A 72,089-nucleotide genomic window follows, 5' to 3' on the forward strand; every position below is an offset into this window, starting at 1 on the left:
GTTGTAAAAACCTTTTTAGCTGTATGATCTAAGAAATTTGCATCTTTGGAAGATATTGTTACACAGATGTCATCGGCATACGCTTGCATTGTACAGCCTGTTCGTAACTGAACGAAGCAGGTCGTCCACATTTATAGACCATAAGAACGGAGATAGTAAGCTTCCTTGTGGGCACGATTTTTGAAGGATACGAGTTACATTATCAGCTTTATCACTGTAAGAAACTGATCGATATAAATAGGCAACTTATAATCAACATAACTAGAGGAGTGGGACAGCCTAATTCTAATAGCTTTTTTAAAATACCAGGGTGCTTTGCATTGTCGAAGGCACCTTTAATATCAAGGAGATGGGAAATTGAGATTTGTTTACAACTATATTAACAATACCACCTAAGCCGGGAGCTTTCAGTGGTTAAAGAGAATTAATAGCATGTTGTAATGAATCAGCTGTTATAAGTGAGTATCCCGTCTATAGTCACATGCATATTCAATTTGACCTCGAATCTGGCGGTGATAAGAAGTTTTGGTTTAACGGTAATCAGGAGTAGACCATTTGTTCAAGAATAACTCACCAGCTTCCTGATATGATTCTGCGTACGTACCGTTATCTTTTGCAATGTGAATAGGGGATACTAGGGAGGGGTGGTTAGAACATATATTATGTATTGTACTTCAGGGAGGGGTGGTTAGAACATATATTATGTATTGTACTTCAGGGATCTAAACTACCTTTATCTTTACATAAAATTTTCCAATCTTCAAGTTTTGGCTTCTCATTTTCATTCGAATACAGTGTTTTTTCCAGGTATTTCAATTTTAATTCCGATTTGTATTGTATTTGTAAAGCTTTCAACACATTAGCCAATCTCTTGTTTATTTTTCAGGGGTATGCTAAATATGTCGTCGATATTATTTAAAGTATTTTTGCCAAGTGTATTCCAATCCACTTTCTTGTAATTCAACCGTGGATCAGTCAAACTTATGTTGGAGGAGTAAAAACACCTTAGCTTAAAAGAAATATACCCGTGATCTGAAAGACTAAGACATGTTACCACTTTCCAATGATAAATATCAGGGAACAAACAATTACCGACAGCAGCTACGTCCGGACTCGTGGTATTCATTCTTGTATATGTTGCCCCTGTTGGACCTTTTACGACAACTAGCAATATATTTTGCAAAAATCAATTCCAGTTCCTCCCCTCTTTCGTCTGTAATATTATTAGAAGGCCAAAGAGGACTTTGGGCATTAAGATCCCCACCTAAAATTAATGCAAAAGTATTTCTTACTTTCTCAATCGGTTACAGACATAAAGAGGGATTTTCGTAAGAAGGAGGACAATAAGGTGACACAACTGTAAAGGTCTTTTTACGAGTATAAATAGACACAACAACACATTCATTTGCTGAAACACTAAAATATAGATCTGTTTTCAGCGTATTTCTAAAACAATTGCTGCGCTATAAACTCTTTTTGAAGGATTAAATTTAAAAAAACACCTGTCATTTGGTGGTGCAGAGGAGACTTTAAAATTCTATTTACATATGGATCTAACTAATATAACATCTGGTCTAACCATCTCCATATTTTTTTTATATAATTCTAATAAAGCTATATACGAATGTTGTAAATTAATCTGAAGAAATGATAAACCATTTACACATGATGTGGACGGCTTTGTATCAGTCTCAAGACATTTCAATTTTTCTAGTAGATTGACTTCTAGCTTTTTGGATATATGGTTAATTAGAATTTGGTTAAATTTCTTGTTTCTATAATAGTGCATTTTCTTTTCCGGTAGCAGGTCAAGAGCAATTGTTACTATTTTATGTGGACTTCCTATATCGAGATCTTTCCGTGTTATATATTCAGCTATTTGCATGATCTAGCAAGATGCAAATGTTAGATCAATTGTGCTTGAGTAATTAGTTTAAGCATTTATATATGTTAATGTATCTACTGAGGTTACCTGAACTAAATCTGGTGCATCATAGATAAAATTGGGAATATTCTGTTCTGACCTATTTTGACTACCATTTGATTCCTGCAAAAAAGAACTGCCATTAAAATCCCCACATAGGATCTTGGTTCCTTCTAGTTTCTGGTATACGAGGTCAAAATCTTGTTTTCTAATATTTTTCCTATTATTAATATTATTATAAATGTTTGCTACCGTATAAACCACACCATCTATACTAACACACTTTACTGTAACGACTTCAAAGTTTATCATTTCATTAGTTAAATCTATTTGTTATTTCTGTCATTTGGAAATAATCTTCATTTATTAAAATAGCTTCTCCTCTGCCTTTTGATTGTTGACTTCCTGTTTTTTCTCGGTCTATTCTGGCTAACTCATATCCCTTAAAATTGGTAAGCTGTTGCAGTTTTATTGCCAAAATTTAATTTTACTGTTTCTGGTGACGCTACGATCTCGGTTATTCTGACTAGTCCCTTGATTCATTCCCGATTTTTTGTAAAAATTCTTCTTCTATTTCAGGTCCGGTTTCGTAAAAACTCATTATTCCGAGAAACAATTTTTCTGCATCTCTTTTAATTTCTTCAATCTTCAAATTTTGATTTACGTTGGGTTTTGATACAATTTTTATTGTACATATAAGGAGTTTTAATACTTTCTGGATCTGTGTAGTTGCATTTATTTCTGGTTAAACCCTTTCTGGAAATAAATTTTCTGACGGATTGCTGTTTTCAACGGTCTTTCTTTTTCCTGTTCTTGCTATTTCAGCATATGTCATATTTGCTTCTTCCCAAGGAACTTGATTCTTGAATGCAATTTTGTTCATTAGAAAGAGTTCATTATACTTTGAGCAATTTTTATCCCCACTTATATGGTTTGTGCTATGACAATATCTGCATTTAATTTGATTTTGGGTACAATTTTCAGCGGAGTGGCCTCTGCTGGCACATTTTCCACAGGTCTGTGAGCTATTACGGCCCATATCTTTTGTATGGCCAAAACATTTGCAGTTAGTACACCTTCTAGATTTTGATGTCCATGGCCTGTCAGAAAACATAGCGGTCCAATAGTAACTTAATCTGGTATTAGAACATTTGAGTATTGGAATATTAAAGATTTAGTGTGCGTCAAATCCTCCCTTATCATCTTTAGAAGCTTTTCAATTTTTGAAATTCTGCATTTATTTTTCTATTCAATCTCTATTTGTTCTATATCTTCTAAGTTAATGTTTTCGTACAAAGTAACGACTTTCTATACTGGTTAGGCTTTTTGGTGATGATTCCTCAATTGAATATTCGTTAATAAACTGTAGGTTCATTAACAACCACCTCCCTCCCTCCAAAAAATCCTGACTGTGACCCTGATTGTTTCATTCCGCTAGTCACATTACTAAACATTCGTTTGACTAAGCCAAGTTTATTTAAAAGGCCTCCAAGCGCCTTTAGGCAGATGCGGGAATTTCCATTTAAAAGTCTTATAGTTAGCTAACTTATTTAAAAGCTCCCGAGCATCCTACCGGAATTTGACAACACTTAATTAGCACCATTGGCAATATCAAGATTTTTCAGATGGCTTTTTGAATTTGCGCGGAAAAAAGTTAATAGATTCGTCTTGAAAGGTATTCCCTAATGTGGAAGCATACTTTAAATTTGTTATTGATACAAATAAACAGGTTAGACATGCTTTGTGTATGAAGACAGTTGTGCGTCTTATTCTGGCCTCTTTTATTCAATGCCTGGCAATATCTTCATATATTGCTGGGATCAATCATGTTGATTCACACATTCTAGATGAGTCAGTCAAAGTGGAATGATTTGATTGTTTTTTAATGTGAGTTTCTGTGTTGTTTGTTTTCTATGCAGTATTGAAATAGGAATAAAAACAGTTTTGATTCATAGTGAAAATACTGTTATTGGTAACACTAGATTTGATTCTCTCCACAAGAAAAAACTAAATGAGTAGTATTTTAATTTTTTTTTTAATATTTAATTTTTTTTGTCAGAATTTATTCCCAGCCGGCCGTTGTTCACAGCCATGTCAAAGAAGTAGTACACAATCCTCATATACCATTTCTTAGAGCGAATGTCAGTCCTGTAGAGCTCCAGGAACATGTCAGCAAGATCTACGCCCCCCATTGAATTGTTGCAGTCACGGATGATTCGGGGCGATCAACTTTGACGTATTTCAGTGTTGTGCCATCCCATCTCTGACACTTATCAATTGGGATGACTGCACAGTATGAAGACGCCAAATGGACTGGTTTGTTGTCATACCATTTTAATACCGATACTTCTGAATGTCTTTCAAAACGGAAGTCCACTGACCCTCGTCCATTCTTCTTCATGTTGGCGTCGATATATAAAACAGCGCCCCTCATTCTGCTCATAATAGCTTCTGTTCGTTTTAAGTTTTTATGCTACTCCATACTTTCAGTTTGAAAGCATGTTTTTTAACCTGGAAGCCTTTTCTTATGTAGTTTAATATTTAAGACACAGTCTATTCCATGTAGAATCATGCACGTTGGGGTTATTGGAGGTGGAGGGGGACTCCAAGTGCTTGGCCCTCAAACGAGCGTTGCTTGATTAGTATTCTATAGAAATCAGTTACTATTACCACTACGCAGTTACTATTATATTATAATATTAGAATTCTATTTATAGCTTCCAAAGCTCGTCATCCTACCATTCAAACCTCTATCAAAAGAGCATGCTTCTATTTCCATCCATTCATTGGACCCAATCAAGGGCAGGCTGTCCCCAAGTGGACAAGGAAGGTGTATTACGAAGTATTGATAGGTAATTGGAGTCCCTTTTTATTATTGTTACTTTTCTTTTTTCGATTAATCAAAAATTTGGAAAATAAACGTTAATATAAAAAAAAACTATTCTACCAGCAAAACTGACAGGCTGGAAGAAGCCCCATTAGGTCTGATTTATTTTGTTATTTTGAACAGACCGGATTATTTAGTTTGGGATGGGGGTTAGTGGCATGACTCTGTAAGCTCAGCCAGAGTCAACCCAGCTGTAAATGGGCCCCTGAAGAAATCTCCGAAAGGTAAACAGTAAGGGTGTGCGAAAACAGTTTGGTTGACCCCCAACCTCCCATTGCACGTCCTAGCTGAAAGGCCAAGAAACGGATTGCAGCACCGCCAGTAGGGACTGTAAAGTCTAATTGCTTATTCTTTACCTCTTTCTTTATCTATCTTATTTATTTTGGATGGGCAAGTTCAGAGAAGGAGGGAAACTAGAAATTCCTAAAACATTTTCATACTTTGATAATTGTTCGGAGTTTTCCTAGAAACGGGAATGGGTGCATCCCTGGCCACAACTGGTGGAACTCATTTAAAGATAAATACTCCTTTAAGTAAGCCCACCGGACTAATCGTGTTTCAAACCATAAGTTGTAAGGAAAATTGGATTCGATACTGCTTTGAAGTGTTGGAAAAGTTGACATGGCTAGGAAACGTGCTCCGAAAAAAAATAAAGACAATCAAATATTCTACCTTTCGTCCAACTATCCAGGGCCAAATGGAATGCAAGTCGTCCCTAAATTAGGAGGGCGAGTTCATAAGGGAGGATTTAAGGGAAATTAGAAATTCTTGGAAGGGTGTAAGGAGTTTGGCTCTAGATATGTTGGAACAGAGAAGTGTGCCTAGCTGCGTTGGTGTAAGGCAGCTTGGTGCCGCAGTGAGTTCTAGTAATTGAAAAAAATCCACAAAAAGTAGTGATTCAAAATTCTCTGTCGGCTATTTGTTTTCGGAAAGACATCGGTAAATTCATTTTGCATACAGTTAGGGACTGTGTGTCAGTTTTTTTAGGAAGGTGTGAGTAGAATATAACTGTGACAGCGGTGATTATCAAATTTGGAAAATGTATCTGATGGGTAATCTAACTGCATACTTGTTTTTTTTTCAGTTTTATATCTTTTCTATGCCATAAGTTGTGACGCTTGCGTAATTCTAAATTGAGAAAGTCTTGATGAGATCTTGGTAACTTAAAACAGTTGAATTTTGTGTCTATTGTTGAAGAAAAAGTGATCCCTGCTTGGTATGGTATTTGGCGTTTCTTCAGTTCTTTTGGTATAATTATAAGGCAATATCAGCATAATAATAAGCAATGGATCTCAGTTTCTGAAACTAACAAATTTGCTAAGTTAAAGAAACAAAACAATTGTGGCAAGATCTGTCAAACGATAGATGGAACTAGAGATATTTTTCGACACTAGCACCAATTTCCATTCCCAGTTTCCGGAGTTTCTAGAATTTTTTATTTGGTCACTAATTAGGCTACATATTAATTTATTTGCCCAGATAATCTTCTCAATACTATCTATAATAAACACTGAATTACGTCTTCTTGCTTACGTTCTGTACTCTACATTTTTAAAGCAACTGGATACACCTTGGTTAATTTTGCCTATTTATTTTTGTTTCGTTTATAGTACTTTAAGATTTTGTTTGACTTCTCGGTTAGACGATTTTCAAGCTTTGTTTCGAGTCTTTCGTTGCGAAACAATTTTTGAGCACGGTGTTATGAGGCAAGCACGGTGGCAAAATGTTTTCGTTTACTTCACATAGATTATGTACTTTTTCAGGCGCAGAATTCTCACCGTAATATAAAAGAAGCGCAACTTCAAAACAGAAGAACAATATCTATAGAAGTTGGAAACGACAGTTGGATGTTATTTAGGAGAGAAGAAGAGACTCAACAACACCAGAATGTAATACCAGTGGCTAATGACGAAGTAGGATAGAAGGTAGTAAACATTAATCTTGAAAACAATTTTGTATTATTTATTGGATAACGGTTGAGGAATATTGGGTCTCTTGGATATAAACAGGGGGATGAGGTTTTTTTTGAAACTTGATTGAAGGCTGAAACTGAATTAAATATGATTGACTGGCAATTATCTATTTCTATTTTATCGCATTATGTGCAGTTGTTAGCATCCTTCTGTGCTATTGTCCCTCCAAAGAGTTTTTTCTTTTGGAGTTATACTAGGGACTAGGGAGAGGCTACCCATTTTGGTGTGACGGGTGTTTAACAAATATTTGTTAATTAGAATTATTTACTTAGAACTTTTTTTTTACTTAAAAACTGAGGGGAAATTAGCACAAACTGTTCTTGAGTTAAATCCTAATATCGGTAAAGGGTGAATTCGCCGTTTATCCTTGAGTTAACAGACGCTTTTTGATTTCAAGACCCCTCTCTCTAACGAATAGAGATCTCAAAATTCGCCAGTATAATAGTCCTTGGGAATTTGCATTTACCACCGTAATCGTTTTTGTGAATTCGTTCCTTGTCTTTCAGTCAGAAAAATTATATGTTCAATAAAAGAAAATTTGTTTTGCTGATAGAAATTTAAAGGCGAATTTTAAGAAGGGGAATTTGAAGGAGGTATAAGCTAAGTTCGTTACATAAATCACAATTTTAAAATTTGATTGCATGTTAGTTCATTTATAGATAGTCGGTCAATTGGAGTACAATAGTGTGACTGCTTGCAGCTAAAATTTACAAATATTTAAAATTTCTTCTTTTACTTAAAAGAAGATTTAAGCAAATGCAAACGTTAAGATAAAATTTATTTAAAAAATAATTCACAAGCTTGGATGGGCCGAATTTCCATTCTGAAGTAAAACCAAAAGCAGAACAACATATAAAAGGCTTATTAAAATTTCCATATGTAAAACTGGTAAAGCAGTGCACCGTCATTTTATAAAAACAATCAATAAAAAGTTTGAAAAACAATCATTTAAATTTTGGGCGTTATTACATGGGCCAAATAATTTTTTTTTAATCAAATTAAAGGACTGCGAACTTGAAAAGGGGTCAGTACAAGCGTAAGAAAGAGGATTTTTTTTTTAATTTTCCCTGGACACAAGGGATATTTTTTTCGTATCTTGAAATAAAAAAAGCTCATCTTGAAGTTAAGACGCATATCTTGAGGTGAAGAGGCTAGTCTTTGAATAAAATTAATTTGATTGGATTTTTGTGAAATTTGCGGGTGCCCAACCGGAGAAGCATTCACAGTGAGAAATCGTATTTGCCAGAGACTAAGACCAAGAAACAAAAAATCTAAGAATGCTCATATTCTCGTGTTTTTCCTAAATGACCTTCTCTTGACTGACCACTGGGTAGAAAGTGACGAATAGTTTTTATTACAGCAAATATTGTTTATTGCAGCTTTGGTTGATATATTTTGCTGTAATTTCTTTGCTTGAATTTTTGTTAATACTTTCTTCTGAGCATTATTTCTCATCTCTTATTCATAAGCAGGCATTTAACCTTCCTTCATTCCTTCACTGAAAAAACAAAAACAAGAATAGGAGCCCTATAGTTCCAATGTCCTAGAATCTTCGGATTTTATACTGAATTTTTCGCAACTATTGGCTGCGGTATGTATTTTTTGCTGCAATTTTTGTTTTAGATAGAGATTCGATAGAGATATGATTCTGAGAATCATATCCATTCTCTTATTCTTAAACTGGTATTTAGCCGACCTTTATTCCATCGTTGATAACAAAATTGTTACGCTGATAACAAGAAGCTTGTGCGTCAAAGATGGCAATCTACTTAAATGGAAACTAGTTACCGCTAACAAATAAAAAAAGATAACACAGTTTTTGATTAAAACGTATAGATTTGCTAATACTTTGTTAACTTTTGTTAATACTTTCTTCTGAGCGTGATTTCTCATCTCTTATTTTTAAGGAGACATTTAACCTTCGCTCATTTCTTCACTGAAAAAAAAAACCCAAAACAAGAAAGAACATGAGCCATGTAGTTCCAATGTCCTTGAATCACCTGAATTTTTGCTGCTTTTTTTGCAACTGTTGGATGTGTGGTATGTGTTTTTTGTTGCAATTTTTGTTTTTGAGTTTTTGGTAGTACTTCATTCCAAGAATCATATCTCATCTCTTATTCTTGAACTGGTATTTAGACGACCTTTATTCTATTATTGATAAAAAAAATTGTTACGCTGATAACAAGAAGCTTGTGCGTCAAAAATGGCAATCTATTTAAATGAAAACTAGTTACCACTAACAAATAAAATAAATAACTCAGGTTTTGATTAAAAATATAATTTTTTTTTAATGAATGTAAAAAAGCCATAAGTTCAACCTTTCTAATCTCACGGGTTGATTATTCCTACTTAGAATTTCCACATGACAAAGATGCTCTCTTGTTTCTGGTTAAAATTTTCTTGGATTACTTCTGGCTTACTCTATAACCAAAATTTTGGCTATAAATAAAAGTTAAATAAAGTAGGTTGTGATTAAAACATAAATTTATTAGGTTGTAAAAGTATCAGAGAGGCTGTGTTTGATAAGGAAAACACACAGTTCTTCAATTTATATGTCTACATTTGACTATCATTTTGAAACAGAAGTTTTTTTCTTTACTCATATTACAACAGTATAACTGCTTTCACTTATTAAGTTTGGCTTAACTAAGTTTAACCACTATTTATATTATTAGTAATAACCCATAATAGTTTGACAATTCGTTTCGCTTATGCAAGCCCTGAAGAAGTTAGGGTAATGATGAATTTAAAACTGTTTTGAAAGGACAAACTTGATACACTACTGTTACGAGGTGGGGTGGAGGGGGTGGGGATATCGCTAATAATGTTATAGGGGATTGATAATATAACAATATGGGAGGTTCAACTTAAAATGACCTTATGGGAGTTCAACGAGTGAAAGATTAAGATTCTACAGGAGTTAAACAAGTGAGAGATTAAGACATCGGGACGCTGTTGATAACGCCCAATGTTCTCAGTAATATAATCATTTTATGGGGGGATGGGTCTTACCTTATTGCATAGATTCCTTATAGAGCGTTTCTAGAAACCACAGAAATTATGCCTGGCATCTGGATTCATAAACAAAGATGATAAAATCACAAATAATAATTTATTTCTGTGCTTACATACAAATTGTACAGTAGGTGTAATGCAAAAAATTGAATACTGAAACATGGATAAACTCAGGCTTAGGTACAAATCAATATTGTCTTAAAATCCTACCCAGGCTAGCTTTTCACTTCCACCCGTCTAGAAATTGACTGCCAAATTTCTTCAGTCTTTTTGTATATATTCACTAGTTATGGGATGTTTGACCTCCCTGTAAACCAGGATCTCACGACTTTGCAATTTCGCTATGGAACATATATTCAGCATTTAATTAACGTATGGTTGTGATGTCGATTATGAACTTTGCAGGAGTCACGAAGTAGTGAGATATTATAAGATTTATGAGACGCATACTCAAATTTATGGAACCTATATTCAGCATATAATTAGCCTTTGCTTTTGAAGTCGGTTAGGAACTTTGCTGGAGTCACAAAGTTGTCAAATGCTATTTTTTTGGCACTTGGTATTCACCAAGTGACATATAGCGATCACAAATTCTGTCGGCCTGTTGGTCTGTCTGTCCGGGTTTTGCTAGTTTAGGCACTTTCAGATACGCTAGGACGATGAAATTTGGAAGGCGTATTTGAGAACAGACCAAATTAAATTGGAAATAGTTATTTTCCCTATTCAAACATCTGGGGACGGGGAGGGGGTGGGACGGTTAATTTCGGAAAAATAAGAAAAAATAAGTGTTTTTAACTTGCAAACGGGTGAACGGATTTTAATGAAATTTGATATTTAGATTGATAAGTTTGGAAGAATATTGTGTCTCAGAGCTCTTTTTTTAAATCCCGACTGGATCCGGTGACATTTGGGGGAGTTGGAGGGGAACCTAAAATCTTGGAAAACGCTTAGTGGAGGGATCAGGATGAAACTTAATTTGAAAAAATTGAGTTATTTGTAACTTAAGAACGGGTGACTGGATCTTAAAAGGACCTCGTGTCTCAGAGCTCTTATTTTGAACCCCGACTGGATCCAGTGATACTGGGGGAGTTGGAAGGAGAAATGGGAAATCTTGGAAAACACTTAGAGTGGAGATATCGGGATGAAAATTGGTGGGAAGAATAAGCACAAGTCCTAGATACCGGATTGACATAATCGAACTGAATCCGCTTTCTTTGGGGAAGTTGGGGGGTGTCAGTTCGGAAAAATTAGAAAAATTGAGGTATATTTAACCTAAGAACCGGTGAAAGGACGTTAATGAAGTTCAATATTTAGAAGGAACTCATGTCTCAGAGGTCTTATTTCAAATCCCGACCAGATCCAGTGACTAGGGGGAGGAGTCGGAAGAGGAAACCGGAAATCTTGGAAAACGCTTAGAGTAAAGAGATCAGGCTGAAACTTGGTGGTTAGAATAAGCAAATGTAGATACGTCACTGACGTAACTGCACTAGATCTGCTCTCTTTGGGGGAGTTAGGGGGAGGGGTCCAGTGCTTTGGTGAGTTCAGTGCTTTTGGATGTGCTAGGACGATGTTAATTGGTATGCGTGTCAGGGACCTGCTCAAATTGAGTTAATAAAGTTGTTTTTCCCGATTCGACCATCTGAAATGAGAGGAAAAATTAGAAAAAAATGAGCTATTTTTTATTTACGAGTGGGTGATCGTATCCTAATGAATTTTGATATTTAGAAGGACCTTGTGTTTCAGAGCTTATATTTTAAATCATGACCGACATTAAGCCTCTGATATTTCTTTTAAATTGATGTGTTGATCCTTCGAATTTCGCTTGAGCTTTGCCATATGAGCTCTTGGCTCTTCCGATCTCGTCACAAGTGCTATATGTGCTCTTAGCTCTTATTTTTATAATTGTTTTTTGTCTGATTACTTTTTAGATAATTTTTGGCAAAATTTTTGCTATTGAGACATCGAATTGCAAAGCAACAATTTTCAAACCCATAGATTGTAGGGGAATCAAACTGTTTTTTGTTCTTCTAGGGAAGTAGAAGGGTTGTTTATTGATTATTCTTGTTGATTTTTCGGCTCGGGAGAGTTGAAGGATTTTTGGAGCTTAGGGAAGTCAAACATTTTCTTGTTATACCTCCATTGTTTGAAAGCCATGTCCTCAGGACGATAGGGAATTCATTGCATTATGGTTTCCTTCCAAGATACCCAGTCCTTTGGTTTTGCTTTTGATACTGTTATATCATGGTATTGTTGTTCACTGGTGACCACTTTTGTTTCAACCGTACTTTTTCTGTTCTTAATTGGGTATATTATTAAGTCCATGGCCTCTCGCAATGTTTGCCTTTAGGGCTGATTCACTTGTTCTGACTTTTTGTCACCGGGAGTATGTATTGCTTTTTTAATTCATCATATAATGTTAGGGGTCTATCTATGGTGTGATAGGGGTTAGCATGTCGTCTGGGAATCGTTTTGAGGGTAAGAGTTTAGATTGTATCGGGAAAAAATTATGGTTTTTGGGGAAATCGTATAGTCCAGTTCTTTCCAATTTTTGCTGGAAGATGAATCCCTATCTTTGCGTTTTTGCGTGATGGTGGTTCTATCTTTGCAAGTGATCATATTTGTCATCGTTAGAAATTTGTGGAATTTTTCCTCATCACTCCTGTTCTCAAAATAACCTTGTTTGAAATTAAAAGGTCTAGGTTCCCTCAGTCTTGATTGCGGAGATTTATTTTTATTATCGGAAAAATCTAATGTTGTTGGGCATTGGGTCCATTTTCCTGTGAATTTCACCCTTTATATGTGACTTATATGTGTTGTATAGGTGTTGTTAAGATTTAGAGTTTAGGAATTTAAATGTAATGTTGTTCTCATATTTTTTTTATTATTCTATAAGGTAAAAAATATTGGTCAGAGAGCTTTTTGCCGTCGGCTTCCGTTTCATTTTTTAAGTAAACACAATCTCCTATTTGAATAATAAGTTCTCTCTTAATATTTAGGATGGTTTTGGCTTCTTTTTTATTTTTGATTTTTCAATTTCTTATTTTACAAGTTTCTAAATCTTTCTTATTCTGTTGATAAATACTTATTTATAATCTACGGAATCATTAGAGTATTATTGTCTTAACTTCATAATCTCATCTTACGGGATTCGAAAATCTTGTCCGAATAGTATATAAAACGAGCTATCACGCATAACTGGGGAAAAAAATGAATTAATCGCATTTGTTAAATAGGGTATGGTTTCATGTCAATCTCTTCTATTTTCTTTTGTTTAAATTACTAAAATATTAGAAAATTGTTTGCTTCTGTTTTCAATTTTACCAGTTACATGTTTCACAACTATTCGCATAATCCTTCAATTTTGTTAAGGCTGAAGTAACGAAAAATTACTGCTTAGCTTATGGAAGGTTTTATTTATTCCTAAATGTATTTAGTCCTAATTTATTTATTCTTTCAGGAGGATGTCCACATCCTTGCAAGAGACCGGTCCAAATGGAGGCACCATGTAGTTAAGTCAAGTCACAATTCTGTACAATATTTTTTCATCTAAGTCATAATAGAAATTGTCAATTTCTTTTTTGAAAGTTATCGGGGCATTAGATAGTTCTTCGTCTTATAGGAAATAATCTATTAGGGCAGCACAGATTTATATTTTTTTTGACATATTTTTATATTATTTAATGAAAGTAGACTGTCTTTGCATTCTTCCTTGATAGGATTGTCGGTTTTATTTTTTATTTATTTTTTGGGTAGTATTTTGGCTTTATTGCATTAACTTCTTTGGATTCATTTTCCAAAGGGATTGCGTGTTTTCCTTTAAGATATTCGAATTCATAATCTAAATCTTGAATTTTTAGGATCCTTCGTGCAAGTATCCCCGTCGGCTTTTTGAAAGTCTGTTGATATTGAAGGCTTTTATGATCTAAACTTAGTTTAAATTATGTTCCCAATAGATACAGTCGAAATTTATCTAGTTGGTGTATAATTGACAATAATTCAAGCTGGGTAGCTGAGTAATTGCTTTCTCCAGGGTTTAGGGTACGAGAGGCGTACGTTATAACTTTTTCTTCTCCGTTTATTATTTGAGATTCGATTGCCCCAATTCCCTTAGTTGAGGCATCCGATGTAACAAAGAATTTTCCTGTTTAGAAATCTGGTAATGATCAGATAGATTCTGAAATAAGTGCTTTTTTTAGGTAATCTAAGGAATCTTGAGCTTTTATTGATCAAGTAATTTTTTGTGAATTTGCTTGGATAAGGTCAGTTAGTGGTTTTGCTTCCTGTGAGTAATTCCTTATCTCCTAAAATAGCTCATTAATCCTAGAATTCCTTTCAATTGTTTAATAGTTTGAGGGTTTTTGAGATTTTTAACTGATTTTATTATTCAGGGTCTGGGGAAATTTGTCCTTGTGTCAAAACTATTTTTTTGTTTGTTTGAAGAAAAATTACGTTTTCTGGTCTTCATTTTAAATTTCCTTCTCTAAATTTTTCAAATATTTTTGCTGAGGTTACTAAAGGGTCTTCTGAAATATTATCCATACAAATGACGTCTTCAACAAAATGAATTATATTATTCAGATCTCTTAACAATAATGCACTTTCACAATAATTGCACTACATAATCCACTTGAACTCGTTTTTAGTCCAAAAGGTACTCTTAAATATTTATAAGAGCCACGCTCTGTTTTGGCGAACGCAGTTTTAAATACTTCACTCTGAGCTATTTTAACTTAGTGGTAACCTTGTGTTGAACCTAGGGTAGTAAATATTTTGTTCTTATTTCATATGTGATCTAGAATTTCATCTATTCTAGGTAGAGGAAATTTGTCGCTAACTTTTGTTTGTTTAGGGCTCTATAATCTACTATTAACCTAAGATCATTATTTTTTGGGGTGAACAAAATAACGGGTGCAGAATATGGACTTATGCTTGGTCTTATGATCTCATTTCTTTCTTATAAAAAAAATTAGCAACACATTCATATGATCCAGCTGCTTTTCTATCGATGTTGGAAATTTTTAGTGTTGAAATTGTTAGTGTTTCACTAAAAATTTCTCCATTATCAAAGAAATTTCGCTTCCATTCTCCATATTTTCCATATCTCTTTGGACCATATAATATCAGGTTGTGGGCACCAGTTGCCTTACACTGTAATGTCACAGACCCATTTTCTTTTGCCACAATCTTAGTGCTCCTTTCAGGATTAACTGGAAATTGAAATAAAATTGGACAACCTCATTTCTTTCTTAAAAAAAAGTAGCAACACATTCATATGATCCAGTCGCTTTTCTATCGATGTTGGAAATTTTTAGTGTTGAAATTGTTAGTGTTACACTAAAAATTTCTCCATTATCAAAAAAATTTCGCTTCCATTCTTCATATTTTCCATAGCTCTTTGGACCATATAATATCAGGTTGTTAGGCACCAGTTGCCTTACACTCCAATTTCAAAGGCCCATCTTCTTTTACCACAATCATAGTGCTCCTTTCCGGATTAACTGGAAATTGAAATTAAATTGGACAACCAACTGCTTTATAAAACTTTATTTATATCCTATCAAAACAAAAAGGGGCGCAAATCCGCTAAATGAAAGATCATAATGTTAGGGGAAAAAAGAGAAAAGTGAAGAAAATCTGTGAACAAAAATAAGTACTTTTTACAATCATAAGAACAAAATCAAAAGATCCATAACGTAACACAATCAACATAGAAACGATATAAGATATAAATCATAAGAATCATAACTCTATCATTAAATCATTAAATAGAGAAGACCAATTATGATTAAGTTTACTGTTGAAATTACATGTCGATAGCCCCAAGCAGAATACAATTTACGCACAAACAAAAGGCTTAAAATCAAAGGCTAGGTCATGAGCCCTGTTTTGCTTATTTATGACCTCAAAGTAAGCAATACCCAAAGTATATACTAAATATAACTAAATCTAAATGTAATCTTAGCTGTTTCTTTGGGCTTAAATCAACAAAAGTTGACATTTTGACAAAAATAAAGCTTCTAGAAAATCCTCTCAAAATTTAGCCCGCCTGCAAACCCATAGAAATTGAGTGAGCACACTGTTATCTCATCCTTGAAAAATTTTTTAAACCCCTTTTAACTGTACCCCCTCATAGAAGGAAACCTCGTGACCTTCGATAACCTTGTTATCTATCTCCTTTTAAATCTAATACCCACAAACTACAGTCGCTCGAAATTTGTTTTGAAATTGATTTGTCCTTACTTTCAACAATCATCCTATCGGTTTCTTTAAGTGGAATATTATATAGATATATTTGTTTTCATTTCTTTCTAGCTTCTACATTTTATTTATTAGCCATTCTTTATGCTTATATGGGATACGATAGGGCTGTTTTGCCACTGGTAATCCCGTAGTTTGGATTGCATGTTTGTAAAATGGGAAAAGTCCCATGTCGTCTTCAGATGTCGAAAAAACATCTTTAATTTCCCACAGTAGGTTGCATAATTTTTGTTTCAAGGAGGTGTCAGTTATGTGGTTTAGATCAAATTTCCGAAGAAATTGATTTCTTGATAGAGGGTATTCATGGTCAGTTTGGGTGACCATGTTTGTGACCATGTTGGGTGACCTTTGTTTGAGTGAATAAATTGTTCTCAGGAATAATTAAATCACAGTTAGAAAAGTCTTTAAGAACATTCTTTCTCTCTCTCCCTCTCTCTTTCTTTCTCTCTCTCCCTCTTTCTTTCTTTCTCTCTCTCTTTGTCTCTCACCTCTCTCTTTCTCTCTCCCTCCCTCTTCATATATGCTATATGTTCATTGTTAATTCGTGAAAACAGTGTTGACCTCTGCCAACTTTTTTAATCCAACTTATTTTTAAGAAAATCATGAAATATTTAGTCTTGGGTACAGAGACTGAATTCGGCAATGTTGAATATAAACTGCATATAATAAAACCTGAAGGTGCGAAACTTAACAGGCTAATCTCGCAGGTAATTATTGTCACTATTTTACTAAGTTCTTTTTCATTTGTCGTTGCTACGAGTCCATTATAATTTTTTTTTTGGCTGGTAGATTGTTTCAGTATTTGATTGGCACTATTTATACCAGCACACTTGTGGAAAAGGTACCGAAGAACGTTTCTAATACAGTTTGACATATCCCTGTCCATCCCCTCCTCCAAAAATTGGCTCCCTCTTTGCTCTTTCTTGGAAAATAAAGTCTTTTATGCAAAACTCAATAAACACCAAGATTGAGAAAGCTTGCAATAATCTATTTTTTCCTCTCTTCATGTTGCATGATTAAACCTTAAAAGAAAATGTAGAATTCTTTTTTTTTTCGGAAACCTTGTAAAAGTAGACTTATCACTTAAAGGAAACGAAGTCTTGCAAGCTTCACAATATTCAGGCTTATTCCCGCCCTTCCTTGTACAGTTTTGAGTAAATGTGTAAATGATATGTAGTAAAAAGAAGGTGTTGAATTCTTTTGAAGTGTCCTTGAATTGATATGCAATTAAAGAATTGGTACACAAGATCGATTGTTTTAACTATGAAGTTATTTTTTGGACATGCAGAAACTACTACGTTGTTCTTTCCTCTATTTCTATACATGGATTTTTATTGTCATTTGTCTTCTAACCGCAGACATGAGCCTCTCTTTTATTTCATGACGTCATCACAGGTTTGTTACAACTACCCTGGGAAAAATATGTATTCTTCCTTAAAGTCCTGACCTATTTAGATCGTTCTTATGACCGGCAATATCAATGATGTAATATATATATTTACCCACAGTGATGGAAAACGGGGTATGTTACTCCAATCCCTAAAAACGATACTGAACTTAATTTCGACGGCGTGAGACCAATCACTTTGACCCCCCTTGTTCAGCAAAATGTACGAAAAATTTGTAGCAAATTGGCTAAAAGCTGAAATTGAACCCTTCCTTGATTTTTATCAGTACGGTAACAGAAGGAATCCATCAACATCCCATTATCTAGTCAGTCTTTTACATTTTATCTTTAAGTATGTTGATGAGCCTGGTAAATGGCTAAACTTAATAACAAATTGATTTTAAAAAGGGTTTCGATCGGATTGATCATAAAATTTTAATTTCTAAGCTTTTAATTGATTTTAGAGTGAAGCCTGCTGTTGTGAAAATTATTCGGAGTTTTTTACTAAATATGTTCCAAATTTTAAAATATCAGAAGTCATTCTTTAAGCCTGAGCCAGTTTTTTGGTGTACCTCAAGGTACCATCCTGGGTCCTACTCTTTTTCTAGTTATGATCGATAACATTGCTAATGATTGTGAAGTTCGTTGGAAATATGTTGATGACCTTACCCTTGGAGAAATTCGTGAAGCAAATGAATGTAGCAAATCTCAAATTTTAATTGATTATGTAAAGACTAAAGCTACCGTTTCAAATATGACAGTAAATCTTCTATTTTAACTATTTCATTTTTTAATTCTTCTTAACCTAATTTCCAACCAACTATCTCTGATTCTCTTAAAGTCAGTAAGATTAAACTCTTGGGACTTTTATAAGCAGTGATTTAAAATGGGAAGCAAACGCAACTAGTCAAGTAAAAAGGGTAGTGCTGGGCTGCGGATGCTCAAGCTTACGTCGAAACATAGAGCCCCTCCAGATTACCTCCTCCAAATATTTACATATTTTATTCGCCCGATTCTGGAATATACAGCTCTTGTACGGCATTTTGGATTGACGGCTAAGCAAAGCGCCAGGCTCGAAAGAGTTCAGATAGATGCTCTAATGATAGTTCCGAAGTAGGCAGAAATGTTGTATGAAGAGCTGCTGATAAAGTTTAAAATACAAACTCTGGAAAAAAGAAGAAAGAAACTCTGCAGGGATTTCGGAAGAGAATCTTTGATCCACCCAATCCACAAAACCCTTTTCCCCCCTCAATCCGCAATAAAACGACTCCCGTGCAGGGTTGCAGTGCCTGCTGACAAACTTCAGCCAGTACGCTGTGCCCACCAGCAGCTAACAAAGAGTTTTATGCCTAGTTTTGTAAAAATGTATAAAGAAAATCAGTGGGATTGATAAGTATTTTTTTTTGCGTCGCTTATTAATGTGACTGTACCAAAGAAATTTTGCAGTGCCATGAAAGTTTTGGTGAAAATAAAATCTTATCTATCTGTCTACTATCTCTCCCTGGAATTAGGAGCAGAAATAGAAGTTTCTGCTCCTGAAAGAATATTAAATTTTTTTGTTATTTTTCTTCGTCTTATTTTTGCTGTTATTGTTTTTTCTATGGGAGGGGGCCATTTGGATTTGTTTTTTCGTAAAGTATTAGTTTTTAGAATTCTACAAGTATTAGGAAGTATCGCGGGCCATAATTTGAGCTAGTTTTGTAATATATCTTGCTGAATCGATGAAACTATAATTTTTGTTCGTTGAAATTTTTAAATTCGCTGATCATTTTCCTTTTTTTATATCTGAAAACTGGACTTGAATAGATTTTGCATAGTGGAACCAAACTAGGTTTTTTTTTCATTTTTAGATGACAAGGCGTACATTGGAAGGCAATGATGTAGCAATTTACTATATTGGAGTCGATGATAATGGACATAAAGTAGGGATATTTAAAGAGGAAATGACGAAAAGCTTGGATGCGCTACGGTGTAGAATAAAAATTTGCGATATTATATGATAAATAACATTGGGTCATGAAACTTCTTATTGGTCCAATAACTGAAGTAAGCTATTACAAGTATACTTTACGGAATACTGAATGTTTTTGCTCAATTTTAACCAATCTTAATATAACCATGGATTTCCAACGGATATAACTATCTATTTCCGACTATAACTTCTATTAGTGTTTCGTTAATCCAAGCTGAAAATCTAGAATGCTCCACTCTTGGGACTTTTTTTTTATTTATATAAATTGAGTCATATTTATTCATCGGCAAGCTTATTTCTTCTCATTTTGTCACAAAATTTTTAATTCTCAAGAGGAGTAATTCATTAATGAATCGTTCAGTTGTTGGCTAATCCTGTAGAAAAGGATTAATGAGTTTTAAGATTTCAAATATACCATAATTGTCGACAGTCCGTGAAACCAATAGTGAGTCAAAACTAAGCATAATTATTTTAAGTGATGGCATTTGAAGTTGTTTGGTTAAGTTCAAAGTGATGGTGACAATTACATTTTATGTTGTGAAAAGTTGAAATGCGAATATCTAACAGTTTCTTATACATTAGCAGTCGATATATCAGGTCCAAGCATCTGGCACAAAATCGTTAAAAACATTCGATTTTTTTAATTTATTGAAATAATTGGATGCCTGTAAAATGTAAAAATTTAACAGAATGAAAAATTTATGTTCTAAACTGATTTTCGATATTATCTTCAGACGTTCATTCCTTAGTTTGTTATTTGGTTTTAGATAATGTTCATAATTTATGTGTGACTTTTTGACGCATCTAAAAAATAAATACATTTACTTTGATGGGAATATGGAACAGCTTTTTTTCTGGGTATAATTTAAAGATTTTTAATTGTTTTCTTTAATATTAGATAAGGGTGTTACTTGTAAGGTTAAATTGATGCTATTTTTCTTGTGAATACTTAATGAACTCTCGGTGTTACAATACCAAAAATACTTTAATTTTTTTTTTTACTATATCCATTATGGTGGAACACCAGAAATATCCTCCACTTTTCTTATCAGATGAACAGTAAAATCCTTTCAAAATTTGTAGTGAGTGCAGATTTTCTTAACTTTTCTTTAGTTTCATGTCTTATGAATAACAAATTCAATAGAATGATCTTTTCAAGGAAAATAGCGTCGGAAATTGGAGCTACAGCATATGTAGAATTTCAAGCGTCAGTGGCTGAAAACAAAAGCTTTGCGAAGGTGATTGTTCGGAAGGTGAGGCGCAGTCATTTCTCCTACGATAAGACTTTGCTTCCGTTATTTTTAAAATTAGTTTTAACTCTCCCTAGGGCCTAAATGAATAAAAATACTGTGTAATAGACCATTCTTTTTCTTCACGTAAATGAACAGTCTTCTCTATTATACTCAACGTAAGAAAAATGACTATAGAAGTTTTAACTTCCAGTAATTACCAATTTAATTATTTGAGTTATATACAAACTTGTCTGCAATAAAATAAAAAGAAGGAAGTAACAGAGAAAAAAAGAGACAAAACAAACAGTTGCATTAATGAAAAGACGAAACCACATGCAAGTGGGGCCTAATACGAGAAAAGCAAGAAGTGCAGTACTTACGCGTGTGTGTGTTTCTCATTTTTGCAATGGTCTTTCCAGGTATTTCTGTTATCAGGACTTCGCCCAGAAGTATTCTTATTGGGTATTTTTCTTTTTTGGTTAAGGCCAATTGAATTGGTTTCAAAAGTCCTTGAAAGTGAGTTGTTGGTTCTTTTTGGGCTAAGGGCTCGGCTTCTGGTCGGCTCAAGTGATTCCGGGTTCTTGGAAATTGTTCATTGGTAGCCGTGACGGGTATATTGAACCTTCACAGAGAGAAATTGAGGGTTTTTCTCATGTTTTCGGCCTGTAAAAGTGACAATCTTCTTAATTATATCAGAATATAATGTGCATAATTTCCAGTTAGATATACGATTATCTCTTCGCTTTGCAGAATTTCCTTCTTGTACTAGTACGTCTTATTGCTCAAATTAAATTTTACAATGTTTTATTTATGGCTCATGCAGGCCGAGGGTCAATAAGAGCTATAGGGGTGAATTAGGTTTTATATTTTATAGGTTCATTAGGCATTAGTCTTGGAGAGAGGAGGGTATTAACGGTTTTATTAGGGTACATGGATCCCAATCTGGAAAATTGTACTTTTTGGATTCTATGTGCAATTTTTCTTGGGAGTGTGAAATTACAGTTATTTCTTATTGGCTGATTTTCGGCTAGCTATCAGTTGTAATGAATTTTTTTTTTTTTTTTTTTTTTTTTTTTTTTTTTTTTTTTTTTTTTTTTTTTTTTTTAGTTAGGCTTGTCAGATATGCGGCTATTATTGTTACAACCTCTGTCTGGATTGAAACAAAAATAGCACCAACAAAAACGACAACAAAAGTGACTGACGAATTTTGCGAGTCGCTCATATCTTTTCCCAACTCAACCATATATGAATGGCAAATACAACCTTGTGAATCTTCTATTCTATTTAGCTGATGACTTCGTGTCCAATGAAGCTAATCGTTAACGTGAAGTTTTCGATTTCCTGAGCTAAAGTGTCTGAGCTTCCCTTTTCTGCATATAGCTTGGAGATAGACAAGCGGCCTGATGCATGAATGTTGAATTTCACCGTTTATTAGAACATCTGTGATCTGGGATATCATTTCTTGCCCCATCAGAGGGCGCACAACTCGAATCTAGTCCTTGCGCACGTGAAAAAAGGGTATAATATTCTATGTCATTCTGTTATAACGATCTATTACCATACATCTCAACCATGACTCTTTTGGAAGTTTTGCATTAGATCTGTGGCCGATTGTGGATTTTTTTTCCAAGGCTCTCCAGAATTCTGGACACACCCCTGCAGAAATCCTGAAAGGGGGCTTTTAGGGTGAATTGTAGCACCAATCAGATACCCTTGGACTAAATCTAAGAATAATATATTTTGTACAGATTAATCGAAGAACAGCTTTGTCGGGGCAGTGTACTTCTACTTGGAATAATCTGTCAATCCGTTTGCTGAAATCTGTCTCTGATCCTCAAAAGGTTGTTTTTGGAAAAGACTTTGACTATTTCTATATGAGCCCCTACCCTAAGTTTTTCATAATCTAGAGTCAGAAGTGATGTAAAAAAAATGTATGAAAAAAAAAATTGGTTGAGTTTTGAGTTGGTCAGTTTTCTTGGTTATTTTTAAAATTTCAATAATTATGTGGCCTATACATTGGAAGAATAGGACGCATTATTATACATGAAGCGACTTTTGTTTATATATATTAAACAGTCACCGACACCAAAAGGTGTTTACTTGAAATGTACTGTTATTTGAGTCAGCATTGGAGTGCAGGGTTTTGGCCAACTGCTAATTTAAACAGTTGCAGTAGGAGATATTTAAATATATTAGTATTTCGAATTGTAAGCTATTTCTCCTTTTTAGTTAGCATAAAACTTATGTCCTCGAAACAAAGTACGTGAATATTTAATGCTCTCTATCTCTCTCTCTCTCTCTCTCTTTTTTCTCTCTCTCTCTCTTTTTTCTTTCTCTCTCTCCGTTTCGAAAATAAAGGATTTTGAAAAAAAACGGAAAATATGGAAGTTTGGAACAAAGGTTTGTCTAAATGTATAATCCCACAAAAGTCACAAACATGTTTTATCAGTAACGAATACGTAGGAATATATCTGTAGTTGAATTAAACAAGGTTCTCGCCATTTAAATTTTTTGCATCTGTAGCGCGAGATTGATGTCAAAATCAAAGGAGAATCTGCAGTATTCCTTAACCTTTGTATTTTTGACATGTGTGACTATTTTTTCTGGTATTTACAAAGGTAGGCTATTTTGTTGGCTATTCAATGTTCCTAGTTTTTTCGTTCTGAATCATTTTTAAAGCTCAGAACGCTTGGTTTGCTCACCAATAATTTATGTGGAAGTTATACATGAAAGACCATTGAGCATTAGATGGTGATCTCGATATTTATGTCAAAGAAAATATTCTCACCTTTTGAAACGGTACATATCGGATATTGCATCACTCCCAAGCTTTTGCTTTGAAATTTCTTCTATTAATGCTGGGCTGTATCGTTTTAACCTTAATGATGATCCTCCAACTTTGTAAAATAATCTTATTTCTTTTAAAGGGACCTAAAGCCGACCAAAATTGCCCAGAAACACGAATCGCTCTTTTGGGAAATGAAGACGCTGGGAAGTCGACATTAATCCATGTGCTGTTAAAAGGAATGTTGGATGACGGGCATGGTAGCAGGTGTAAAGACACCTTGAAAAGACGTGATTCTTGAAAAAAATCACGACGCGAATACCTGTCTTACCGAAAACTCACACGACCGAACACCTCCTCGATCAACAGTGTAATATTGGGTTTTGATCAAGAAGTAGGTTTTTTAAAAAAATTGAAAAGTGTGAAGTCTTTAAAGGTAGAAAACTGTAAATACTTGCGAAAAGTGAGAAGTGAAATAATCCACATTTCTTAAAATTAGAATTTTTAGTTTTGATCAGGAAGTTAGCTCTCCTGCTAAAAAAAAACGAATTGTAAAGCTGCGTATTGGTACTAATTGTAAACACTTATCCTTGGTCTGCAAAGAAAAGAAAATGCTACGATAGACAGTATTCTTCGGTTGTTTCAATGAGGGTTTATTGCTGTTATGCTCGCATAGCATTATCAAGAAGCCCGACTTTTACTGGCAAAACATTCAAAGCTGAAAGAGCATGGTTGGAATAAATCAGGATAATGTTTTGCTCCTATTCTTTCAGGACTATATCTGCATTTTTATACCTCTCTTCCCTTTTTTCGTAAAAAAAATTGCTGAACCGGAAAGCAATATCAACTTCTCGCATCAGAAATGATGCGAAATTTGTGAAGCAAATGAAGCAAATTTGTGAAGCAAAGCTCAAATTTTAATTGATTTTGTAAAGGCTAAAGCTACCGTTTCAAATATGATAGTAAATGACAGTAAATATTCTATTTTAACTATTTCCTTTTTTAATTCTTCTTGACCTAATTTCCAACCAACTATCTCTGATTCTCTTAAAGTCAGTAAGATTAAACTCTTGGGAGTTATTATAACTAGTGATTTAAAATGGGAAGCAAACGCAACTAATCTAGTAAAATGGGTAGTGCTAGCCTGCGGATGCTCAAGCTTATGTCGAAACATAGAGCCCCTCCAGATCAACTCCTCCGAATATTTACATATTTTATTCGCCCAATTCTGGAATATACAGCTCTTGTACGGTATTTTGGATTGACGGCTGAGCAAAGCGCCAGGCTCGAAAGAGTTCAGAAAAGATGCTCTAATGATAGTTTCGAAGTAGGCAGAAATGTTGTATGAAGAGTTACTGATAAAGTTTAAAATACAAACTCTGGAAAGAAGAAGAGAGAAACTGCATGGATTTCGGAAGAAAATCTTTGATCCACCCAATCCACAAAACCCTTTTCCCCCCTCAACCCACAACAAAACGACTCCCGTGCAGGGTTGCAGTGCCTGTTGACAAACTTCAGCCGGTAGGCTGTGCCCACCAGCAGCTAACGAAGAGTTTTATACCTAGTTTTGTAAAAATGTATAAAGAAAATCAGGAGGTATTTTTTTTTGCGTCGCTTATTAATGTGACTGTACCAAAGAAATTTGCCAGTGCCATGAAAATATTGGCGAAGATAAAATCTTATCTATCTGTCTACTATCTCTCCCCGGAACTAAGAGCAGATATAGAAGTTTCTGCTCCTGAAAAAATATATAATTTTTTTGTTATTTTTCTTCTTCTTATTTTTGTTGTTTTTTTTTTCTATGGGAGGGGGCCATTTGGATTTTTTTTTAGTAAAGTATTAGTTTTTAGAATTCTACAAGTATTAGGAAGTATCACAGGCCATTATTTGAGCTAGTTTTGTAATATATCTTGCTGAATCGATGAAACTTTAATTTTTGTTCGTTGAAATTTTTAAATTTGCTGATCATTTTCCTTTTTTTATATCTGAAAACTGGACTTGAATAGATTTTGCATAGTGGAACTACGCTAGGTTTTTCTATTCATTTTTAGAAAATAAAATAAAAAATAAATAGAAAATAGTGTTTCGTTAATCCAAGCTGAAAATCTAGAATGCTCCACTCTAAGGACGTATTTTTTTTTATAAATTGAGTCATATCTATTCATCTGCAAGCTTATTTCTTCTCATTTTGCCACAAAATGTTTTATTCTCAAGAGGAGTAATTCATTAATGAATCGTTCAGTTGTTGGCTAATCCTGTAGAAAAGGATTAATGAGTCTTAAGATTTCAAATATACCATAATTGTCGACAGTCCGTGAAACTAATAGTGAGTCAAAACTAAGCATAGTTATTTTAAGTGATGGCATTTGAAGTTGTTTGGTTAAGTTCAAAGTGGTGACAATTACATTTTATGGTGTGAAAAGTTGAAAAGCAAATATCTAACAGTTTCTTATACATTAGCAGTCGATATAGCAAGTCCAAGCATCTGGCACAGAATCGTTAAAAACATTTGAATTTTTTTTAATTTATTGAAATAATTGGATGCCTGTAAAATGTAAAGATTTAACAGAATGAAAAATTTATGTTCTAAACTGATTTTCGATATTATCTTCAGACGTCCATTCCTTGGTTTGTTATTTGGATTTAAATAATGTTCATAATTTATGTTTGACTTTTTGACGCATCTAAAAAATAAATACATTTACTTTGTTGGGAATATGGAACAGCTTTTTTTCTGGGTATAATTTAAAGATTTTTGAAGTTTTTTAATTGTTTTCTTTAATATTAGATAAGGGTGTTACTTGTAAGGTTAAATTGATGCTATTTTTCTTGTGAATACTTAATGAACTCTTGGTGTTACAATACCAAAAATACTTTTATTTCTTTTTTACTATTTCAATTATGGTGGAACACCAGAAATATCCTCCACTTTTCGTATCAGATGAACAGTATAATCCTTTCAAAATCTGTAGTGAGTGCAGATTTTCTAAATTTTTCTTTAGTTTCACGACTTATGTATAACGAATTCAATAGAATGATCTTTTTAAGGAAATAGCGTCGGAAATTGGGGCTACAGTATATGTAGAATTTCAAGTATCAGTGGCTGAAAACAAAAGCTTTGGGAAGGTGATTGTTCGGAAGGTGAGGCGCAGTCATTTCTCCTACGATAAAACTTTGCTTCTGTTATTTTTAAAATTAGTTTTAACTCTCCCTAGGGCCTAAATGAATAAAAATACTGTGTAATAGACTATTCTTTTTCTTCACGTAAATGAAAAGTCGTCTCTATTATACTCAACGTAAAAAAAACGACTATAGAAGTTTTAACTTCTAGTAATTACCAATTTAATTATTTGAGTTATATACAAACCTGTCTGTAATAAAATAAAAAGAAGGAAGTAACAGAGAAAAAAAGAAACAAAACAAATAGTTGCATTAGTGAAAAGACGAAACCACATGCAAGTGGGGCCTAATACGAGAAAATCAAGAAGTGCAATACTCACGCGTGTGTGTGTTTCTCATTTTTGCAATGATCTTTCCAGGTATTTCTGTTATCAGGCCCTTGCCCACATGTATTTTTATTGGGTTTATTTCTTTTTTGGTTAAGGGCAATCGAATTGGTTTCAAAAGTCCTTGAAAGTGAATTGTTGGTTCTTTTTGTGTTAAGGGCTCGGCTTCTGGTCAGCTCGAGTGATTCCAGGTTCTTGGAAATTATTCATTGGTAGCCGTGACGGGTATATTGAACCTTCACAGAGAGAAATTGGGGTTTTTTTTCTCATGTTTTCGGCTTGTAAAAGTGACAATCTTCGTAATTATATCAGAATATAATGTGCATAATGTCCAGTTCGATATACTATTATCTGTTCGCTTTGCAGAATTTCCTTCTTGTACTAGTGTCTTATTGCCCAATTAAATTTTATATTGATTTATGTATGGTTCATGCAGGCCGAGGGTCAATAAGAGCTATAGGGGTGAATTGAGTTTTATATTATATAGGTGCATTAGGCATTAGTCTTGGAGAGAGGAGGGTATTAACGGTTTTATTACGGTACAAGGATCCCAATCTGGAAAATTGTACTTTTTGGGTTTTTTGCAATTTTTCAGGCCATTGCGATATGTTTTTTTTTTCAGATATTGGCCATTCAGTTTTTTTTTTTTTTTAGTTAGGCCATTCAGATTCTTGAGAAAACAAACCAGTTATTAGTATTAAATAAGTGATTGATCCGAAGAGAAAAAAGTTGTAAGTGACTCAGCAAATTTCTAAGCCGAGAACTATGGTATTATCTGAGCACGAATACGAAGAAGCAGATAGGTCTACTAATATGGAAATTCGTCAATTGCTTGATGTGAGGAATGACTCCCAATGTTTCTGCTACCAATGTGGCTGCGATCACGAAATACAATATCACGAAATACAAGATTGAAAAAATAGGCCATTCAGATATGCGCCTATTATTATTACAACTTCTGTCTGGATTGAAAAATATATATATAAATATATATATATATATATATATATATACATATATATATATATATATATATTTTTTTTTTTTTTTTTTTTTTTTTTTTTTTTTTTTTTTTTTTTTTTTTTTTTTTAGTTAGGCCATTCAGACATGCGGCTATTATTGTTACAACCTCTGTCTGGATTGAATAAAAATATATAAAGTAATATATCTGTAGTTGAATTAAACAAAGTTCTCGCCATTTAAATTTTTTGCATCGGTAGCGCCAGATTGATGTCAAAATCAAAGGAGAATCTGCAGTATTCCTTAACCTTTGTATTTTTGACATTTGTGACTATTTTTTCTGGTATTTACAAAGGTAGGCTATTTTGTTGGCTATTCAATGTTCCTAGTTTTTTCGTTGTGATCATTTTTTAAAGCTCAGAACGCTTGGTTTGCTCACCAATAATTTATGTGGAAGTTGTACATAAAAGATCATTGAGCATTAGATTGTGATCTCGATATTTATGTCAAAGAAAATATTCTCACCTTTTGAAACGGTACATATCGGATATTGCATCACTCTCCGGGTTTTGCCTTGAAATTTCTTCTATTAATGCTGGGCTGTATCTTTTTAACCTTAATGATGATCCTCAAACTTTGTAAAATAATCTTATTTTTTTAAAGGGACCTAAAGCTGACAAAAATTACCCAGAAACACGAATCGTTCTTTTGGGAAATAAAGATGCTGGGAAGTCGACATTAATCCATGTGCTGTTAAAAGGAATGTTGGATGACGGGCATGGTAGCAGGTGTAAAGACACCTTGAAAAGACGTGATTCTTGAAAAAAATCACGATGCAAATACCTGTCTTACCGAAAACCCAAACGACCAAACACCTCCTCGATCAACAGTGTAATATTGGGTTTTGATCAAGAAGAAGGTTTTTTAAAAAAAATTGAAAAGTGTGAAGTCTTTAAAGGTAGTAAACTGTAAATACTTGAAAAAAGTGAAAAGTGAAATAATCCACATTTCTTAAAATTAGAATTTTTAGTTTTGATCAGGAAGTTAGCTCTCCTGCTAAAAAAAAACGAATTGTAAAGCTGCGTATTGGTACTAATTGTAAACACTTATCCTTGGTCTGCAAAGAAAAGAAAATGCTGCGATAGACAGTATTCGTCGGTTGTTTCAATGAAGTTTTATTGCTGTTATGCTCGCATAGCATTATCAAGAAGCCCGACTTTTACTGGCAAAACATTCAAAGCTGAAAGAGCATGGTTGGAATAAATCAGGATAATGTTTTGCTCCTATTCTTTCAGGACTAAATCGGTATTTTTATGTCTCTCTTCCCTTTTTTCGTCAATAAATTTGCTGAACCGGAAAGCAATATCAGCTTCTCACATCAGAAATGATGCGAAGCCGGTACGCTGTGCCCACCAGCGGCTAAAGAAGAGTTTTAGACCTAGTTTTGTAAAAATGTATAAAGAAAATCAGGAGGAAGTATTTTTTTTGCGTCGCTTATTAATGTGACTGTACCAAAGAAATTTGCCAGAGCGATGAAAATATTGGTGTAAATAAAATCTTATCTATCTGTCTACTATGTCTCCCCGGAATTAAGAGCAGATATAGAAGTTTCTGCTCCTGAAAAAATATCATATTTTTTTTTTCTTATTTTTGTTGTTGTTGTTTTTTCTATGGGAGGGGCCATTTGGATTTGTTTTTTTAGTAAAGCACTAGTTTTTAGAATTCTACAAGTATTAGGAAGTATCACAGGCCATTATTTTAGCTAGTTTTGTAATATATCTTGCTGAATCGATGAAACTATAATTTTTGTTCGTTGAAATTTTTAAATTCGCTGATCATTTTCCTTTTTTTATATCTGAAAACTAGACTTGAATAGATTTTGCATAGTGGAACTACACTAGATTTTTCTTTTCATTTTTAGATGACATCGCGTACATCGGAAAGCAATGATGTAGCAATTTACTACATTGGAGTCGATGATAATGACATAAAGTAGGGATATGTGAAGAGGAAATGACGAAAAGCTTGGATGCGCTACGGTATGGAATAAAAATCTGCGATATTATATGATAAATAACATTCGGTCATGAAACTTCATATTGGTCCAATAACTGAAGTTAGTTGTTACAAGTATACTTTACGGAATACTGAATGTTTTTGCTTAATTTCAACCAATCTTAATATAACCATAGATTTTCTATTTCTAACAGCTATAACTATCTATTTCCGACAATAACTTCTAATAGTGTTTCGTTAATCCAAGCTGAAAATCTAGAATGCTCCACTATAAGGACTTTTTTTTTTATAAATTGATTCATATCTATTCATCTGCAAGTTTATTTCTTCTCATTTTGCCACAAAATTTTTCATTCTCAAGAGGAGTAATTCATTAATGAATCGTTCAGTTGTTGGCTAATCCTGTAGAAAAGGATTAATGAGTTTTAAGATTTCAAATATACCATAATTGTCGACAGTCCGTGAAACTAATAGTGAGTCAAAACCAAGCATAATTATTTTAAGTGATGGCATTTGAAGTTGGTTGGTTAAGTTCAAAGTGATGGCATTTGAAGTTGTTTGGTTAAGTTCAAAGTGATGGTGACAATTACATGTTATGTTGTGAAAAGTTGAAAAGCGAATACCTAACAGTTTCTTATACATTAGCAGTCGATATAGCAGGTCCAAGCAGCTGGCACAGAAACGTTAAAAATATTCGAATTTTTTTTTATTTATTGAAATAATTGGAAGCCTTTAAAATGTAAAATTTATATTCTAAACTGATTTTCGATATTATCTTCAGACGTTCATTCCTTGGTTTGTTATTTGGATTTAAATAATGTTCATAATTTATGTGTGACTTTTTGACGCATCGAAAAAATAAATACAGTTACTTTGATGGGAATATGGAACAGCTTATTTTCTGGGTATAATTTAAAGATTTTTGAAGTTTTTCAATTGTTTTCTTTAATATTAGATAAGGGTTTACTTGTGAGGTTAAATTGATGCTATTTTTCTTGTGAATACTTAATGAACTCTTGGTGTTACAATACCAAAAATACCTTAATTTTTTTTTAATATATCCATTATGGTGGAACACCAGAAATATCCTCCACTTTTCGTATCAGATGAACAGTATAATCCTTTCAAAATCTGTAGTGAGTGCAGATTTTCTTACATTTTCTTTAGTTTCATGTCTTTTGTATAACAAATTCAATAGAATGATCTTTTTAAGGAAAATAGCGTCGGAAATTGGAGCTACAGCATATGTAAAATTTCAAGCGTCAGTGGCTGAAGACAAAAGCTTTGTGAAGGTGATTGTTCGGAAGGTGAGGCGCATTCATTTCTCCTACGATAAAACTTTGCTTCCGTTATTTTTAAAATTAGTTTTAACTATCCCTAGGGCCTAAATGAATAAAAATACTGTGTAATAGACCATTATTTTTCTTCACGTAAATGAAAAGTCTTCTCTATTATACTCAACGTAAAAAAACGACAATAGAAGTTTTAACTTCTAGTAATTACCAATTTAATTATTTGAGTTATATACAAACTTGTCTGCAATGAAATAAAAAGAAGGAAGTAACAGAGAAAAAAAGAAACAAAACAAACAGTTGCATTAGGGAAAAGACCAAACCACATGCAAGTGGGGCCTAATACGAGAAAATCAAGAAGCGCAGTACTTACGCGTGTGTGTGTTTCTCATTTTTGCACTGGTCTTTCCAGGCATTTCTGTTATCAGGGCCTTGCCCACAAGTATTTTTATTGGGTGTTTTTCTTTTTTGGTTAAGGGCAATCGAATTGGTTTCAAAAGTCCTTGAAAGTGAATTGTTGGTTCTTTTTTGGTTAAGGGCTGGGCTTCTGGTCAGCTCGAATGATTCCAGGTTCTTGGAAATTATTCATTGGTAGCCGTGACGGGTATATTGAACCTTCACAGAGAGAAATTAGGAGTTTTTTCTCATGTTTTCGGCCTGTAAAAGTGACAATCTTCTTAATTATATCAGAATATAATGTGCATAATATCCAGTTAGATATACTATTATCTGTTCGCTTTGTAGAATTTCCTTCTTGGACTAGTACGTCTTATTGCTCGATTAAATTCTAAATTGATTTATGTATGGTTCATGCAGGCCGAGGGTCAATAAGAGCTATAGGGGTGAATTGGGTTTTATATTTTATAGGTTCATTAGGCATTAGTCTTGGGTATTAACGGTTTTATTAGGGTACATGGATCCCAATCTGGAAAATTGTACTTTTTAAGTTCTATGTGCAATTTTTCAGGCCATTCAGATATTTTGGCCATTCAGATATTTTTTTTTCAGATATTGGCCATTCAGATATTTTAGGCCATTAAGATTTTTTTTTTTTTTTAGCCAGGCCATTCAGATTCTTGAGAAAACAAACCAGTTATCAGTATTAAATAAGTGATTGATCCGAAGAAAAAAAAGTTGTAAGTGACTCAGCAAATTTCTAGGCCGAGAACTATGGTATTATCTGAGCACGAATACGAAGAAGCAGATAGGTCTACTAATATGGAAATTCGTCAATTGCTTGATGTGAGGAATGACTCCCAATGCTTCTGCTACCAATGTGGCTGCGATCACGAAATACAATATGGAAAAATAAAAGATTGAAAAAAATAGGCCATTCAGATATGCGGCTATTATTGTTACAACCTCTGTCTGGATTGAAAAAAAATATATAATTTTTTTTTTTTTTTTTTTTTTTTTTTTTTTTTTTTTTTTTTTTTTTTTTTTTAGTTAGGCCATTCAGATATGCGGCTGTTATTGTTACAACCTCTGTCTGGATTGAAAAAAAATATATAAAGAAATATATCTGTAGTTGAATTAAACAAGGTTCTCACCATTTAAATATTTTGCATCTGTAGCGCGAGATTGATGTCAAAATCATTGGAGAATCTGCAGTATTCCTTAACCTTTGTATTTTTGACATGTGTGACTATTTTTTCTGGTATTTACAGAGGTAGGCTATTTTGTTGGCCTACACATAAAACTATGTTCCTAGTTTTTTCATTCTGAATCATTTTTAAAGCTCAAAACGCTTGGTTTGCTCACCAATAATTTATGTGGAAGTTATACATAAAAGAACATTGAGCATTAGATGGTGATCTCGATATTTATGTCAAAGAAAATATTCTCACCTTTTGAAACGGTACATATCGGATATTGCATCACTCCCCGGCTTTTGCCTTGAAATTTCTAGTATTAATGCTGGGCTGTATCTTTTTAACCTTAATGATGATCCTCCAACTTTGTAAAATAATCTCATTTCTTTTAAAGTTACCTAAAGCTGACCAAAATTGCCCAGAAACACGAATAGCTCTTTTGGGAAAAAAAGACGCTGGGAAGTCGACATTAATCCATGTGCTGTTAAAAGGAATGTTGGATGACGGGCATGGTAGCAGGTGTAAAGACGCCGTGAAAAGACCTGATTCTTGAAAAAAATCACGTTGCAAATACCTGTCTTACCGAAAACTCACACGACCGAACACCTCCTCGATCTACAGTGTAATATTGGGTTTTGATCAAGAAGCAAGTTTTCTAAAAAAAATTTAAAAGTTTGAAGTCTTTAAAGGTAGAAAACTGTAAATACTTGCGAAAAGTGAGAAGTAAAATAATCCACATTTCTTAAAATTAGAATTTTTAGTTTTGATCAGGAAGTTAGCTCTCCTGCTAAAAAAAACGAATTGTAAAGCTGCGTATTGGTACTAATAGTAAACACTTATCCTTGGTCTGCAAAGAAAAGAAAATGCTGCGATAGACAGCATTCGTCGGTTGTTTCAATGAAGTTTTATTGCTGTTATGCTCGCATAGCATTATCAAGAAGCCCGACTTTTACTGGCAAAACATTCAAAGCTGAAAGAGCATGGTTGGAATAAATCAGGATAATGTTTTGCTCCTATTGTTTCAGGACTAAATCTGCATTTTTATATCTCTTCCCTTTTTTCGTAAATAAATTTGCTGAACCGGAAAGCAATATCAGCTTCTCGCATCAGAAATGATGCGAAATTTGTGAAGCAATGAATGTAGCGAAGCTCAAATTTTAATTTATTATGTAAAGACTAAATCTACCGTTTCAAATATGACAGTAAATCTTCTATTTTAACTTTTTCCTTTTCTAATTCTTCTTAACCTAATTTCCAACCAACTATCTCTGATTATCTTAAAGTCAGTAAGATTAAACTCTTGGGAGTTATTATAACCAGTGATTTAAAATGGGAAGCAAACGCAGCTAGTCTAGTAAAATGGGTAGTGCTGGCCTGCGGATGCTCAAGCTTATGTCGAAACATAGAGCCCCTCCAGATATGCTCCTCCGAATATTTACATATTTTATTCGCCCAATTCTGGAATATACAGCCCTTGTACGGTATTTTGGATTGACGGCTGAGCAAAGCGCCAGGCTCGAAAGAGTTCAGAAAAGATGCTCTAATGATAGTTTCGAAGTAGGCAGAAATGTTGTACGAAGAGCTGCTGAAAAAGTTTAAAATACAAACTCTGGAAACAAGAAGAGAGAAACTCTGCATGGATTTCGGAAGAAAATCTTTGATCCACCAAATCCACAAAACCCTTTTTCCCCCTCAATCCACAACAAAACGACTCCCGTGCAGGGTTGCAGTGCCTGTTGACAAACTTCAGCCGGTACGCTGTGCCCACCAGCGGCTAACGAAGAGTTTTATACCTAGTTTTGTAAAAATGTATAAAGAAAATCAGGAGGAAGTATTTTTTTTTTGCGTCGCTTATTAATGTGACTGTACCAAAGAAATTTGCCAATGCCATGAAAATTTTGGTGAAAATAAAATCTTATCTATCTGTCTACTATCTCTCCCCGGAATTAAGAGCAGATATAGAAGTTTCTGCTCCTGAAAAAATATCATATTTTTTTGTTATTTTTCTTCTTCTTATTTTTGTTGTTGTTGTTTTTTCTATGGGAGGGGGCCATTTGGATTTGTTTTTTAGTAAAGTATTAGTTTTTAGAATCTACAATTATTAGAAAGTGTCACAGGCCATTATTTGAGCTAGTTTTGTAATATATCTTGCTGAATCGATGAAACTATAATTTTTGTTCGTTGAAATTTTTAAATTCGCTGATCATTTTCCTTTTTTTATATCTGAAAACTGGACTTGAATAGATTTTGCATAGTGGAACTACACTAGGTTTTTCTTTTCATTTTTAGATGACATGGCGTACATCGGAAAGCAATGATGTAGCAATTTACTACATTGTAGTAGATGATAATGACATAAAGTAGGGATATGTGAAGAGGAAATGATTTGCGATATTATATGATAAATAACATTGGTTCATGAAACTTCTTATTGGTCCAATAACTGAAGTTAGTTGTTACAAGTATACTTTACGGAATACTGAATGTTTTTGCTTAATTTCAACCAATCTTAATATAACCATAGATTTTCTATTTCCAACGGCTATAACTATCTATTTCCGACTATAACTTCTAATAGTGTTTTGTTAATCCAAGCTGAAAATCTAGAATGCTCCACTCTTGGGACTTTTTTTTTATTCATATAAATTGAGTCATATCTATTCATCTGCATGCTTATTTCTTCTCATTTTGCCACAAAATTTTTCATTCTCAAGAGGAGTAATTCATTAATGAATCGTTCAGTTGTCGGCTAATCCTGTAGAAAAGGATTAATGACTTTTTAAGATTTCAAATATACCATAATTGTCGACAGTCCGTGAAACTAATTGTGAGTCAAAATTAAGCATAATTATTTTAAGTAATGGCATTTGAAGTTGTTTGGTTAAGTTCAAAGTGATGGTGACAATTACATTTTATGGTGTGAAAAGTTGAAAAGCGGATATCTAACAGTTTCTTATACATTAGCAGTCTATATAGCAGGTCCAAGCATCTGGCACAGAATCGTTAAAAACATACGAATTTTTTTTAATTTATTGAAATAATTGGATGCCTGTAAAATGTAAAAATTTAACAAAATGAAAAATTTATGTTCTAAACTGATTTTCGATATTATCTTCAGACGTTCATCCCTTGGTTTGTTATTTGGATTTAAATAATGTTCATAATTTATGTGTGACTTTTTGACGCATCTAAAAAATAAATACATTTACTTTGATGGGAATATGGAACAGCTTTTTATCTGGGTATAATTTAAAGACTTTTGAAGTGTTTTAATTGTTTTCTTTAATATTAGATAAGGGTGTTACTTGTGAGGTTAAATTGATGCTAAAACTTTACTTCCGTTATTTTTAAAATTAGTTTTAACTCTCCCTAGGGCCTAAATGAATAAAAATACTGTGTAATAGACCATTCTTTTTCTTCACGTAAATGAACAGTCTTCTCCATTATACTCAACGTAAAAAAAAATGACTATAGAAGTTTTAACTTCTAGTAATTACCAATTTAATTATTTGAGTTATATACAAACTTGTCTGCAATAAAATAAAAAGAAGGAAGCAACAGAGAAAAAAAGTGACAAAACATAGGCTTTTGTAGTACATAATTTTGGTTAGTAAGGTTAGGATATTTGGTTAGTAAGGTTAGGAAGCTCGTAAGATCTTTGCAGTGTGCATTTTTTCAAATTTAGATTTTGGACAGAGAAACGAATGGGAGAGGGTTGGATGTGGGTCAATTTTTGATAGCTTGCTCCTGCTTGTCTGATCGGTTCCTGAGTGGCCCTAACCTTTTTGACAGGCGGCGATTGGATTATAATGCGTCTTACATTAGTAATGATTGTGTTCGGAAAGTTGTATTGCTCTGTAAGATATTTCTCAATGAATGCCTTGTCGCTGTTTATTCGTAGCTGCAGGGGTACGCCTTAATCAACTAGGTTAAGTTCCCCACTATCTTTGTCTCTTTCCTGTCTAAACAGTCTGCGGACTTCATTTGAGTGAATAAATTGTTCTCAAGAATAATTAGCCTTTAAGAACATTCTTTCTCTCTCTCTCTTTCTTTCTTTCTTTTTATTTCTCTCTCTCCCTCTCTCTTTGTCTCTCACCTCTCTCTTTCTCTCTCCCTCCCTCCCCCTCTCCCTCTCTCTTCATATATGCTATATTTTCATTGTTAATTCGTGAAAACAGTGTTGACCTCTGCCAACTTTTTTAATCCAACTTATTTTTAAGAATATCATGAAAAATTTAGTCTTGGGTCCAGAGACTGAATTCGGCAATGTTGAATATAAACTGCATATAATCAAACCTGAAGGTGCAAAACTTAATAGCCTAATCTCACAGGTAATTGTCACTATTTCACTAAGTTCTTTTTCTTTTGTCGTTGCAACGAATCCATTATAATTTTTTTTTTGGCTGGTAGATTGTTTCAGTATTTGATCGGCACTATATATACCAGCACACTTGTGGAAAAGGTACCGAAGAACCTTTCTAATACAGTTTGACATATCCCTGTCCATCGCCTCCTCCAAAAATTCTGACCCCTCTTTACTCTTTCTTGGAAAATAAAGTCTTTTATGCAAAACTCAATAAACACCAAGATTGAGAAAGCTTGCAATAATCTATTTTTTCCTCTCTTCATTTTGCATGATTAAACCATAAAAGGAAATGTCACTTTTACAAAGTGACAAAGTAGAAGGTAGAAAGAACCGTAGAAATAGACTCAATTGTCCTGAAGCATCAACGATTATCAATAAATGCGGTAAAAAACAAAACCGCTATAAAATCAAGAAATCCCTCTCTGCGATTTTTCTACCGAGAATCATCGCCAAATCCAGTTCGAAATCAGATTCGAACCACCACACCTCCAAGACAAGTACGTTTTGCCCCCAATAATCAATTGAGATCCCATACCAATTATGAACCACTAAGGTGCTACACCGGTAACCGATCAGGCAATATACCAAGGAATTGTTTTGTGAACAACAATGATAGCCCTAATTTTGGAGGAACAAGCAACCGTTTGTCCAGGGGGAAAAACTATAGTGGGCGCGCCACCAGAGGTAATCGAGGGAACACTTTTGACAAGAGGTAATTACCAAAACCAAAATCCGAATTTCCAACACAATACATATCAGTATCGCGGAAGGACAAACCAACCTAATAATGGTTGGAATAGAAATACAAGAGGTAGTTATATCAGCCGACCGCAACAATATAACAACTCCAACTCAAACAATAATCAAGAAAACCAAGGTAGAACAATTGAAAGTTCTACACCGAACATCTGGTAACCTCGAAGAAACGATACAACCCTCCAAAATTCGTAGGACCAAAGTTTGGCGACAGGCACATTTATAGGTCCTCACCAGTGATTATACCATCTTTGAGTGCAAATATTAATAATATGTTACCAATATTTACAAATTTTGATGTAGGGAATATTTATTTTTCAGCCCTAATAGATTCAGGGACGAGAGTAAATGTGATAAATACATCCGTATTTAACAAATTGCCCAATTATACTAAACGACGAACGAGCAATATGTGTCCCAATTTATAAAGTGTAACCGGGCATGATCTGGACGTAAAGGGAACTGTGTACCTAGCCTTGCGCAAGGGCAACAGAAATTTCTATACTCGATTTATAATTTGTAAAAATTTTCCATACGAAGCTAAATTTAATAGAAGAAAATCATAATGAAAAATATTATGGACGTTTAGTACGAAAAACTAAAATTCCCCCAAAATCAATGCAAAGAGTCCAAATATCTCAAATCCTAGAGCCCACTAATGATAAAAACAAAATTTGGATAGCCTCACCACTGGAGGATATTCCGAAAAATATAACTTGCGAAGAACAAATTATAAATTACGAAAAGGGTGAAGGTTACATTTGGGTAACGAACACCCACGCAAATGACCTGATCACACCTTAATAAAGAAACATGTTTAGTGAAAATACAAGTAGTATCGGAAACGGATATAAATAATTTGAAAAATCGGAAAAAAAACTTAGTGAATAATATAAATATTCAAGTTGACAAAGAATATCCACTGACAAAAATTCAATTTCTTGAAAAATTCGAACTGAATCACATATCTGACATCCCATTGAAACAAAAATTATACGACTTACTATGGGAATATAAAGTTGTTTTTTTTTCAAAATCTGAAGACGACATAGGACTTATCCCATTTTATGAACATGAATTCAAACTACGGGACTACCAGTGGCAAAACAGCCCTACCGTATCCCCTATAAGAATAAGGAGTGGCTAATAAATAAAATCCAATACCTTGAAAGAAACCAGATCATAAAACCAAGCATAAGTCCATATTCTGCGCCCGTTATATTTGTGCCAAAGAAAAATAATGATCTTAGGTTAGTAGTAGATTATATAGCCCTGAATAAGCAGGTAGTCAGTGACAAATTTCCCCACCTAGAATAGATGAAATTCTAGATTCCATATCAAATAAAAATAAAATATTTACTTCCCTAGATTTGACACAAGCCTATCATCAAGTAAAAATAGCAGAGGGGGATGTATACAAAACCGCGTTTTCTACAAGAGAATGTGGCTCTTATGAATATTTAAGGGTACCTTTTGGACTGAAAACTAGTTCAAGTGCACTATGTAGACCCTTACACTTCTTGGACGATGTGATCTGCATGGACAAAGATCCCGAAGACCATTTAGTAACCTTAGCTAAAGTATTTGCGAAATTTAGAGAAGGTAATTTAAAATGTAGACCAGAAAAAGTAAATCTTCAAACAAAACTAAAATTTTTAGGAGTAGCTGTAACATAAGGACAAATTTCTCCAGACCCAGAAAAAATAAAATCTGTTAAAAATATAACCCCCCCAAACTATTAAGCAATTACGAGGAATCTTAGGATTAATGAGTTATCTTAGAAAATTCATAAGGAATTACTCACAGGTAGCGAAACCACTAACTGACCTCACTAGAGGCAACCCACAAAAAATTATTTGGTCTAGGAAAGCTGAAGAATCCTTAGATCACTTAAAAAAGGCTCTTATTTCAGAACCTATATTATCATTACCAGTTTTACAATCAGGACAATTCGTTGTTACAACGGATGCCTCAACTAAGGGGATTTGGGTGATTCTCTCCCAAATAATAAAAGGAGAAGAAAAAGCTATTGCGTAAACTCCTCATACCCAAACCCCCAGAGAAAGTAATTATTCTGCCACACAACTTGAATTATTATCAATTATACATCATTTCGATAAGTTTAGGCATTATTCAGTAGAAAGAAAATTTAAACTACGTTCCGACCATAAAAGCCTACAATATTTACAGACCTTCAAGAACAGCCCACTTTCATTAAATAACATAGAGATATGTCAAAAGAAAGACAATATTTGCGCTGCTCTAGTAGACAATTTCTTGTATGATAAAGAACTACCTGATACCATGAAATCTTTCAAAAAAAGAAATTGATAATTTGAATTATGATTTAGATGAAAATATAATATGTAGAATAATGACCGATAATAATAATAGAAATCAAACTTCTATCATACCAGTTTTATCCAAAATTCTAGAAAAACCCGCTTTTGAATTTTTTCAATCTGAAGTAGGTGGACACTTGGGTATAGACAAAACCTTCCATAAATTAAAACAATACTTTTTCGTCACTTCAGCCTTAACAAAGTTGAAGAATTATGTTAATACTTCTGTAACAAATAATTTAAGAAAAAATCCTCAAATCTACCCTAATCCAGCAATAGGAAGAACGCCTACGGCCAGGTTTCTATTTGATATAGTTTCTTCTGGTTTATACGGTACTAGCGGAGGTTTACCCAAGTCTAACAAAGGACATACTTGCGTACTCTCAGTAATCGATCATTTTTCTGGTTTCACGTTTGCTAGGCCATTGAAAAACCGGGGCGCTTACGTCACAAGCAAAGCCCTTGATAAAATATTTCTGAATTTCGGTATACCTAATACAGTATTAAGCGACAGAGGTCCTAATTTCGTATCAAAAGTAGCCAAGGATTTAATGTCTTTTCTTCAAGTAAATAAATTGGTAACAACCCCATATCAACCCCAAGCAAATGGCAAAATTGAAAACAGGCATAAGCTATTCTCCAACATTTTGAGTATTTACACAAAAGGTAATCGAAAAGATTGGCACGAAACCTTACCTTATTTGACAAAAGTGATTAATACACCTTACTCCCCAGTTGTACGTGATAACCCATTTTATATATTATTCGGAGGAGATTTTCGAATCCCGTATAATGAAATTATAGTCAAGACAATACTATAATGATTCCAAAAATTATAAACAAGAATTTATTAACAGAATGAGAAAAACTTATAAACTTGTGAAACAGGAAATCGAAAAATCTAAAACAAAACAAGAAGCCAAAAATATTCAAAATGTTAAGGGCGACCTCAATTTTAAAATAGGAGATTGTGTTTACTTAAAAAATGAAAACAAAGCGGACGGCAAAAAACTCTGATAGATATTCAGGACCTTATAGAATAATAAAACAATATGACAACAATGTTACATTTAAACTCTTAAAAGCAAAAAAGGGAAAAGTCTATTAGACGCATATTAGTCGTGTAAAGAGGGAAAAATTCAGAGAAACATTTACAAAATTCAATAGCTTAAACCTTTCAATTTTAAACAAGGATATTTCCGAAGTAGTAGTGATGAAGAAAAACTTCACGAATTTCTAACAATGACGAATATGGTTACCCCCCAAAACAGTACCCCTATCACGTGGAGACGCAAGGAAACCGACTCATCTTCAAGTGAAGAATCAGAAGAATTGAACTATACAATTTCACTAAAAACACAATTTTTCCAAGGTAGAATCTCAACTTCTTACCCCCAGTAACGTTTCCCCGATGATATGATAAATCCCGTTACACCAATAGGAAGATCTCTCACGTTATACGATGAATTAAATAAGGCTATATAGACTCCTGGGGACAAAGAGCCAGAACAGGTCGACCAGCCCCAAAGACAAACATTACGAGAAGCCATGGATCATTAATTTTAAGATTAAAACTAGACAAAGTATATTTGATGCTAGTCCAGCCACTGGTAAACACCAGTATCATGATATAACCGTTTCAAAAGCAAAACCAAAGGACTGGCTATCTTGGAAGGAAACCATAATGCAATCGATTCCCCATCCTCCTGAGGACATGGCTTTTAAACAATGGAGACATCCTAAGAAAATGTTTGACTCCTCAATTAGTTCCCAAGAATCCTTCAACTCCCCCGAGCACAGAATTCAACAAGAAGTAGTAAACCCTCCATATCACGAGGAGAAGAAATTTTTGAAGGTCAAGCAGGGTCAACTCCAAAACCTAAAAAATCTTCCAAAGAAATAAGTACTAAATCTACGAGTACCACTTCCTTAGAAACAGAAAGTGAATAAGACGCAGATAAGCTCAAGGACTCAGAAAGAGCCAGGTCACATAGTGCTGTTGCTTCAGCCAAAAAGGCACAACTGAAAGGTCAAAAGTTCCTAAAGAAACAATATAAAAAATTCGATTTAATATCGTCAGCAAAACCAAAGAAAAAGGATGCCGAACCTAAAGACGAAAAGGTAACAACGAAGTCAGGCAGAATCGTCAAAAAAAAGACAAATTAGAATATTAATAAGGAGACTATCAGCCAGGAGTAAAATAAACAAATCATTTACCATAAAATCAAGAAATGACTCAAAAAAAATTCCCAAAGGAACCACCCGTAATATAGGATCCCTAAAAAAATGTACTTTTCAGGAAGTTTGCTAAGACTCAGATTGAAAAATTGGCCTACTTTGTCAAAAAGTGCTCAGTATTTTAAGTAAGTTCCGGATCATCTCTTTCTAACAAGAATATACTCATAAATGTGCAACTGTTTTTGATAAAATATTCTACTGCAAAAAAATTCTTTAACGTTGAAGCTTATTAATACCTCTATAAACAACGCTGGCCCAACAGGAATTTCAATCTTATATTTAAGGTAATCTTATAGCTTTGTACCATCATTTAACGAAGACCAAACTAAAGTGCATTACTATCCCTAAAAACACATCAAAGAAGTAAATTACCAACAAGCGCCCCCGGAAGCCGTTGCCGAGGAACAAAATGTGTTCCGGTTTTTCGTCCATACTTTCCTAATTGCGATTTCCTTATTTCAAACTAGTCCGATAAAATATTCCTAACATAAAATTCTATTTTGGTTCGTACGCCGTGTCTGTACGGATTCCCGTCACTGCTTCAGCTGATGTTACCCCATCTTATTCTCCTCATTGTATAAAATACATGTACGTTTTAAAACAAAAATTAAATAGAAATTCTTGTAAGTTGTATTTCTCTGCTTGTCATTCAACATTTCCAATTTACAAAACATTTCTTTTTATAATTTCCAATTTCTCTAAGTTGTTAAAAACCTTCTCAATTTAATTGATTGCCCAATTTACTACCAAAATATGTCCAAAGCAATTATATACACGGAATTTATTTCAATAATTCATGCTAAAGAAAATGTTGTTTACTCAAGTGCAATTTTCATTCAAGACGAAAACGGTAAGGAAGTGTATGCCGAAACGTGGTACCTCAATCATGATCTTACAAAATTTGAACCTCATACCTATAGATTTGGCCTAAAATTAGCAAATACCCCAAAATATTGACCCACTAGAGTGGAAGTAAAAATAAAGAAGTCAAATAAAAACAAAAAGGAAAAAATTTAACAAGTCTTCAATTATTGATAAGAAAATTACAACAAAGATTTAATATTCACCACCGGTTTTGCAAGGGCCCCACTCAAACTGACGTCCTTTTAATCGACAAATGTAAACCCCCCAGATATGTTACAAAATCGAGGAAAATAAAAATTTTACCAAATACGAAGGAGTACACCACCCCTTAGATGAAATCCGACATTATGCAAAACTTATGTACGATCCGACATCCCAAGAATACGTCTTAAGGGAAACTAACATTTTCTTAAAGCGAAAAAAGTCAACGGAAGCAAAAAAAGACGCGTAAAAAATAAACTAAAATCAAAAAATTCAAATGATTAAAAATATATCATTTCTAGACGAATCCCCAGAAGGACTTCAATCTGAAAAGGTAATTACCCATTAGCTAATTAACCTGCTTACATGCGTAACTAGTACTAACCAGGAAAAATGCCGCAAAAAAGAGGTGTAAGTAATACTGATGCTTTAAGACCGAACCAAACCAAGTGCCTACGAGACGAGACTTTTGGATTCCAAATAAAACCAAAAGTTAGCCAAACCTCTCAGAAATAGACCATGAACTAAACGAAATAATCCTTGAATCTGCAATGACAAATGCAGTAAGGAACTTAAAGTATGATACCTTAAGCTCTTTACTACGAGTTCCCATCATCATTAGCGAGGACTTTATTATACAAGGAATGATTATTTTATTATATAGCTCCTTTTCCCAAGATGTAATGAGTAAAGACTACAATTATAGGCATAAACATTCTTTATACAACTTTGTAGCGCTTCTTCATGCAACACCCCCCACCCAAGTAATATCCCTTAATAGCATCCCTAATTCGCGAAAACTTTAGGCACATACAAGATGAACCAGATTTCAAAATAATTTGGCCTTTAAAGCTTCTAGGATAACTGATAGACTTAGACTACAGAATAGTTGAAAATGAAAACATATTGCTTCGAATATATGAAAATTATTTATTGTACGATGCAGAATTCGACCCAATAAACAATTCAATCCATTGCATATATGAAGAACAATATGATAAATTAAAAAACGTAACAATTAAATTCTACATGAATGATGAAAATTTTGGATCAAAAATTTCACCAAGTAAGGACATAATCGTTTATGAACAATTGATGTACTGCGCCAGCCCACTATGTTTTCGTAAGCAATTGACTTAGAAAATAATTCATACAACCCCAAATAAACTAAGTCTAAAAGATTAATGCAGGAAACAAATATGTCAAACCATGAGAAAAAGGGACTTTCATCACTCCCTATATAGACTCCAAATCCCCACGAGTCTAAAGAAATATTTAATGTACATCGAAGATGGGCAAGATATAGGCAACCAAGATTTCCAGTTAACATTCACAACCCTCTACCTATTAAAATCGGAACATAATCTACTGACCTATATTAACAATTACGGGAAATTATGAGATTAACGACCTAGCCTACACTAAATTTAAATTTCATCAAAACATGTTTAAATCCACCTAAGATCATTAATTTAATGCAACTTAATTCTTTTTTTATAAATTGGACTTGTCAGAAAAAACCTGGGATCTTCTGATTCCAGAACCTAAAAACATTTATACATAATTTTTTCTTTTCTAATATCGTAATTAATTAATCAAAGAAAAAGGGAAAAGTGTTGATATTTCGAATACAAAAAAAAAATAAACTCAAATTCAATTTTTTCTCTTTTTGGCCAATTATATACCAAAATAAACAACACCATACTCCACTCCTAGAAGAAACCGGTGTCAACCAGGTAATCGCTTATTAACTAATTAACTTGCTTTTATAAATAACATATATTAATAAGAAGAATACCATTAAAAAGAGCCCTATGTAATCCGAACCTCACAAGTTTAAAGAGTTTGAGCAGTTTTGACGTAACATACAGGCCAGCCAAAACTCCCAATAAAACCCCCAAAAACCAAATTTCTTGGATTCCAGATCAGACCCAAACTTGTCAGAAATTGACCACAATTTTAATGACAAAATTCTGGAGACAGCCGTAAAGGATGCGACAAGGAACTTACGTTATAAGACTCTGTCATTCCTACTACAAATCCCCATTGTCCTTAGCAATAACTTAACAGCGAAGATATTATTCATATTGCTACACTGTTCCTTTTCACCCAAAATTATGAGATAAGACTTCCAATATAAACAACGATATGATTTCAGATATTTAAACCAGAGACCTTAAGTAGTGGATGCGACAAGGAACTTACGTTATAAGACTCTGTCATTCCTACTACAAATCCCCATTGTCCTTAGCAATAACTTAACAGCGAAGATATTATTCATATTGCTACACTGTTCCTTTTCACCCAAAATTATGAGATAAGACTTCCAATATAAACAACGATTTGGGTCTCTGACTTTTACCGTTTTACTAAACAATACCCCCCAAGAAAATATTCTCTAATAGCAACCTCTAATCCTCTAATAGCTAAATCCTCTAAATTCTCTAATAGCAACCCTGATTCGCGAAAATTTCTGGAGAATATTTAACGACGGAGGCTAAACGATCATTTGGCCCTTAAGATTTTTGTCAATACTCATAGAAAAAAATTATAATATTATACTAGAAAAAGCAAATATACTATACGGCATTTATGAGAGTTATAAGAACTATCATTTAGTAAATAATTCAATGAAATATGGTCAAGAACTCTACCTATATGAAGAGAACTATGACGAATTAAAGAAAGTAATTTTTAATTGTAGTAAATACGACGAAAATTTTGCGTCTAAGATAGCACCAGGAATAGATATTGCCATATATGAGAAACTAATAAACTATAAAAATCCTTTATATTTGCACAAGAGATTAATTTTTAAAATAGTTCGTAATGTCCCAAATCAGCCGACTCTAAAGGAACAATGCAGAAAACTCATCCGTCTTCTCACGCAAAAGGTAAACATAAATCATACCTTAAATAATCTTCGACTTCCTAAATATCTACAACGATATTTAAACCAGAGACCTTAAGTAGTGGACGTGACAGAAGTTATCAAGTTTGGGAACATTCCAATTATTGGATTAAAATATGGTTTTATCCGAGATGGAGTGTGCATTAGCCCATAAATCGAATGAATCTGAAATTCGAAGCTTGTTTGAGATTAGAGAAACAACAACATCCTTTTATAGGCAATGTTGTGTAGACATGAATATACAAACATTGCTCAAAGAGGCCGGGGAAGAGATTTCAAAGATTGAAGTTTCCTACAACAATCGGGTAATTCACTTTCCAGTAAAGCACTCGAAGAAAGATCCTATTAAAGGACCAGGTGGTATGTCACCAGATTTTATACAAAAAAAACGTCGGAGACGTAAAGCAGACGTACACCAAGAACGAGGAAAAATGATATCAGCAAAGTCATCGCTAAGACCGAAGCAACCACTAGGACTAGTGTTCCAGCCGTCTTGAGCTGTCTATTTGGTGGTTGTATTATTTTAGCAGGTATCCTCATTATGATTTTCAGATGGAAGATCCACAATGTTGAAGATTAGCAATCATTTTTTTGAAATCATATTGTCATCCATACGAATTTAATATACAAATTCTAAAAGATAAAAGAAAAAAAAATAGCTCAATCAAAAGAAAGAGATCTATCCCAAATAATTATAAATAGACTATAATACAGATTTTTAGGCCCCAGAATACTTGACATACTTGATTTAAATCAAATATTAACCACAGCGCTAGCCCTATAAAAATTTATATACAGAATAGTTTTTAAGTTCACCTAATTAACATTCAAATAATGCAATTCTTAATTCTTTTTTTTTTAAATTGGGCTTGTCAAAAAATCTGAAATAATGAAAGAACCTCCACCAAATTATTTTCTCGCCATTCAAATAAAGAACGCTAAAATAAGGACAAAAGCTTCAGAATTACAAAAACATGTAATTGAAAATGATCCCAGTCTGACAAAGGCCATAATCAAAGTTCCTTCCATCTTACATTAAAAGTCGTTAACCTAAAAGATAATGGCAAAGTTGAACTCATAAAGACATCTAAACCAACTACATCTTGACTTTCAAGGCATTGGAAAATTTTATGAACAAATTCTATATGCGAAATTATATAATGAGAATATAGTTAAGGCTCACTTAGGCTCTGTTTTGGAAGAAATTACCAAAGAAATCAATAAAAGCGGCATACGGATCGCAAATCAGGAAATTCTAGAAGCTCCATTTGAGTCCATTCAATTATATCAGCAGCAAAATGAGCATCAAAATGACTCATTGTTATTATTATTTTTTATTATGGTTGCATTGTTATTATGGTTGCCACCATTTCAGCAGTGAAAGAGGCTGAAGAACCTGTGTACCCAAAATGGTTGTCATGGGTTTTTCTACTTTTGGTGTTCAATTCTACATTATTATATTCGGTGCTAAATGGATGTATCATCAATGGCGATAGATAGAATCAATGGCGTAATAGAATTACGCATCAGATTGACCATTGCTCTACAAAACAAGGATAAAAATAAAAAAAAAAATCAAGGCCATGTTAAAATTAAAAACAAATATTTTATTCACAAGTTTGGTTTTTGTTTCAAATGTTGGAGCAAAAATCACTCAGACTTTGTTTTTTGCCTACGACCATGTGTTAAACGGGAACCCTTTGGCCGTGTGTTTATCCTTAGGATTGGCATTTGGCATAGAGATCCTTATTCCAGAGGTCTTTTGCCACCGCTTTCCCCCTTATATGGGAAATCTCGTAAGCAAAATAATGGACTTCTTGTGTACTTGTTGTTTTGATGCAGGTACTTATGAACTGCAAAGAGAAGATGCGCAAGCCATAAGTACATTGCCAAAGTATTCCACAATTGGAAATTTGAAGAAATATATGAGACCAATAAAAGAAACTTAAGGAAAAAATGATCCACCAGCAGTGGCCACTATTACCACAGCTTCTTTGTCACGAGAGATTTTTTTGAAAATGCTTGCCAGAGGCCATTCCATAGCTCTGGTCAAGCGAACAAGGCAAAGTAAAGACTATCTTAGATGTATTCGCCTTCACGACATTGGAAGCCAATTGATTCAGGACGAGGAAGTTTAAATAACTGATAATTTGATTATAAAAGATGCATTAATCCATTATGTCCATGAAGATGGATTAGAATTAATGAAAAAATTCAGAACTCAAAGAGAGCTCAACCAAAAGCTCAAGAGATCAGAGCTCAACCAAGAGCTCAAGAGCTTAATCAAGAAACCAGAGACCAGAGCTCAAGCTCCCATGAGCTCAGTCAAGAGAAAGAGACCAGTTGGCCTTTGTCAAGAGGCAAAATATCTTCGGAAAAGATATGGTGATTGGAGTGGCTACATATGAAGATGTCATATCCTTTGGCAATTAATAGACGATACAGTTTATATCCAATTCCAGAATTGGAAATTCGAACTGTTACGGGTAATAACCACAAGTCCTAGATACGTAATTGACAAAATCGGAACAGATCCGCTCACTTTGGGGGAGATGGAGATAGGGTTAATTTCGAAAAAATAGAAAAAAAATTAGGTATTTTTAACCTACGAAGGAGTGATTGGAAATTAATGAAATTTCATATTTAAAAGGACCTCGCAACTCAGATTTCTTATTTCAAATCTCGACCGGATCCAGTGTCGTTGGGGTGGGATGTTGGAGGAAGGACCGGAAATCTTAAAAGAGGTTTAGAATGGTATGATCAGGATGAAAGTTGGTGGGACACCAACATACTTGCTGGTATTTTCTTGGAATGACACTTTAAATAAAGGTGTTAGCAATTCCAATATAGTACATCGGGGTAGGGATCGCCTATTATTCAAATACGATCCAAAAAAACTAATACGCGAGTTGACTTGCAAATATGTTTTGGCTTTTTCTCCAATTAGCTATGGATTGATGGCAACTAAATTTTAATTCAAAAACCTCAGCAGAAGAATTTATTTTGTCTGAACTTACAAAAAACTTTCTGTAAAACTTCCATAGTTAGTAAATCTATTAAAATCATCTCTTCTTTTGTCTACATCTGAAGTTAATCCTAGTACCCAGCAACAAAGTGATCGCAGACGGACAAGAAAGAACAATCAGAGACGAACAAGACAGAAGAATCAAAGACCAAAGAGTCAAGACAGAATCAACAGGACAAAGTCAAGACCAGTCAGAACAAGACAATATTAAAACAAGACAAAGTCAAGACGAAGAATCAAGACAGAAGAAAAAAAGAGTCAAAGAGTCAAGAGTAAGAAGAAGACGTAGAAATGAGAAAAACAAGGATGTTCTTAGATTTAAGCAGCATGAGAAAGCAGCAGATCTAAATAAACGTTGAGGTTTAAAAACGATATAGCACTGACGAGAACTAAACGTTATATTTTCATTTGCGCTCTTTGCATTAATCCTTATAATCTATTTCACTTTTTTTATTTTAGGGATGGAGAAGATGCTATTTCGGAGGTAAAGAGCCTTATGAGTTCTCTAGGAAGTCCCGATGAAGAAATTAAAGATGCTCATTCACTATTTTTTTTTAATGGATGAAATTTTCTACTTCGAGGAAAGGAATATAAAATTAGTGTCATTTTTGTTAACGAAAACTTGGAATCATTTACGGAGAAAAACAAGCTAGAAACAATTATTCAAGAATTGAGTTGTAAAGGTTTCAAGAGGACAGAGTTTATCTTAAAAACTATTATGAAACATTTCAGTGACAAGGAATTACGAGATAATTTCAAGATCCATGATCTTAAAGAAGCAATTAGGTGAGCAACAACAAGCGCCACTATTGTTTATACCAATGGGGATCAGTTGCTTAGTGGAATAGCACAGCAGTTTAAAGAACATACTCCACAAATTATGCCGGAAGGTGGTTAGAAAAAATGTATAAAATGGAAGAAATTTTTAAAGAATTCTTGACAAAAAGTGTAGACAGGTGTATTTCTTTTTGAGTGAATTCAAATGCAGTTTAGTTTTTTTTTTGAATACAGTGGTTGTTAACCTGTTCCTTTAATTTTTGCTTGTTTACGTTTGCACAACTTAAAAAAATAAAGTGGGAGGATTTAGTGTCTAACTAGATTTGATTTCCTCTCTAGAGTCTACTTTGCACAAATTTTATTCGTCTATTTCCAACTTAGACAAAGTTAGGGCTTGTCTTATTGACACACTTTACAATAATAAAAAAAATGCTAATCCTCCCGCCAACATAAAACCAGATAATTTGTGTGACTTAAGAAATGACCTACCCAATGTCCGCAAAGACCCGTCCATTATTATAACTAAAGCAGATAAAAGCAATTCTTTGGTTGTCATGGATACGAAAGATTACAACACAAAAATTTATGCAAATCTAAATGACAAAACTACACATAAAACTTTAACCCACGATCATACTGATCAGTATTGATCAAATTATGAAAGAATTAAAAGATCTAAAACAAAATGGTAAAATTACTCCACAATTATATAATAAATTTTCCCCCGAGGCAGCTTTTGTCGAAAATTTTATGGTCTACCAAAATTACATAAGCAAGGAATTCCTTTAAGGCCAATTGTAACTTGTACGAACGCTCCCACCTCTAACATTGGAAAATGATTGTGTACAGCCTTCAAACCTTTGTTTTTTTCTCAAAAATCTTTTATATGTAATTCGGTTTGGTTTAGTTGAAAAGCTCAAAAACATAAATATTTCAGAAAATACAGTTATCAGTAGCTTCGACATTGTGTCCATGTATGCAACTATTAATGTTGCAGAATCCGAGGAATTATTCGAAAATAAAATAAATGAAAATTGACTTAATAGAAGCTTCTTTAACATGATTAGATTTTGACGTTTTAATGACCTTGGTTAAACTTTGTAACAAATATTTAATGTATTTTCAATTCCGTAATTCTTTCTACCAACAAATAAATGGCTTATCAATGGGTACGCCTCTCTCTGGGTTACTGGCGAATGCTTATGTAGAGCGTATAAAAAATTGGGCATTAAATTCATATTTGTTGAAACACATGTTTTGGGGACGTTACATGGATGACGTAGTTTCACTTTAGAACTATGGGGGACATGAACTTAGGGTTTTTTTAGGTCACCTTAATACATATGACAGGAATTTACAGTTTACCTTAGAAATCGAAATTGCAAATAAAATCTCATTCCTAAATGTTCTAATTATTCGTAACTTAGATGAACTCAATTTTACTATTTACAGAAAACCAACACAAAACAATATATATCTACATTTTGAATCAAACCATTCCCCACAAGTTAAAAGACTGGTCTTAATATCTCTCGTCAATCGTGCCCTAAACATTTGTTCTGATTCCTACATCACAGCTGAACTAGACTTTATCAGAGACATACTTTTTGGAAATGGGTATCCTCTTTTATTTATTAATAATACAATTATACGTAGTGTGAAAACTACACTACCATAAAATGAACGATAATTTACCATGTGAGAATCCCGATAAACCCCAAAACATAATTTACCTCTCATATATCCCAAAAATCACTAGAAATCTTAACAAAAGTATGCAAACAAAATAATCTGTATGTTATATTTACCAATAATTTGAAAATCAGAAATTTCCTAAATTCAAGTAAAGATAAGACTCCAGTTACTCGCCAAAGAGGTGTCTAGCCTATACCATGCGATTGTGGCAAATTCTTTGTAGGGAGAACCCACCAGAATTTCGAGAAACGTCTACAAACACATAAAGATGATATCACCAAATCTCTAAATTCTAACACTACTTCTAATTCTTTTGATTCTGCTTTAAGCAGCCAGTTTTTCGAAAATCCTAGCCACAAAACACTTTTTGAAGAATCCGCCATTATTAGCAATGATCTAGGCATAAAGCAAGTAGTTCGAGAAGCAATTGAAATCAGACTTAAGATTAATAATAGTATTCCTTAAATAGGGATTTAGGAGAATATTCACTGAATGCTCTATTCACAAATTTAATTAAAAATGACCTTACAAAATATTATAAAAAACCAATAGATATTAACACAGAACCTGTCACAAATAGAACTATAAGATCAGCAGCGAAAAAAGCTAGGCTGGAATTAAAAACGTGTTTTTAATTCATTTTCTTTCATTTCAATGAATTGCCTCGTTTCATAATAATTTATTTATCAGTCCTGGTTGAACTGGTTAGAGAAATTTTTCAGCGTGTTTGGTTTACTTGGAAATTCTTCAATCACCAGAATTTTATCAATTAATCATCAGAGCATGTGAAGGACTAATATAAAAATGATGAAACTTATCACCTGAGCAGTATCAAGTTAGCATCAGAAAGTGTGAAGGATAATTGCAAAAAAAAGAAAACTTATCGCCTGAAGACTATCAAGTTAGCATCACAACGTGTGAAGGATAAATATAAAACTGACGACTTATCGCCTGAAGGCCATCAAGTCTATATCAATCCAGAGAAATATCATCTATAGAGATAATGAAGAGTGTCGTCAAAATTACATCAAATCTCTTGGAAACCAAGAACACAAAATACAGGATAGATGATTTGTATCAAAGGAATCATATTGAAAAGGTTACTGTTTAAAATTTATTGAAAACACAAGGAGGGACTGACTTTTCTAGTAAGGAACAGAGGAGGAAAACATCAAAAATAGTCATCAAATTCTATAAGAATTTTTATAGAAGCCGCAGGTCGACGAAAAAAATGACGAAACATTATCACATAGCACAACTCTGCCTAAGCTTGCAATGAGATCTACATAAAAGAAAGTGAAAAGTTATCCTTCAAAAATGATAAAGAAAAGTTAGAACCGAGAACAAACCAGCGCCAAGTCTTTTGATATGTCCTGCTTCATAAGCCAGTCCACGCACAATTCATCTCTGGCTAATAACATGCAATCCAGTTTATTTGTAAGAAATTATTGACAAAGGTGGGCATATAGGTCCAGGACTGTAGCAAATATGAAGTCACATTTAGAAAATTTAAATACTAACTTTGATATGTGCAAAAAAATGAAAGAACGTTTTCAACCATTGAAATTAAGCTACTGCTAGCAAAGGCTAACGTAGTCATTAACATAGCTTCGAACTCTTTAGTAAAGCTACATGCAAACATTCAAAAGCAGTGTTCTAAAATCTTGGAGCATCTACAAAAACCTGATTTTTTCTCTGATGTTGAAGAATTTACCCTTGCAATGGGAAATGCAATTGAACACTTTGTGCATAATGAAGCTTATCATCTCGAGTAAGTGTATTAAAATATTTGATGTCAACCATTGTTTGAGAAGTGGTCACACTGGTGACCTTTACGCTGCAATTCCAACTGATGAGGAAGGAAGAGGAAATTTGTTTTACTATAGTAACAACAAAGAAGTAGAAGTTGGTAATAGATGCTTGTGCGAGACAACAACAAAAAACCAGCAAGATAATGATACTGAGAATAGCTTTCGAAATTTTTTACCTCCTTTTAACAAAAGGTTAGCTGAAGGATTTAAAAACACAGTCTTCTACCAAATTTGATGATGAAGACTGAAATACTAACAAATTAAAATTCTCATTGATATTTGTAAAAGATATATGATAAAGGTTTTGAATAAAAAAAAATTAGAGAGGGACGATCAAAATACATTCTACTTTCGAAAGTTAGTTGGCAGACAAAAATTCCCAAATTAAATTGAAATGTCATCGAGATCTCTGCAAATATGAGCCAATTGACATTGAAATGAGTCTTATTCTCTTTTGGACATACCATATCTCGAGACTTTTAACGTAGGACGACTTTAAATGGAAATCATGCCGCAGTCGATCCGCTCTTCGCCCTGCCATAACAATTTTCTTTTAAAAAGGTTTCAGTTGTATAGAAATTTTGTATTGAGAGGCGTGAGGAATAAAGTTATTTATTTATTTAGACAAATATTCCCAAATTAAATTGAAATGTCATCGAGATCTCTGCAAATATGAGCCAATTGACATTAAAATGAGTCTTATTCTCTTTTGGACAGTTTCCGAGATGAACAAAGAAGATTCATTAATGAAGATTCAGTGGAGTTGTATTTGGATAAATCCAATTGCTACGCAAAACCAGTCAATTAAACTTGACAAAATGGGACACTTACTTTATTGTCACCCATGTAAAGGAAATTACAGCTTTGTTCGTGCTCTGCGAGCAGAAGCACCCAAATTTCCTCTTCTAGCAAACTTTGTTAAAAGCTTGTAAAAGGCCGTAGAAAGATGAGGACTCATTATTGAGGTGAAAACAATTAGGAGCTAAAATAGTGTTGCTTTCTGGAGCCTATACGTCCTCAGGTATCTACAGAAGAATCAGAAATTATGAACTTCTTTGGGAAAAAGAAAATAAAAGTAACTGAGACAAGAGACGAATACCCATCAGTTCGAAATCAGTTTGAATGATGAATATTATGGATCAAAAATTTTACTAAGTAAGGACATAATCGTATATGAACAATTGATGTACTGCGCCAGCCCACTATGTTTTCGTAAGCAATTGACTTAGAAAATAATTCATACAACCCCAAATAAACTAAGTCTAAAAATCAATGCAGGAAACAAATATGTCAAACCATGAGAAAAAGGGACTTTCATCACTCCCTACATAGACTCCAAATCCCCACGAGTCTAAAGAAATATTTAATGTACATCGAAGATAGGCCAGATATAGGCAACCAAGATTTCCAGTTAACATTCACAACCCCCTACCTATTAAAATCGGAACATAATCTACTGACCTATATTAACAATCACGGGAAATTACGAGATTAACGATTTAGCCTACACTAAATTTAAATTTCATCAAAACATGTTTAAATCCACCTAAGATCATTAATTTAATGCAACTTAGTTCTTTTTTTATAAATTGGACTTGTCAAGAAAAACCTAGGATCTTCTGATTCCAGAACCTAGAAACATTTATACATAATTTTTTCTTTTCTTATATCGTAATTAATTAATCAAAGAAAAAGGGAAAAGTGTTGATATTTCGAATACAAAAAAAAAATAAACTCAAATTCAATTTTTTCTCTTTTTGGCCAATTATATCCCAAAATAAACAACACCATACTCCACTCCTAGAAAAACCCGGTGTCAACCAGGTAATCGCTTATTAACTAATTAGCTTGCTGTTATAAATAACATATATTAATAAGAAGAATGCCATTAAAAAGAGCCCTATGTAATCCGAACCTCACAAGTTTAAAGAGTTTGAGCAGTTTTGACGTAACATACAGGCCAGCAAAAACTCCCAATAAAACCCCCCAAAAGCCAAATTTCTTGGATTCCAGATAAGACCCAAACTTGTCAGCAATTGACCACAATTTTAATGACAAAATTCTGGAGACAGCCGTAAAGGATGCGACAAGGAACTTACGTTATAAGACTCTGTCATTCCTAGTACAAATCCCCATTGTCCTTAGCAATAACTTAATAGCGAAGATATTATTCATATTGCTACACTGTTCCTTTTCACCCAAAATTATGAGATAAGACTTCCAATATAAACAACGATTTGGGTCTCTGACGTTTACCGTTTTACTAAACAATATCCCCCAAGAAAATATTCTCTAATAACAACCTCTAATCCTCTAATAGCTAAATTCTCTAAATCCTCTAATAGCAACCCTGATTCGCGAAAATTTCTGGAGAATATTTAACGACGGAGGCTAAACAATCATTTGGCCCTTAAGATTTTTGTCAATACTCATATAAAAAAATTATAATATTATACTAGAAAAAGCAAATATACTATACGGCATTTATGAGAGTTATAAGAACTATCATTTAGTAAATAATTCAATGAAATATGGTCAAGAACTCTACCTATATGAAGAGGACTATGACGAATTAAAGAAAGTAATTTTTAATAGTAGTAAATACGACGAAAATTTTGCGTCTAAGATAGCACCGGGAAGAAATATTGCCATATATGAGAAACTAATAAACTATAAAAATCATTTATATTTGCACAAAAGATTAATTTTTAAAATAGTTCGTAATGTCCCAAATCAGCCGACTCTAAAGGAACAATGCAGAAAACACATCCGTCTTCTCATGCAAAAGGTAAACATAAATCATACCTTAAATAATCTTCGACTTCCTAAATATCTACAACGATATTTAAACCAGAGACCTTAAGTAGTGGACGTGACAGAAGTTATCAAGTTTGGGAACATTCCAATTATTGGATTAAAATATGGTTTTATCCGAGATGGAGTGTGCATTAGCCCATAAATCGAATGAATCTGAAATTCGAAGCTTGTTTGAGATTAGAGAAACAACAACATCCTTTTATAGGCAATGTTATGTAGACAGGAATATACAAACATTGTTCAAAGAGGCCGGGGAAGAGATTTCAAAGATTGAAGTTTCCTACAACAATCGGGTAATTCACTTTCCAGTAAAGCACTCGAAGAAAGATCCTATTAAAGGACCAGGTGGTATGTCACCAGATTTTATAAAAAAAAACGTCGGAGACGTAAAGCAGACGTACACCAAGAACGAGGAAAAAATGATATCAGCGAAGTCATCGCTAAGACCGAAGCAACCACTAGGACCAGTGTTCCAGCCGTCTTGAGCTGTCTATTTGGTGGTGGTATTATTTTAGCAGGTATCCTCATTATGATTTTCAGATGGAAGATCGACAATGTTGAAGATTAGCAATCATTTTTTTGAAATCATATTGTCATCCATACGAATTTAATATACAAATTCTAGACGAAAAAAAAAATAGCTCAATCAAAAGAAAGAGATCTATCCCAAATAATTATAAATAGACTATAATACAGATTTTTAGGCCCCAGAATACTTGACATGCTTGATTTAAATCAAATATTAGCCACAGCGCTAACCCTATAAAAATTTATATACAGAAAATTTTTTAAGTTCACCTAATTAATATTCAAATAATGCAATTCTTATTTTTTTTTTGAAATTGGGCTTGTCAAAAAATCTGAAATAATGAAAGAACCTCCACCAAATTATTTTCTCGCCATTCAAATAAAGAACGCTAAAATAAGGACAAAAGCTTCAGAATTACAAAAACATGTAATTGAAAATGATCCCAGTCCGACAAAGGCCATAATCAAAGTTCCTTCCATCTTACATTAAAAGTCGTTCACCTAAAAGATAATGGCAAAGTTGAACTCATAAAGAATGCTTTCGCAAAGGCCATAGCAAGTTTTCAACAAGAACTTACCAACAACCAACTACATCTTGACTTTCAAGGCATTGGAACATTTTATGAACAAATTCTATATGCGAAATTAAATAATGAGAATATAGTTAAGGCTCACTTAGGCTCTGTTTTGGAAGAAATTACCAAAGAAATCAATAAAAGCGGCATACGGATCGCAAATCAGGAAATTCTGGAAGCTCCAATTGAGTCCATTCAATTATATCAGCAGCAAAATGAGCATCAAAATGACTCATTGTTATTATTATTTTTTATTATGGTTGCATTGTTATTATGGTTGCCACCATTTCAGCAGTGAAAGAGGCTGAAGAACCTGTGTACCCAAAATGGTTGTCATGGGTTTTTCTACTTTTGGTGTTCAATTCTACATTATTATATTCGGTGCTAAATGGATGTATCATCAATGGCGATAGATAGAATCAATGGCGTAATAGAATTACGCATCAGATTGACCATTGCTCTAGAAAACAAGGATAAAAATCAAGAAAAAAAAATCAAGGCCATGTTAAAATTAAAAACAAATATTTTATTCACAAGTTTGGTTTTTGTTTCAAATGTTGGAGCAAAAATCACTCAGACTTTGTTTTTTGCCTACGACCATGTGTTTAACGGGAACCCTTTGGCCGTGTGTTTATCCTTAGGATTGGCATTTGGCATAGAGATCCTTATTCCAGAGGTCTTTTGCCACCGCTTTCCTCCTTATATGGGAAATCTCGTAAGCAAAATAATGGACTTCTTGTGTACTTGTTGTTTTGATGCAGGTACTTATGAACTGCAAAGCGAAGATGCGCAAGCCATAAGTACATTGCCAAACTATTCCAGAATTGGAAATTTGAAGAAATATATGAGACCAATAAAAGAAACTTGAGGAAAAAATGATCCACGAGCAGTGGCCACTATTACCACAGCTTCTTTGTCACGAGAGATTTTATTGAAAATGCTTGCCAGAGGCCATTCCATAGCTCTGGTCAAGTGAACAAGGCAAAGTAAAGACTATCTTAGATATATTCGCCTTCACGACATTGGAAGCCAATTGATTCAGGACGAGGAAGTTTAAATAACTGATAATTTGATTATAAAAGATGCATTAATCCATTATGTCCATGAAGATGGATTAGAATTAATGAAAAAATTTAGAACTCAAAGAGAGCTCAACCAAAAGCTCAAGAGATCAGAGCTCAACCAAGAGCTCAAGAGCTTAATCAAGAAACCAGAGACCAGAGCTCAAGCTCCCATGAGCTCAGTCAAGAGAAAGAGACCAGTTGGCCTTTGTCAAGAGGCAAAATATCTTCGGAAAAGATATGGTGATTGGAGTGGCTACATATGAAGATGTCATATCCTTTGGCAATTAATAGACGGTACAGTTTATATCCAATTCCAGAATTGGAAATTCGAACTGTTACGGGTAATAACCACACGTCCTAAATACGTAATTGACAAAACCGGAACAGATCCGCTCACTTTGGGGGAGATGGAGATAGGGTTAATTTTGAAAAAATAGAAAAAAAATTAGGTATTTTTAACCTACGAAGGAGTGATTGGAAATTAATGAAATTTCATATTTAAAAGGACCTCGCAACTCAGATTTCTTATTTCAAATCTCGATCGGATCCAGTGTCGTTGGGGTGGGATGTTGGAGGAAGGACCGGAAATCTTAAAAGAGGTTTAGAATGGTATGATCAGGATGAAAGTTGGTGGGACACCAACATACCCGCTGGTATTTTCTTGGAATGACACTTTAAATAAAGGTGTTAGCAATTCCAATATAGTACATCGGGGTAGGGATCGCCTATTATCAAAATACGATCCAAAAAAACTAATACGCGAGTTGACTTGCAAATATGTTTTGGCTTTTTCTCCAATTAGCTATGGATTGATGGCAACTAAATTTTAATTCAAAAACCTCAGCAGAAGAATTTATTTTGTCTGAACTTACAAAAAACTTTCTGTAAAACTTCCATAGTTGTAAATCTATTAAAATCATCTCTTCTTTTGTCTACATCTGAAGTTAATCCTAGTACCTAGCAACCCAGTGATCGCAGACGGACAAGAAAGAACAATCAGAGACGAACAAGACAGAAGAATCAAAGACCAAAGAGTCAAGACAGAATCAACAGGACAAAGTCAAGACCAGTCAGAACAAGACAATATTAGAACAAGACAAAGTCAAGACGAAGAATCAAGACAGAAGAAAAAAAGAGTCAAAGAGTCACAAGTAAGAAGAAGACGTAGAAATGAGAAAAACAAGGATGTTCTTAGATTTAAGCAGCATGAGAAAGCAGCAGATCTAAATAAACGTTGAGGATTAAAAACGATATAGCACTGACGAGAACTAAACGTTGTTGAAAAAATTATTGGGAATTATCCCTAAAACATTTTATTTTTTATAAAATATATTTGTATTTTCATTTGCGCTCTTTGCAATAATCCTTATAATCTATTTCACTTTTTTTATTTTAGGGATGGAGAAGATGCTATTTCGGAGGTAAAGAGCCTTATGAGTTCTCTAGGAAGTCCCGATGAAGAAATTAAAGATGCTCATTCACTATTTTTTTTTTAATGGAAGAAATTTTCTACTTCGAGGAAAGGAATATAAAATTAGTGTCAGTTTTGTTAACGAAACCTTGGAATCATTTACGGAGAAAAACAAGCTAGAAACAATTATTCAAGAATTGAGTTGTAAAGGTTTCAAGAGGACAGAGTTTATCTTAAAAACTATTATGAAACATTTCAGTGACAAGGAATTACGAGATAATTTCAAGATCCATGATCTTAAAGAAGCAATTAGTAGAGCAACAACAAGCGCCCCTATTGTTTATACCAATGGGGATCAGTTGCTTAGTGGAATAGCACAGCAGTTTAAAGAACATACTCCACAAATTATCCCGGAAGGTGGTTAGAAAAAATGTATAAAATGGAAGAAATTTTTAAAGAATTCTTGACAAAAAGTGTAGACAGGTGTATTCCTTTTTGAGTGAATTCAAATGCAGTTTAGTTTTTTTTTTTTTTAATACAGTGTTGTTAACCTTCTCCTTTAATTTTTGCTTCTTTACGTTTGCACAACTTAAAAAAAAATAAAGTGGGAGGATTTAGTGTCTAACTACATTTGATTTCCTCTCTAGAGTCTACTTTGCACAAATTTTATTCGTCTATTTCCAACCTAGACAAAGTTAGGGCTTGTCTTATTGACACACTTTAGAATAATAAAAAAAATGCTAATCCCCCCGCCAACATAAAACCAGATAATTTGCGTGACTTAAGAAATGACCTACCCAATGTCCGCAAAGACCCGTCCATTATTATAACTAAAGCAGATAAAAGCAATTCTTTGGTTGTCATGGATACGAAAGATTACAACACAAACATTTATGCAAATCTAAATAACAAAACTACATATAAAACTATAACCCACGATCATACTGATCAGTATTGATCAAATTATAAAAGAATTAAAAGATCTAAAACAAAATGGTAAAATTACTCCACAATTATATAATAAATTTTCCCCCCGAGGCAGCTTTTGTCCAAAATTTTATGGTCTACCAAAATTACATAAGCAAGGCATTCCTTTAAGGCCAATTGTAACTTGTATGAACGCCCCCACCTCTAACATTGGAAAATGATTGTGTACAGCCTTCAAACCTTTGTTTTTTTTCTCTAAAATCTTTTATATGTAATTCAGTTGATTTAGTTGAAAAGCTCAAAAACGTAAATATTTCAGAAAATACAGTTATCAGTAGCTTCGACATTGTGTCCATGTATGCAACTATTAATGTTGCAGAATCCGAGAAATTATTCGAAAATAAAATAAATGAAAATTGACTTAATAGAAGCTTCTTTAACATGATTAGATTGTGACGTTTTAATGACCTTGGTTAAACTTTGTAACAAATATTTAATGTATTTCCAATTCCGTAATTCTTTCTACCAGCAAATAAATGGCTTATCAATGGGTACGCCTCTCTCTGGGTTACTGGCGAATATTTATGTAGAGTGTATAGAAAATTGGGCATTAAATTCATATTTGTTGAAACACATGTTTTTGGGACGTTACATGGATGACGTAGTTTCACTTTAGAACTATGGGGGACATGAACTTAGGGGTTTTTTAGGTCACCTTAATAAATATGACAGGAATTTACAGTTTACCTTAGAAATCGAAATTGCAAATAAAATCTCATTCCTAAATGTTCTAATTATTCGTAACTTAGATGAACTCAATTTCACTATTTAAAGAAAACCAACACAAAACAATATATATCTACATTTTGAATCAAACCATTCCCCACAAGTTAAAAGACTGGTCTTAATATCTCTCGTCGATCGTGCCCAAAACATTTATTCTGATTCCTACATCACAGCGGAACTAGACTATATCAGAGACATACTTTTTGGAAATGGGTATCCTCTTTTATTTATTAATAATACAATTATGCGTAGTGTGAAAACTACACTACCATAAAATGAACGATAATTTACCATGTGAGAATCCCGATAAACCCCAAAACATAATTTACCTCTCATATATCCCAAAAATCACTAGAAATCTTAAAAAAGTATGCAAACAAAATAATCTGTATGTTATATTTACCAATAATTTGAAAATAAGAAATTTCCTAAATTCTAGTAAAGATAAGACTCCAGTTACTCGCCAAAGAGGTGTCTAGCCTATACCATGCGATTGTGGCAAATTCTATGTAGGGAGAACCCACCAGAATTTCGAGAAACGTCTGCAAACACATAAAGATGATATCACTAAATCTCTAAATTCTAACACTACTTCTGTTTCTTTTGATTCTGCTTTAAGCAGCCATGTTTTCGAAACTCCTAGCCACAAAATACTTTTTGTAGAATCCGCCATTATTAGCAATGATCTAGGCATAAAGCAAGTAGTTCGAGAAGCAATTGAAATCAGACTTAAGATTAATAATAATATTCCTTAAATAGGGATTTAGGAGAATATTCACTGAATGCTCTATACACAAATTTAATTAAAAATAACCTTACGAAATATTATAAAAAACCAATAGATATTAACACAGAACCTGTCACAAATAGAACTATAAGATCAGCAGCGAAAAAAGCTAGGCTGGCATTAAAAACGTGTTTTTAAGTCGTTTTCTTTCATTTCAATGAATTGCCTCGTTTCATAACAATTTATTTATCAGTCCTGGTTGAACTGGTAAGGATGCTGGGACTGTTTTGGAAAACTTTTCAGTTTAGTTTTATTGATTTTATCTTCTTGTAAGTTGTTTTTTCTTATTTGTATTGCTGAGGACGGCCCTTGGACATAGGGCCGAAATATTCATTCTAATTTGTTTCCCACTGTCTTAAAAAATTCCCTATTGTTCTTTTTGTTTTTGGTATTTGTGATGGAAAGGCAGTGTGGTCTTTGCCGTTATCTATATCACTTGATTACCTCCAGTCTAAACATCCAAACGCTGGGATCCTACTTACCGGTGACGGCAATGAACTAGGTTAGGTTAGGTCATCTTTGTCGGAAAGCTAATTTAAAACAAATCGTTAATATACCGACCACAAACGGCGGTAGTTCCCTTGACATTATTTGTACAAACCCACGTGAATTCTAACAAAGACCCAATTCCCTGCCCCCTCTTGGTGGCAGTTACCAACTTACGCTTTTGCTAAATCCAATTCAAGATCATATCCACGAGCATTGTTTTCGATTTGGAAAATTGTTTAATTAAATTAGAAACTAACAACGGGAGAAGCTTTTAAACGAAATAATAGAATTATTAGGAAAGAAGATTTAGATATTGGGATGGAATACACGATTACAGGAATCAAACGGGTTGCAGCTGAACATGGAAAGACAATCACTATCATTATTGATTTTAAAGGTGAAATGGTTGATCTATTTGCACCTAAGCGTTTCGATTCTAAAGCAGATGATCTTGACGAAAAATTAAAAAATTAAACAAAGGTATGGTTTTAAAGGTTATTGAAAGAAAAAAACAGATAATATAAGTTATTTATGTATTAATATTAAACAGTCGACTAAATATTAAAGCATAATAAATTATTACATTTTATCAGTATTATGGAAAGAATATAATATAATCAAACTAATAAACACATAAACACACACAAGTTTTAACATGGCTCTTTACATTTCTTTAAAAACAAATCGTAAGAATTTTTCAATTAAATCTTATAAACACCCCCGATTAAAATATATATCACAGGTAGCACAATAGCGCTGCCTAAGTAAAGCGCGATGTTCGCATAATGCATTTTTTTTTTCACCAATGTACTTTGTTTACTCAATTTTGCAAGTGGAGATATTCTGGGGTAATTGTTAGAGAAATTTTTCAGCGTGTTTGGTTTCCTTGGAAATTCTTCAATCACAAGAATTTTATCAATTAATCATCAGAGCATGTGAAGGACTAATATAAAAATGATGAAACTTATCACCTGAGCAGTATCAAGTTAGCATCGGAAAGTGTGAAGGATAATTGCAAAAAAAAGGAAACTTATCGCCTGAAGACTATCAAGTTAGCATCACACCGTGTGAAGGATAAATATAAAAATGACGACTTATCGCCTGAAGGCCATCAAGTCTATATCAATCCCGAGAAATATCATCTATAGAGATAATGAAGAGTGTCGTCAAAATTACATCAAATAAGTCTCTTGGAAACCAAGAACACAAAATACAGGATAGATGATTTGTATCAAAGGAATCATATTGAAAAGGTTACTGTTTACAATTTATTGAAAACACAAAGAGGGACTGACTTTTCTAGTAAGGAACAGAGGAGGAAAACATCAAAAATCGTCATTCTATAAGAATTTTTATAGAAGCCGCAGGTCGACGAAAAAAAAATGACGAAACATTATCACATAGCACAACTCTGCCTAAGCTTGCAATGAGATCTACATAAAAGAAAGTGAAAAGTTATCCATCAAAAATGATAAAGAAAAGTCAGAACCGAGCACAAACCAGAACCAAGTCTCTTGATATGTCCTGCTTCATAAGCCAGTCCACGCACAATTCATCTCTGGCTAATAACATGCAATCCAGTTTATTTGTAAGAAATTATTGACAAAGGTGGGCATATAGGTCCAGGACTGTAGCAAATATGAAGTCACATTTAAAAAATTTAAATAATAACTTGGATATGTGCAAAAAAATGAAAGAACGTGTTCAACCATTGAAATTAAGCTACTGCTAGCAAAGGCTATCGCAGTCATTAACATAGCTTCGAACTCTTTAGTAAAGCTACATGCAAACATTCAAAAGCAGTGTTCTAAAATCTTGGAGAATCTACCAAAAGCAGACTTTTTCTCTGATGTTGAAGAATTTACCCTTGCAATGGGAAATGCCATTGAACACTTTGTGCATAATGAAGCTTATCATCTCGAGTAAGTGTATAAAATCTTTGATGTCAACCATTGTTTGAGAAGTGGTCACACTGGTGACCTTTACGCTGCAATTCCAACTGATGAGGAAGGAAGAGGAAATTTGTTTTACTATAGTAACAACTAAGAAGTAGAAGTTGGTAATAGATGCTTGTGCGAGACAACAACACAAAACCAGCAAGATAATAATACTGAGAATAGCTTTCCAAATTTTGTACCTCCTTTTCACAAAAGGTTAGCTGAAGGATTTAAAAACACAATCTTCTACCAAATTTGATGATGAAGACTGAAATACTAACAAATTAAAATTCTCATCGATATTTGTAAAAGATATATGATAAAGGATTTGACTAAAAAAAATTTAGAGAGGGACGATCAAAATACATTCTACTGTTGAAAGTTAGTTGGCAGACAAAAATTCCCAAATTAAATTGAAATGTCATCGAGATCTCTGCAAATTTGAGCCAATTGACATTGAAATGAGTCTTATTCTCTTTTGGACAGTTTCCGAGATGAACAAAGAAGATTCATTAATGAAGATTCAGTGGAATTGTATTTGGATAAATCCAATTGCTGCGCAAAACCAGTCAATTAAACTTGACAAAATGGGACATTCACTTTATTGTCACCCATGTAAAGGAAATTACAGCTTTGTTCGTGCTCTGCGAGCATAAGCACCACAATTTCCTCTTCGAGCAAACTTTGTTAAAAGCTTGTAAAAGGCCGTAGAAAGATGCGGACTCATTATTGAGGTGAAAACAATTAGGACTAAAATAGTGTTGCACAATTATGATCCGTTGTAGAAGCTGCAATTTCAAAACTAAGGATGAAAAACTTTGCAAGCTTTCTGGAGCCTATACGTCCTCAGGTATCTACAGAAGATTCAGAAATTATGAACTTCTTTGGGAAAAAGCAAATAAAAGTAACTGAGACAAGAGACGAATACGCATCAGTTCCTTATCATTGCTGCAAGCAGTTAAAACTGCCAGATGAGGAAAAACTTATGAAACTCCAGGTTGCACTAATAATTTGAATCAATTTGAACTGTTAATGATAAGATACGTCACACCATATCGAACAGTTGCTAGGCTTGGACAAGTCCAGGGATCATAAAGACTAGCAAACGAATTGACAGAGGCTCTCATAGGAAAAATTGTACATTTACCTGTAGATGTTTAAGCAAATGTAGAGGTAAAACCAGAAAAATCGCTAAACATTGACAGTTTTGTCGTACTTGTCAATGGACAAACAACCAATAACAAGAATGTTTGGGCAGCACTTATTCATTTAAGAAAAATACACAAAGCACGACTTTGGTTGAAAGCAAACAATATTGTGCATAGGAACAATAAAGCATACACACTAGAAGAGTTGAGAAACTATTGAGTCACATTAGAAAAAGAAAAGGGACAAGAGCCAACTTATGAAGCACCAGAGGGGGCAATATAGGAAAACTTACAAATGATGCCAAATCACCCTTAGTAGAGCATTTCTCTATACAAAAACTTGACTCATCAGTACCGAAAGACTTTATTGATAACTTTAAGAACTATAAAAACCTTGAGACTGACCAATTTCAATTGAAAAGATTACATGATTTAGGGGAGGATCAGTTTCAAGAGGAATTGGACATCAAAGCTAAATCTCTTCCCTTATGGCCAAAGACCATATGCGGGACATGTCCTGTCATTTTTCAATGCGAAATGCAGACTACATCAAGAGGCGTCTTCTTAGTAGACACCGACAGTTCCGCTTAGACAAAACAATCTATTTCACAACTTTCAGTATCAAGACCTTTCTTACTTTTGTAACAGTGCTGCACACATGATTAGGACTGTTAGGTTAATCAATGTGCAAAAGATTTTCTGGATCAACTTCGACACAGAGCTCCAGTCAAACGTGAGAAGATATCGACAATATTTTCATGCTTTGGTTGGAAAAGTCAAGTCTATGATATTACTGTTATTTATTAAAGCCTCTTGTGCGGAATGGTGTTCTCCAGAATTCATAAAACACTCAAGTGACATCAACAGTCATGTGGTTGGCGTCGATAAAATGACACCAGCTGAATTAACAGCAATAGTCCCTGTGTCTGTGGTCATACATTTTTACAAAAAATGGAGAGCCGTATTCAACAACCTTTCCTGTGCAAAGTTGAATCCCGTCTCTGGTAAAAGCAAGGACTACTATTGACGAACTGAATACCAAACGAGTGGTGCACCACATGTGCATTACACTCTCTGGGTAGAATATGTACGAGTCGCTAGAAAATCATCACTGGATGAAGTTACACGGTACATTGATAGCTTTACCACATACCATTTTCTTAATAAACTATCGAGTCCGACCCTGCACAAACTTATTGTTAATCACCAGATGCACCGCTGCAGCAAATACTGCCAAGGGAAATTCAAAAGAAATTCAGGCTTATGGATTAGTGATTACAGATTCGGCATTCTTCACTCTTCTAAGAGTTCAATTATTGGTCATATCGGCTCCAAGTTGCCAAACTATATAACAGACTGCATGACGAATGGTGAAAAGTTAGAAATTGATGAGACATGGGAAGAAGTGAATAATCCATACAAAGGTCTGGGCAGATGGGCTACGTCATTTCTATTAAAGTCAGTTGTCAAATGACTTCAATTCCCTCAATTTAGATCAGAAGATAATTGTTGACAGAATTATAGGCAACCTAAAAAAGGCAATAATAATGTTCAATTATTGGTCATATCGGCTCCAAGTTGCCAAACTATATAACACACTGCATGACAAAAGGTAAAAAGTTAGAAATTGATGAGACATGGGAAGAAGTGAATAATGCGTACAAAGGTCTGGGCAGATGGGCTACGTCATTTCTATTAAAGTCAGTTGTCAAATGACTTAAATTCCCTTAATTTAGATCAGAAGAAAATTATTGACAGAATAATAGGCAACCTAAAAAAATAAAATAATGACAAGCCCATCGCACTGATAGTGTCTAGATTTGGAGGAACTGTGAAGTCATGAGTAATTAGTGTACCTAGAAGGTTCATTTGTCAGGAATTCGCGAGGGGGATTTTCCAGTTTTTGTTATGGCCCCAACTGGATTGCCGCTCATAGTATAAAGGGTGTTACCATTCATCGGTGTTTAAGTCTGCCAGTTGACTAGCAGAGAACTGCAAAGTATGCATCGTTATCCATCAAACGATTGCTGATAATTAAGAGAAAAACTTGGACGAAAAAAAATTTCATTATAGATGAAATAAGCAAGGTTTCGTCTCTGACTCTGATGTATATTCATTTGCAGTGGACGTGATTAAATCTAATAGTTTCCCAATGGGAAATTCCAACTTTGTTCTCTTTGGATATTTTCTTCAATTAAGGCCCGTGCCAGTAAATCCACCTTTTATTCCTCTTACTCGTCTAGAGATCCGAAATAGACTTGAATCCATGGGATCCTTTAATCTATAGCAAGAATTTCAGTATGATAAGCTGACAGTCAACATGAAGCAAAGAAAGGACAAGCACAATGCAGATACTCTTGCAAACATAAGGCTTGGAATTTGTGAAGAACAGCATCTCCGGTGTCTTTCAACATGAAAATTTGGATGTATGTCGAGAGCCACCTCCGAAATAACTACAAAATTATATTGTCATTTGTGTAAGGAAGGCAAAGTGCCGGTTACTTTGATGCCCACAAACAACAAATGTAGACAAATAAACAACATGCTGCTAAAAGAAACGAGCTTAAAACATCTTACACTGACTGCCATTGATTTTCTTTCTTTTGTGGCAGGAAATAAAAGGATTGAAGAAGAAGCACTAAATAGTGAACCAAATGTAAGAAAGTAAAAGAAGGAATTGCGTAGAATAATTAAATGTTTGTTTGTTAGGAATTCATTCGACAGAGGAAGGAAATTTTTGGGTGTGGTATATGAGGAAAGAGTGGATGGAAGTTATATTAAATGATAAGCTATATCGGGCTTAAGGAGTTGGGAGAGTTATCGAGTGCATAAGGACTATTTTCTGTAGTCTAGTTGCTTATTAATTTTGAATAAAACATATTCATTCACTAGAGATACTCCTTTGTCCATCTGTATCTTAAATATGCTCCTCCAGTTGGACACCAACAAATTTCAAAGGAAGCCAATCAAATTAATTTTATTCAAAGAATAGCCTCTTCACCTCAAGATATGCTGCTTGCCTTTAAGATAAGCTGTTTGACTTCAAGATACGAAAAGGAGTGTCCCTTGTGCCAGGGAGAAAATTATCAAAAAAATATTCCTCCTTTTTACGCTTGTACTGACCCCTTTTCAAGTTTACTGTCTTTTCTTTTTCATGAAAGAAATTATTTGCCCCATATAATATGATCTAAAATTTAAATAGGTGTTCTCAAACTTTTTATTGATTGTTTTTATTAAATGACGTTGCATTCCATTGCCTGTTTTACATATGGAAGCGTTTATAAGCCTTTTATATGTTGTTCTGGTTTTGGTTTTACTTCTGAATAAAAATTCGGCTCATCCAAGCTTGTGAATTATATCTAAAATAAATTTTATCTTAACGTTTGCATTTGCTTATAAATTCTTTTTAGTTAAAGCAGAAATTTTAAACATTTGAAAATTTGAAGCGTAAGCAAAGTTACATTATTCTGCTCTAACTGATCGACTATCGATAGATGAACAAACACGTAATCAAATTTTAAAATTGCCACTAATATACCAATTTAGCTTATGCCTCCTTTAAATTCCCCTTCTTAAAATTCTCATTTAAACTTCTATCAGCAAAAAGAAATTTCTTCTTTTATATATATAATTTTCCTGACTGATAGACAAAGAACGAGTTCACATAAACGATTACGCTAGTAATTGCAAATTCCCAAGAACTATTATACTAGTTGTTTTACATTTTAGTTTTAATGGGCGGCTTTTGAGATTTGTATTCGTTAGAGAGAAGGGTCTGGAAATCAAATAGCGCCAGTTAACTCAAGGATAAACGGCGAATTCACCCTTTTTCAGATATTAGGATTTAACTCAAGAATAGATTGTACAAATTTGTCCTCAGTCTGTAAGTAAGAAAAATGTTCTAAGCACAAAATTCTAAGTAAGAAATATTTGTTAAACACCCATGACACCAAAATTGGTAGCCTCTCCCTAATCCCTAGCATAACTCCAAAAGAAAAGACTCCTTAGAAAGAGAATAGCACAGAACGATGCTAACAACTGCAAATACTATGCTAAAAAAGCAATAGATAATTGCCAGACAACCATATTTAATTTAGTTTCAGCATTCATTCAAGTTTCTAAAAATTTCATATCCCTGCTTATATCCAAGAGACCCAATATTCCTCAACCGTTATCAAAGAAATAATGCAAATTTGTTTTCCACATTAATGGCTATTACCTTGTTTCCTATTTTGTCAGCCATTGGGACCACATTGGATGTCGCTGAGTCTCATCTTCTCTCTTAAATAACATCCAACTACTATTTCCAACTTCTATTGACATTGTCCTTCTTTTTTGAAGTTATGCTTCTTCTATAGTACAGTGAGAATTCTGCGCCTAAAAAGGTAAATAATTTATGTGAAGTAAACAGACACATTTTTCTACCGTGCTTACCTCATAACACCGTGCTTTGGTACGGCAATCAGCAAATCAGTATCTATTTTTATAGTAATAGTAATATAGTAATATATAGCAATATAGTAATCAGTAATAGATGAAACACAATTCCAAAATGGTGAGCAGGGGAAATGGGCTGGCACTTACGCAGGGGCTGGGGTCCAGCCTCTCTCCCCCCGAAATCTCCAAATTTGTGTTTATTTTTACATGTTTTTCTGATACATCTTACAGAACAAGGAATTTGAAGGATTTGAAGGACCCGCGAAACACATTCCTGCGTACGTGCCAGGGCAGGGGAATTCAATCCCACCATCCTTTCACCAAAAAAACGTAGTTTTTTATTGCTTGACTATAGACCACTAAGATCGTTTCGCAACAAGACTCGAAACAAAACTTGAAATATATCTAAACGAGAAGACAAACACAAATGAAGTACTAAAAGTCAAAGTACAACTCAAGTTGTTTTACCTTTGAATACGGTACCAACGAATACTTGAACAGCTTTACTGCCTTCTGAAAGTCAAAGAACTTTGACTTGGTTATTGCAAGACATTAAAAGGACGCATCTTTCTTACTTTCAGTAACTTCCTCACTAGATGTAGTGGAGAAAACAAATCAAGGTGATTTAGCCCCCGCTCAATAGTGCTATGTACAGCATCAATTTCCTGTATAGTCGAATTACCTGGTTCACAATACTTCATAACCACTTTTTCTAAGCGTGGGAATTCTCTTAGAACATCTCGGATGGCGAAGCTTATAATCGAGTTTCGGTTCTGCGACACACAGGAGTCCGACTAAGTAATAAACTGACAGATATCAGGGTAAGTATCAAGAACTTTTCCCAGTATGGCCACTAGTCCACTAGCTATTTCGTTTGCTCCACGTCCAGCCTCAAACTCGGAACAAATGCAACAATATACTTCATTAATTTTTTCTTCTCCAGTCCTTCTCTTGAATGAAAGAATTGCCGTGAGGTTGAATGTAGTAATCTTCCTTTTATAGAAAAATAAAGAAACATTACCCCGGGGCAGCGGAAAAAAATTCTCAAATCAAAACAAAGTAGAGGAATAGATAGGTTTGACCTGTCCACGTCACGTTCAATCTTGGTCTCAATTTTACTTATCCCGTAAGCCTCATACTTGTCTTTTATTTCTTGACCCATTTCAGTTCAGTTTTCTTCACTTACTCGTTTTCCTTGCATACATCACATCGATCTGTTTTCGGAATATGAAATGACAAATTAAACTGCGTATTAAAGATCTCACGATACTTGAACTCACTAACATCATTTCTTGCTAGTTCTCTGCAGTATTCCTGATACAGTTAATACATTTTGCGAAAGTTTAGATTTGCCTCCAAGAATCTTCTGGTAGACTTGGCTGGGGTATAATGCGATTC

General features: G+C 33.8%; 1 long non-coding RNA gene across 5 annotated transcripts; it reads left to right on the forward strand.

Annotated features, from left to right (window-relative positions):
• The first annotated feature begins 3,721 nt into the window (after positions 1-3,721).
• Positions 3,722-50,527, forward strand: LOC136033580 (uncharacterized). 5 transcript variants are annotated; one of them, XR_010618952.1, is made up of 9 exons: positions 3,722-3,811; positions 6,575-6,736; positions 13,257-16,764; positions 20,576-20,669; positions 23,576-23,827; positions 26,482-26,574; positions 29,821-29,938; positions 31,129-31,222; positions 32,267-32,574. It is a non-coding gene; the product is annotated as an uncharacterized LOC136033580 (long non-coding RNA). The 5 variants fall into 5 exon arrangements; XR_010618954.1 differs by lacking the exons at positions 3,722-3,811; positions 32,267-32,574 and adding exons at positions 4,529-4,776; positions 49,962-50,527; XR_010618953.1 differs by lacking the exons at positions 3,722-3,811; positions 32,267-32,574 and adding exons at positions 4,529-4,776; positions 33,194-33,975.
• Positions 50,528-72,089: the final 21,562 nt, after the last annotated feature.

This window comes from Artemia franciscana, chromosome 12 (genome assembly GCF_032884065.1).
Source record: "Artemia franciscana chromosome 12, ASM3288406v1, whole genome shotgun sequence".
Taxonomy (NCBI): domain Eukaryota; kingdom Metazoa; phylum Arthropoda; class Branchiopoda; order Anostraca; family Artemiidae; genus Artemia; species Artemia franciscana.